The 70,075-nt window shown below is 44.6% G+C and overlaps 1 pseudogene; it reads right to left on the bottom strand.

Annotated features, from left to right (window-relative positions):
• Window positions 1-23,906: 23,906 nt before the first annotated feature.
• Window positions 23,907-24,511, bottom strand: LOC137324193 (transcription initiation factor TFIID subunit 13 pseudogene; annotated as a pseudogene).
• Window positions 24,512-70,075: the final 45,564 nt, after the last annotated feature.

Here is a 70,075-nt window from a genome sequence, read left to right as displayed (position 1 = left end):
GGTGCTGTTGTGTACTATTGCTTCAGTGTAATCTTAGGATTTAGAGGAAGTGTTGGGCAGCAGGTGGGGAAAGTCAGGCAGGAAGCAATGTCAGCTTAGGCGATTCAGGCAAGAGCAGAAGCAGGTCAGGAGAGCAGGTAAGACATCAGCAGCAATTTGTCTCTGCTGCGATATTCCAAATATTGCAGGTTTGACACAGATTTCAGCACTCACTGTTTCGGTTATTAATTTAATTTAAAATGACAAATTAAGTAGTTCAAATGATTCGGAAATCATTGGGAGCTATAAGACAAGGATTTGTGCAGGGAAGTTTTATTCTTTTAAGGAAGCTGTTTGTTTATCAGATATTTATTTAAATGGGCTTCACTCTATATGCTTGTCACAGTTTCCTCTGTTCACAGGTAGAAATCCCATCACAGGACAGACACGGTCATCTTATCATATCTCCAGTTCAGGTTCATTAAAGAGGACACAATGGAAAAGAGCTGAAATGCTAACATGGGAACAGCCATTTGAGCCTGAGTTTGACTGACCTTTGAGTTCAAACATATCCCCAGTATACAAGTTTAACTAGATGTAAAGCAGGCAGCTAGCTTATGTGTCTTGTGATGGTGGAAAGTAACTGACAGGAACCGGTCTTCACAGAGTTAATCTGCTTCACAGAGCATACTTCCTGTCAGGTTATGTTAGTAGCATTGATGGTAATTGTGGAGGAATATATAGCTCAGGAAGTCCCACTCTCACAGGTGAGGGGGTTGGTGGGAGGAATAGCATGATAATGAAAGAGAGCTGACAAACGTATATTAATGGAGGGGAAAAATTGTATAAATTCAGAATTGGTGCACAATACCTTCTTACTGATTTTCTTTGATGCTAAATTCTGCTTTGACCTATCCATAGCCTGGTGGAGCCGTGTACCTACAACAATTAAATTACTCTGAGCCATTTGAGGAAATTCATAGAAACTGAAACACAACAATGGCGGTTGATGTTTTTTTTTATTCGTTCACGGGATGTGGGCGTCGCTGGCAAGGCCGGCATTTATTGCCCATCCCTAATTGCCCTTGAGAAGGTGGTGGTGAGCCGCCTTCTTGAACCGCTGCAGTCCGTGTGGTGACAGTTCTCCCACAGTGCTGTTAGGAAGGGAGTTCCAGGATTTTGACCCAGCGACAATGAAGGAACGGCGATATATTTCCAAGTCGGGATGGTGTGTGACTTGGAGGGGAACGTGCAGGTGGTGTTGTTCCCATGCGCCTGCTGCCCTTGTCCTTCTAGGTGGTAGAGGTCGCGGGTTTGGGAGGTGCTGTCGAAGAAGCCTTGGCGAGTTGCTGCAGTGCATCCTGTGGATGGTGCACACTGCAGCCACAGTGCGCCGGTGGTGAAGGGAGTGAATGTTTAGGGTGGTGGATGGGGTGCCAATCAAGCGGGCTGCTTTATCTTGGATGGTGTCGAGCTTCTTGAGTGTTGTTGGAGCTGCACTCATCCAGGCAAGTGGAGAGTATTCCATCACATTCCTGACTTGTGTCTTGTAGATGGTGGAAAGGCTTTGTGGAGTCAGGAGGTGAGTCACTCGCCGCAGAATACCCAGCCTCTGACCTGCTCTCGTAGCCACAGTATTTATATGGCTGGTCCAGTTAAGTTTCTGGTCAATGGTGACCCCCAGGATGTTGATGGTGGGGGATTCGGCGATGGTAATGCCGTTGAATGTCAAGGGGAGGTGGTTAGACTCTCTCTTGTTGGAGATGGTCATTGCCTGGCATTTATCTGGCGCGAATGTTACTTGCCACTTATGAGCCCAAGCCTGGATGTTGTCCAGGTCTTGCTGCATGCAGGCTCGGACTGCTTCATTATCTGAGGGGTTGCGAATGGAACTGAACACTGTGCAGTCATCAGCGAACATCCCCATTTCTGACCTTATGATGGAGGGAAGGTCATTGATGAAGCAGCTGAAGATGGTTGGGCCTAGGACACTGCCCTGAGGAACTCCTGCAGCAATGCCCTGGGGCTGAGATGATTGGCCTCCAACAACCACTACCATCTTCCTTTGTGCTAGGTATGACTCCAGCCACTGGAGAGTTTTCCCCCTGATTCCCATTGACTTCAATTTTACTAGGGCTCCTTGGTGCCACACTCGGTCAAATGCTGCCTTGATGTCAAGGGCAGTCACTCTCACCTCACCTCTGGAATTCAGCTCTTTTGTCCATGTTTGGACCAAGGCTGTAATGAGGTCTGGAGCCAAGTGGTCCTGGCGGAACCCAAACTGAGCATCGGTGAGCAGGTTATTGGTGAGTAAGTGCCGCTTGATAGCACTGTCGACGACACCTTCCATCACTTTGCTGATGATTGAGAGTAGACTGATGGGGCGGTAATTGGCCGGATTGGATTTGTCCTGCTTTTTGTGGACAGGACATACCTGGGCAATTTTCCACATTGTCGGGTGGATGCCAGTGTTGTAGATGTACTGGAACAGCTTGGCTCGAGGCGCAGCTAGTTCTGGAGCACTGAAGTACTGTATTGGGGTTTAGGAACTTTGGCTAAGCTGGTAGAAGATTGATCCTTAAAAAAAAACCAACATTAGTCTGAAGGAACTTCACAATTTATGTGTGTAATCAGTTTGTCAGAGCTCGCTGCTCGCTGATGAGAGGGTTGAGGATTTATTGGTTTTAAATTGAAAATCTGCCTTGGAACCATGAAACACGAAAACTCAATCAATCATGTAAAGCAGGTTGTGAGTGTCCCCTACTGACTGACCCCAAAAATACAGCAACAGTGCAGTGCGGAACCTGCAGTAAAACCAGTCAGCAATTCCAGCTGGACAGGTGCCAGTGTGAGTGCTTTGGTATCCCAAATTAGTTTATTTCTTTGAAGATAGTTATAACAAGATACAGAGCTGTGTGTTATGGGTAGCATACTCTGTTAGCACATTTGCTTTGTATCTCTGGTATCTAGGTTTGAATTTAGCCCTGACAGTAGGGATATTGATTGCTATTAAAAGGTCTCCATCAAGAAATTGTGGTTTCCAAGACAGAAATTCTTTCAAGTCAATAGAGGCCAGTTTTGGAGTTGTATAAATAGGCAGTAGCCAAAATGAGTCCAAGGACATTTTCATGAGAACAATATTTTTGAACAGCTTCAGCTAAGCAAACTGGAACTGTACCTGTGAAACTATTCGAAAATTGTTATTTTCAACTTGAGTTCAACTGAGATTCCTGGTCTAAAGTGACCCAAATTGGATCATTTGCAAGTAGACTTGCAAAGACACATCAAACATATGATCCAATTTGATTCAGAGTTATTTTAGACAACAGAAATAGGAATGGGACAAAATATTTCTCCGTGAAGAATTGCTTCCAGTTTTCCTGTGCCGTCACCTCAATACTTGCACAGACAGATATTCTGCATCGCTATTTTGTATCCTGCCAATACTTTTATGATGATCAGACACAACTGGCTCAGAATGGAGTACGAGCAAGAAAGCTGGCATTATATTTTGAATGAATTTCCGGGGGGTGGGGGCAGGGCTCTACCGCTCGTTTTTCATAACTTCAGTGGAAGAGCCCCATTAACCCCGAGAAAACGGCGTTAACTGCAGAAACCCACCCGCTGGTCAAAGGATGTGTTCATTTTCATTTGAGGTGATAGCTGTAACCAGTCTGAAAAGATGCTTGACATCTGTCTCCTGCTCTTTAAGATTATTAACTCTATCTTGTTCATTCTTTCAAGTATCTTCAGTGCCACATAAAATGAAACGCAATCTTAGAATCATAGAATCTTACAGCATAGAAGGAGGCCATTCAGCCCATCATGCCTGTGCTAGCTCTTTGAAAGAGCATCCATTAGTCGCACTCCCCTGCTCTTTCCCTATAGCCCTGCAAATTTTTCCTTTATAAGTATATATCCAATTCCCTTTTGAAACTTACTATTGGTAACTTGGTAATCTTGGTGAATGATTTTGACCCTCCCAAACAACCCGGGGATTAAATCTGTTAACCCCAAAAATGGGCTTGGGGATCACAGTGCACGATTAACGCATGCCCGGTCATTGAGATGCAGGCAGTACGTAACATTCTTGCTGCCTGCTGTTTTACATAATTGCTGTGTGCAGCTGGCACTACCTGCGCTGTTAAGTGGCTGCTCACCAGTAGGGGACCCAGATATCGTGAGTGGCTCGCACCACTTAAAAACAGACTGCACCTCTTAAAGGGGAGGTGCACTGTGGCTGCAGGAAGTGGTGGAAGTCAATGGTGAAGTGAATCTGTACTGCAATATAGTGAAGCATGGTGATAATGATGCACTACAGGCCTTGGTGCAAGAGGTGAACAGAAGGAGGGGCATCCTATATCCGCAGGGGGGGGGGGGGGGCAAGAGGCCCTCCAGGCATACGCTCCCGAGGCAGTGGGAGGCAGTAGGGACAAGGTCAATGTCAACAGCATAACACCACGACCATGGATGCAGTGCAGGAAAAAATGCAATGATTTGACACGAGTGGTCAAGGTGAGTTAGTTCAACTGTCACGTGGCATCTCCTACCAACTGCACCACTAGCCTCATCCACTGATCCACGCACTACACCCCCCCATCACCCACATACCAACAAATTCTTTCAATCAGTACTCAACTCTTCCAATCAGATGCCTCATCTCACCCTCACACATTACCACTGTTACATGCTGTACACCCACAACTCACAGGTCACACACACATTGGCAGCTATTCAACCCTGACAGCCACATCACCCGAACATCTTGCAGGACACTCAATGACACACGTCACACTTTCTTTTAGGAGAAGGTGGCGCATAACAGGAGGCAGCAAGTGGAGTGGCTCCACGGAACATGAACCTGCTGTCCTCTCTCAAGGTGACAGCATTCCTGTCCCACCTCTGCCACTCCGCCAGTGTCCTTGCTGTTGCCTGTCAGCTAGCCAGCCCACTCCCCGTAGAGTATTGAAACTTTATTATAGGAACATAGGAACAGCAGTCGGCCATTTATCCCCTCGAGCCCATTCTGCCATTCAATGAGATCATGGCTGATCTCTGGCTTAACTCCATATACCCACCCTAGCCCCATATCCCTTAATACTTTTGGTTAACTAAAATCTATCAATCTCAGATTTAAAATTAACAATTGAGCTAGAAAGAGTGTTCCAAACTTCTACCACCCTTTGCGTGTAGAAGTGTTTCCTAACTTCACTACTGATAGTCCCAGCTCTAATTTTTAGGCTATGTCCCCTCGTTCTAGTATTCAAGTATAGGAGACCTCCAAAAACAGGTAAAAATGCATCAGCAGCCAGAAGCAATAATCCAGCAATGAACCTGTAACTCCTGCATGATCCCTTTAAATAACGTTAGTGGGGGGGTCCGCCATGCCATTTAAGACCTGTTCAGCTGTGCAAGGTTGGAGCGTGGAGTTCCAAAATCGCATCTGTCCCTTTAAATCAGCATTGTGCACTGATCTACGGCAGAATCTCCCTACTTTACATGCTGCCGGTGTTCGTTAATGCGCGTGCACAAACGCCTTTACCAATATGGCGTCCTGCGCACGTCACACTGGTGTCGGATGCCATTTTCAGTGCTTAGGAGTCTGCGTAGCACCTGCACAATGGGTGCTATGGGGCCCATTTTAACTCCCTAAATCTTTAACTGTCTAAGAAGTTGGCCATTTGATCTTCTATGTAAAGAGATTCATCATAACCATCATCATCTTGATGATGACATGGGTAATGCTCTGTTTGCCATGTAATTTTTGTGAAATTAAATTAAAACAAAAGAAGCTTTTTAACAAACTTCAATCAAATTATTATTTTTTAAATAAGCAATAACCTCACTGAGTTCTACTAAGTATATATGAAAAATAAATGTTTGGACAGAAGGGAGGTTCACGTGCTCCCAGATAGGTCTCACTAACGGACGTGTTAAAATGCACTGTTATTTTTACAAGCATTTAGACACAGGCATAGATGCTAATATTGAGATAAGAACGTAAGAACTAGGAGAGAGTAGGCCACATGGCCCCTCGAGCCTGTTCCCCCATTCAATCAGATCATGGCCGATCTTCGACCTCAACTCCACTTTCCTGCCCGATCCCCATATCCCTTGATTCCCCTAGAGTCAAGAAATCTGTCTATCACAGCGTTGAATATATTCAATGACTCTGCATCCACAGCCCTCTGGGATAGAGAATTCACAACCCTTTGAGTGAAGAAATTTCTCCTCAACTCAGTCTTAAATGGCCGACCCCTTATCATGCAACTATGCCCCCTTGTTCTAAACTCTCCAGCAATGGGAAACAACCTCTCAGCATCTACCCTGTCAAGCCCCCTCTGAATCTTATATGTTTCAATTAGATCACCTCTCATTCTTCTAAACTCCAGAGACTATAGGCCCATTCTACTCAACCTCGCCTCATAGGCAACCCTCTCATCCCAGGAATTAATCTAGTGAACCTTTGCTGCACCGTCTCTAAGGCAAGTATATCCTTCCTTAGATAAGGAGACCAAAACTTACTCCAGGTGAGGTCTCAACAAAGCCCTGTACAATTGTAGTAAGACCTCCTTACTTTTGTGCTCCAACCCCCTTGCAATAAAGGCCATCATTCCATTTGCTTTCCTAATTGCTTGCTGTACCTGCATGTTAACTTTTTATGTTTCTTGTATGAGGACACCCAAATCCCTCTGAACACCAACATTTAATAGTTTCTCACCATTTAAAAAATATTCTGTTTCTCTATTCTTCCTATCAAAGTGAATAAACTCACATTTCCCCACATTATTTTCCATCTGCCACCTTCTTGCCCATTCACTTAACCTGTCTATATCCCTTTGCAGATTCTTTGGGCTCAATTTTCAACGTAAAAAACAGGTGGGTTGGGGGTGGGGGAGCATTGAAAATTGCCATCATTTCAGACCCGCCCCCAATCCACCTCCAACCCGGGAAGAGGAGCGGGCAACCAACCCGCTCCCAGGAGGCGGGTCGGGCCTTAAAATTTTTCAAGGAGGCTTCATGCCTCCATTTTTCTCGAATTCACGATTTCAACCCTGGGGAGTCAGGATACCCGGGCCTTCTGTTTTACGCCTCGTGAAAGGAGGCGAGAAGGCCCGAGACTAACAGGTAGGTGCCTAGAAATGCACAGCTTGTGGGCCCGGAGGAACAGGAGTGCTTCCCCAGGCCCAACCATGCACCGACCCCCGACTGCGGACCCCCCCCACCCCCGGATCGTGGACACCCAACCCCCGATCTCGGATCACCCCTCGATCACGGACCCCCAATCGCGGACCCCTTGACCCCGATCCTCCCCCTCCGACCCCCGACCCCGATCCCCCGGCACCTGATCCTCCCATCCCCAACCCCGGTTCTCCCCCCCCCACTCCGATTCTCTGACCCCTAATCCTCCCCCTCGACGATCACGGAGCCCCGCAATGACCCTAGATCCCAACACCCCCACCGTGACTGACCCCCAATCCCATCCCCCATGACTCACGACTCCTGTGCCAACCTATGCCCACCCATGCCCCCATGTCTACCCATGCCCCCCTGTGCCTCTCTCCCTCATCCATACAAACACTTACCTGCAGACTTACCTAAACACATCTTCTCCCTGGCTAGTGTCCCGTCCGACTAAGACCAGCCTGTCACTCAGGCCGGTCAGTCCGACGAGAAACTGACAAAAAAAAAGTCCTTATGTCAGAATCGTAAGGACGTCCGGGAAACCCGTACTAATGGGTTTCCCGACCTCAATTTGACCCCCACAGGCCCTTTACGTTTTAGAATTGAGCCCTTTGTGTCCAAAGATACTTTGTGATGTAATGTATAGGAACAAAGCGTGTGCTGTTAGCCTTTGCAAACCAGTCTTCAGTCCCTTTGGTACTAATGTACTTTGTAATCTTAAAATACAGCTGACTGTTGATAGTTGAGTGACTAGTTTTCCAAGAAATGTTATGCTTGGATGAAAATTTCTAAAAATTCCAATTTGTTAAACTTGATAGATTAAAGTATTTAGAAAGGACAGACTAGACAGGAAAGGAGGTGGAATAGCTTTATAAGTCAAGAAATCAGGGAAGTAAAGGAAGTCGGCACAGCATAAGCTTTCTAATGAGATAATCTGTCTGGAAGTATGCAGGGAGCACAAAGGGAGGAAAGGTAATTCTACAGGGTTATTATGGACCACTGGATTAAAATAAAAAGTAGGACAGGTTACCGTGTGCAGAAATGACAAAGATAAATGCAAACAGAAAGATCATTCTAATGGGGGATTTTATCAAACCTAATGCAAAATAGGAATGTCCAAATGATCTAGAATTTGAGCTAATGAAAGTAGCGCATGACAGTTTTCTGATTCAGTGCATTAAGGATGCCACAGGAGTTAACTTGCATTTCGATCTGATAATGGCAAGTGATCCAGGTGGCATATTGAGAGTGGAATTAGTGTCACCCCAGGGCAACAGTGACCATAACATGATTAAATTTGACATGATCTGAGATAAACCAATACTGCAAGACAGTACTCAGGTATACAACATCAAAGCAATGAGGCAAGAGCTGACAATAAATTGGCTCAGAGTAGTATTCAAGAAAACCTGAAATGAGGAGAAATAGAATTCCTTTAAGGGCAAATTACAGAGCATGCATAATGGCCCAGAAATTGCTTACTAAACAACAGGGTACCTAAACGGCGTCTTCTGTCTCCGACAGCGAATCGAAGGAGCAAGTTCACGCATTTGCACATGTGCATTAAAACCCGAAATAATGAAATTGCTCCTATTGGTTCAATGCCGATCTGACAGCTGCGAATTAAAGGGGAATTGCACACTATAATCATTGAAATCACTGAAAAATCATAAACTTGCTCATGCTGGAATGTAACTACTTACGCCACCAAAAGGTACACTGAAAAATACCAGGTCTACACTACTTTTTAAAAGCACAATGACTCTTAATGACTACCAAACAACTAAAAATTAAATGTTAAAAATGTGGAATGTCATATTGCTCCTTATTGTAATATTTTTTGATCATTAAAAAAAAATTAAAAATTGAAAAGTTTTAAAAAATTTTTTACTTTTAACTTCTGTCTCTTTAATTTAATTCAATTATTTGTATGGCTTTTTATTTTAAAAATGTTAATTTTTTATTGACAATGACATACAGAATGGTAACTTTAAATGAATGAAGTCTGCTTGTCTGCTTGTGGGTATGACTTCTCTCCCTGACAGATTCTATGGGCATGTCATCCATTCCCACAGATTTTTCCATACAAATCAGCTTACGTTGCTGAGAGGATGTATTAACAGCACACAACCTCACAAAACTTAAAAATCGAGCAAGTGGACTCCGCGGAGCCCACAGTAAGTACTTTCGTTCTTTTAATTTGCTGGAGCTGCGGAGAGCCATGCCACACTGCCCTGCACGATTTCCAGCTCAATAAGTGCCTACCAAGGAGTAGTATGCCAGATTGAAGCAATGTGACCCTAAATGGACTAATAAGACAATACAAAGTGAAATAAGTAAGAAAAACAACTCTACAAAACCCACAGGGAAAAATACAAGAACTTTAAAAAAAAAGGAAGAACAGCAGTTAGAGGGACAAAGGGGGTAACATTAACCTAACCAGCAAATTGACGGACTTGGGTACAATGCTGGTTTTACATCCCTCCCGATGAAACCAGTGTTGCACCCGATCCCATCAGTTTCCTGACGGGCAGGTTAGGTTAAAATGACCCCAAAGAGTGAACTGCAAATAAACATAGCTGTAGAAGCCAAATGCAATGGTAAGAAATACTTCAAGTATTTTGACAGCTAGAGGATTAAGAAAAAAGAATTGAGATCCCTTAATAGTACAAATGACGTTGAAACTGAGGATGAATTAAAATTGTTAATATACTAAATGATTACTCTCTGCAAGTATTCATCAGAGAAGCCACTAGTAGCATGCCTGTCTATGTTAAGAGGTCTATTAGATTGCACCCAAATCGGAGCGCAATCCTGGTGTAGCACACGCTGCACACCCCTAATGAGGCTGATGGCAAGACCACAGCAAATTGGTGCGCCAGCCTCATTAACATAGTACTGGACAGCTGTAGATACCATCCACGGCCCCAGAAGTAGCTTGCCGGACATGGGGAGGAGCGAGATCAGTTGGCGCAGGTGAGGGCCTCGATAGAGTCCGGGTGGAAGTTGGGATGGGGGAAGCAATCAGGAGGCGACTGTTTACGGCCCACAGTTTTAATATGGAGCCAGGAGGATAACTCCTGGTCTCATGTGCTGGTCTCTTGAGCTCCAATCTATGCAAACTCCAATTCATCCAAGATTCCATCAAGTCCCACATCAAGTCCCACACCAAGTTCCATCATCGCTATTCTTGCCAACTCACTGTCTCCCTGTTCTCCAACTCATTGAGTTCTAAATCCTACCAGCCCCCCCATTTACAAATCCCTTCATAACTTTGCCCCACTCGATCTCTGCAACGTCCTTCAGCCCTACGCCAAGTCCATGCCCTTCAATCCTCTGACTCTGACCTCTTGTGCTTTCACCCTGTCACATTCCACTCCATCACTGGTGGCAGAGCCTTCAACTGTAACTGGTCTAGTCTTTGAACCTCTTTGCCTGAACCCCTTCACCTTTCTATTTTTCTCCCCACCCTACAAAGTCTCCTTTAAACCTTTTTGAACAGGCTTTTGTTCACATTTCCTAACTCTTCTGCTTTCTCGACATCCATTTCTTTTCTGTGAAGTGCTTTGGGCATTTATTGTGTTAAAGGTGCTATACAAATGCAATTTACCGTTGTAACTATGAAAAGCCAATCATTCAACTTGCCTTCAATGTGGAATAATTAGGAAACCCATATGATATGATATGATTGTAGTAAGCACTACCTGACAACACATGAATAATTATCTGGTGGTAGTCATAGACTATTTGGATTCATTTAAAAGCATCCTTTTCTGTTGATGAATGCCATGGGATAGCCTCATGGCTGCACTCGATGGCTGCCTGTACCCTGGGAATACCCAGCTTTTCAAAGACCCTTGTCAGCATTTCCTGCTGCTGCTGCATGCTGATTTCACAGCCTCCACCTAGTGGGAACAGGGCAGTAATGGGCCAAAAATGGCAGTGCATCACTTACAACCCCATTCCCACTCCCATTATGGCAGTCGCCATTTTTGTTGGGGCCTTCACATGTCTAAAATAATGTAAACAGTTAATGAGGTTTAAGAATGAGATCTAAAGCCACTTCTGAACCTAAATTGATCCAAGTTGAGTAATTGTTGTCTCTGCAGAATGGTTGAAGTGATACCATTCCCTGTCGCCACATGCTTTCAGCACAAATTCTAATTTAGCATCATTTTGCTCAAGTGAACGTCAACTGGGTAAGGCTGGTGTATTTCAGTGCACTTGTCATCAACAAATTAGCCTCATGATAATCTGAGATCACAACCAACTATGGCCCCGAATTTCTTGTATTGCACTTATGCAGGAATTAGGCAGAAATTTACAATGGTTTCTTGCCGACAGGAAGTTACGCCAAAATTTCCTGTGGAGCTTATTTGACTATGCCGGTATGTAAAAACCGGCAAAAACAAATGCGAATACTGCGTCACCAATAGCGAGTGGCGCCTCACTCTCAGAGCCTTTTGCCTCTGTTGCTTTCTTCCTCATTCATTACTATAGGCAGAACATGAGTAGGCACCTTGGGAAGGCCATTCCAACTGCATAGTCCTCCAAAATGTGTGGAGGTAGTGGGGGTCTGAAATATTTTGAGTGCACTGAGAATGACAGAGCTTCAGTTAAGTAAAGTGCAGGTCTCAAAAAGAAACGTTCAAAATAAAAATCATGAAGGAAATAGCTGATCAGTTTAAAACTAAGCTGCTGGCACCTTTACTATCACTCTGCCTGCAGAGCCCAGTTTGGGTGAAGCAAAAAAAGCAAAAAGAGGACTTTGCAGGGCTAATTTTAACTTTTGGCGGACTTTGCGTGGGCGGTGGTTGGCGCTATCACGCTGCTCATCCGATATCCAAGATATAGCAGCCCGCTTGATTGGCATCCCATCCACCACCCTAAACATTCACTCCCTTCACCACCGGCGCACAGTGGCTGCAGTGTGTACCATCCACAGGATGCACTGCAGCAACTCGCCAAGGCTTCTTCGACAGCACCTCCCAAACCCGCGCCCTCTACCACCTAGAAGGACAAGAGCAGCAGGCACATGGGAACAACACCACCTGCATGTTCCCCTCCAAGTCACACACCATCCCGACTTGGAAATATATCGCCGTTCCTTCATCGTCGCTGGGTCAAAATCCTGGAACTCCCTTCCTAACAGCACTGTGGGAGAACCTTCACCACACGGACTGCAGCGGTTCAAGAAGGCGGCTCACCAGCACCTTCTCAAGGGCAATTAGGGATGGGCAATAAATGCTGGCCTCGCCAGGGCCGCCCACATCCCATGAACGAATAAAAAAAATGTTCTTGACACGAGGCCTGAGCCATTGTAACAGTCAGGCCTCATTTGCATGGCACTGGTGAGCTGTGAGGGCTGAACCAGAGTTAACAGGCAGCTCGCCGATCAGGAAGGAGGTGGGGGGGGAGGGGGGGCAGAGACAGGATATCCGGCAGCTCCTCCACGGAGCCGAGTCGGAACTTACAGGCTAAAGTGGGGGAGGCAATTGTGGGAGGGGGGGCATGGAGGTGCTAGCAGCGGGTGGGAAGATTTTTGTGGGGCCGGGAGGAGAATTCAGTTTCCTTCAGGCTCCCTAAGAATCTTTAAAAAAAACTTACCTCTACCGTTTTAGTGAACGGTCTGCAGCAGTTCCTTTAAGAGCCACCAGCTCAAACACCAGGTAGCAATGGGTAGAGCATGCTCAGTGCACATTCCGCCTATTGGTACCTAAAAATTGCGTCGAGGTGCTATGCATGCTCCCAATTTGCATGCCTTAAGCGGGCACCCACCTGAAACAGATGAGCACTCTGCTCTCCAGGAGTGGCTGAAAATGATGGCGGAATTATCGAGAGCGGGAATGGGGCACTAAATTTGAAGTGTTACCACCTTGTTCCTGCCCGGTGGGGGTAGGCCCCTACATTTTTAAATTGTGAGCAAAGTGAGATGACAGGTGAAGCGAATGGGCATCAGTTGAGTCTGACCGAGCTCTCTTTTGGGAATGGTTGTGAGCAGGAAAAAGAGTTCAATGAATGATACATTGATCAGGTGTAAATGTGAGTCAAACCTCGATTCTCTAGAAAAAGAAACCTCAGCTACTTTAGCTGAGCTGCAATTTGAACGAATTTTGAGGACGAGTCAGGGCTGTTACTGGGTGACATTCTTTCTGATTTGTCGCTCCAATGAACATGAAGCTTTAATGATCAAATGAATATCAGCAGTAAGCTTGACCTCTCCAGTGCACTGTAGAAAGCCATCTTGTAAATTTATCTCATTGCTTGGTCGTCTGCTCAGACATATTGCAGCTATTTCCTCTGATTTTATGGTTCATTTTAATCCCTGTTCACAGCTGCACCAGAGAAGTAAAGGTCACTTCATTCCTGATTTTTAAAAGGCTCACTTTGGCCAAGTCTGCATAGAGTCTTGTTGAAATGTTCACTTTGCCAGAACATAAATTTCATGCTGTATAGGACTATTTTTCAGCTACTAATGGATTTTGATGCGTTGGGTATCATTATTAGAATTGGAGCCAGTTAGGGCACTTGTCACTGAGTAGAATTTATTATAATCCTCCAGAAATAAACAGTCTCCTTCAAAACAAAATGCGTTTCAGGTCAGTGGCATCCCCTCCTGCAGCACTTAAGTCAGTGAAGTGCAAAGTTTCTGAGAGGTTCACGGTTTTAAGTTCTATTTTTATCATAATTAGAATAATATGAAGTCTCCCCCTATCCTATAATATCACTCCAATAGCAAATCAGGTCATTTCTTTCACAATCTATAATACATTTTGTAGACATTATTTTTTGGCTTTTGCATAGTTCTGTTAATCTACAACCAGCCCTTTTTATATTTGTCCCATTAAGGTTGATGCTCACTGTTACACTGCTGGCAATGGTATCACATTGATACCATTTTGGGACCAGATTGCTACTTTTTCCACTTGCACCACTCCAAGGGGTTCAAATCACGAGGGCTCTGGAGTCTCAAGCATGATTATTGCTGCTTATTCTGTAATGCTGCTTCTCAACTGTTCTTGTAAAAATAATAATACTAGCACTAACACCTGAGTAAACTTACAGACTGATTCTTACACTATGAACTAAGGAATACATGTCCTTGGATATCACTGCCTCAGGATCAGCATGTGCATAAACATGCACACATGTAGCATCTGCATGCACTGCACATGCATTGTGAGGCACCTCAGTATTCAAGTTGGTAGGAAATGCTAAAATGTGACTCAAAGTCGGATCTTGGGCTTTCCTTCTCTTCTATTGGCTGGACGTCTTGCCTCTGCTCAGGGCTGCACCTGACTGGCTGGGGTCAGCTACTTGCCATCTGGGGTAAGTCTGTGTGACAGTGTCAGCCAAGGCTAGGATTTGAACCCAAATCATCCTGTGCTTTATGCAACACAATTTGGTTAGTAGCAGTGATTCAGGGTGGACAACAGTGATCAGTAGGGTTGTCCAACATCAACTAAGGGATCTGCTGTTGTTCATAATACTTATTAATCACTGTGACAAAACATTGTAAGTATAATAACTAACTTCTGGATATCCAGGCAAGCAGGGTGTTCAAGAAGGTTGCTATTGTTCACCATGATCTGTAAATACTTAACTAATTTGATGAATGACACTGGAAGCCTAATATAATTAGTGGGAGGACCGAGCCTCATAATTTTAAGCAAGGACAGCCCAATCCACTGCGAGCACAGGTGAGCTCGCGCTACAGGTGGGCACAACCCCGAAGTTGTCGGCGTCATAATTTTAAGGCTATTGTGTCATTGTGGTAAAAAGAATTTGAAAGTTTAGCTTGTCAAACACTTTTTACATGAAATCAAGTCAACGAGCAATTAAGTCAACGAGCAATTAGAAAAGACCAAGGAAGCTACATCTATTCTGGTATTGCAAGGTCTGCCAAGGAGTTTCAGCACTATGGTTGAAGGTATTTTTTTATTCGTTCATGGGATGCAGGCGTCGCTGGCAAGGCCGGCATTTATTACCCCTCCCTAATTGCCCTTGAGAAGGTGGTGGTGAGCAGCCTTCTTGAACCGCTGTAGTCCGTGTGGTGAAGGTTCTCCCACAGTGCTGTTGGGAAGGGAGTTCCAGGATCTTGACCCAGCAACGATGAAGGAACGGTGATATATTTCCAGGTCGGGATGGTGTGTGACTTGGAGGGGAACGTGCAGGTGGTGTTGTTCCCATGTGCCTGCTGCTCTTGTCCTTCTAGGTGGTAGAGGTCGTGGGTTTGGGAGGTGCTGTCGAAGAAGCATTGGCGAGTTGCTGAAGTGCATCCTGTGGATGGTACACACTGCAGCCACAGTGCGCCGGTGGTGAAGGGAGTGAATGTTTAGGGTGGTGGATGGGGTGCCAATCAAGCGGGTTGCTTTGTCCTAGATGGTGTCGAGCTTCTTGAGTGTTGTTGGAGCTGCACTCATCCAGGCAAGTGGAGAGTATTCCATCACACTCCTGACTTGTGCCTTGTAGATTGTGGAAAGGCTTTGGGGAGTCAGGAGGTGAGTCACTTTTTTTTTTATTCGTTCACGGGATGTGGGCGTCGCTGGCGAGGCCAGCATTTATTGCCCATCCCTAATTGCCCTCGAGAAGGTGGTGGTGAGCCGCCTTCTTGAACCGCTGCAGTCCGTGTGGTGACGGTTCTCCCACAGTGCTGTTAGGAAGGGAGTTCCAGGAATTTTAACCCAGCGACAGGAACGGCGATATATTTCCAAGTCGGGATGGTGTGTGACTTGGAGGGGAACGTGCAGGTGGTGTTGTTCCCATGCGCCTGCTGCTCTTGTCCTTCTAGGTGGTAGAGGTCGCGGGTTTGGGAGGTGCTGTCGAAGAAGCCTTGGCGAGTTGCTGCAGTGCATCCTGTGGATGGTGCACACTGCAGCCACAGTGCGCCGGTGGTGAAGGGAGTGAATGTTTAGGGTGGTGGATGGGGTGCCAATCAAGCGGGCTGCTTTATCTTGGATGGTGTCGAGCTTCTTGAGTGTTGTTGGAGCTGCACTCATCCAGGCAATTGTAGAGTATTCCATCACACTCCTGACTTGTGCCTTGTAGATGGTGGAAAGGCTTTGGGGAGTCAGGAGGTGAGTCACTCGCCGCAGAATACCCAGCCTCTGACCTGCTCTCATAGCCACAGTATTTATATGGCTGGTCCAGTTAAGTTTCTGGTCAATGGTGACCCCCAGCATGTTGATGGTGGGGGATTCGGCGATGGTAATGCCGTTGAATGTCAAGGGGAGGTGGTTAGACTCTCTCTTGTTGGAGATGGTCATTGCCTGGCACTTATCTGGCGCGAATATTACTTGCCACTTATGAGCCCAAGCCTGGATGTTGTCCAGGTCTTGCTGCATGCAGGCTCGGACTGCTTCATTATCTGAGGGGTTGCGAATGGAACTGAACACTGTGCAGTCATCAGCGAACATCCCCATTTCTGACCTTATGATGGAGGGAAGGTCATTGATGAAGCAGCTGAAGATGGTTGGGCCTAGGACACTGCCCTGAGGAACTCCTGCAGCAATGCCCTGGGGTTGAGATGATTGGCCTCCAACAACCACTAACATCTTCCTTTGTGCTAGGTATGACTCCAGCCACTGGAGAGTTTTCCCCCTGATTCCCATTGACTTCAATTTTACTAGGGCTCCTTGGTGCCACACTCGGTCAAATGCTGCCTTGATGTCACCTCACCTCTGGAATTCAGCTCTTTTGTCCATGTTTGGACCAAGGCTGTAATGAGGTCTGGAGCCGAGTGGTCCTGGCGGAACCCAAACTGAGCATCGGTGAGCAGGTTATTGGTGAGTAAGTGCCGCTTGATAGCACTGTCGACGACACCTTCCATCACTTTGCTGATGATTGAGAGTAGACTGATGGGGCGGTAATTGGCCGGATTGGATTTGTCCTGCTTTTTGTGGACAGGACATACCTGGGCAATTTTCCACATTGTCGGGTAGATGCCAGTGTTGTAGCTGTACTGGAACAGCTTGGCTAGAGGCGCAGCTAGTTCTGGAGCACAAGTCTTCAGCACTACAGCTGGGATGTTGTCGGGGCCCATAGCCTTTGCTGTATCCAGTGCACTCAGCCGTTTCTTGATATCACGTGGAGTGAATCGAATTGGCTGAAGACTGGCTTCCGTGATGGTGGGGATATCAGGAGGAGGCTGAGATGGATCATCCACTCGGCACTTCTGGCTGAAGATGGTTGCAAACGCTTCAGCCTTGTCTTTTGCACTCACGTGCTGGACTCCGCCATCATTGAGAATGGGGATGTTTGCAGAGCCTCCTCCTCCCGTTAGTTGTTTAATTGTCCACCACCATTCACGACTGGATGTGGCAGGACTGCAGAGCTTTGATCTGATTCGTTGGTTGTGGAATCGCTTAGCTCTGTCTATAGCATGTTGCTTCCGCTGTTTAGCATGCATGTATTCCTGAGTTGTAGCTTCACCAGGTTGGCACCTCATTTTTAGGTACGCCTGGTGCTGCTCCTGGCATGCTCTTCTACACTCCTCATTGAACCAGGGTTGATCCCCTGGCTTGTTGGTAATGGTAGAGTGAGGAATATGCCGGGCCATGAGGTTACAGATTGTGCTGGAATACAATTCTGCTGCTGCTGATGGCCCACAGCGCCTCATGGATGCGCAGTTTTGAGCTGCTAGATCTGTTCTGAATCTATCCCATTTAGCACGGTGGTAGTGCCACACAACACGTTGGATGGTGTCCTCAGTGCGAAGACGGGACTTCATCTCCACGAGGACTGTGCGGTGGTCACTCCTACCAATACTGTCATGGACAGATGCATTTGCGACAGGTAGATTGGTGAGGACGAGGTCAAGTAAGTTTTTCCCTCGTGTTGGTTCGCTCACCACCTGCCGCAGGCCCAGTCTAGCAGCTATGTCCTTCAGGACTCGGCCAGCTCGGTCAGTAGTGGTGCTACCGAGCCACTCTTGGTGATGGACATTGAAGTCCCCCACCCAGAGTACATTTTGTGCCCTTGCTACCCTCAGTGCTTCCTCCAAGTGGTGTTCAACATGGAGGAGGACTGATTCATCAGCTGAGGGAGGACGGTAGGTGGTAATCAGCAGGAGGTTTCCTTGCCCATGTTTGACCTGATGCCATGAGATTTCATGGGGTCCAGAGTCAATGTTGAGGACTCCCAGGGCCACTCCCTCCTGACTGTATATCACTGTACCGCCACCTCTGGTGGGTCTGTCCTGCCGGTGGGACAGGACATACCCAGGGATGGTGATGGAAGAGTCTGGGACGTTGGCTGAAAGATATGATTCTGTAAGTATGGCTATGTCAGGCTGTTGCTTGACTAGTCTGTGGGACAGCTCTCCCAATTTTGGCACAAGTCCCCAGATGTTAGTAAGGAGGACCTTGCAGGGTCGACTGGGCTTGGTGTTTTGCCGTTGCCGTGTCTGGTGCCTAGTGGTCCAATGCCGGGTGGTCCGTCCGGTTTTATTCTTATTATGACTTTTCGTAGCGAGATTTTACAACTGAGTGGCTTGCTAGGCCATTTCAGAGGGCAATTACGAATCAACCACATTGCCGCAGAATATCCAGCCTCTGACCTATGAAGCTTCTAGACTGCGTAGTGTCATCTTGAACGGCATCAGCATTCTTCAGTCTACCTTGGAGAGTGTGGCCACCTTTAGGGACACTGCAGCTCTGCCCTTACAAAAGGAGCCAATGTCACCAGCCTTTGTAGTTTTGGGGGAAGCTCAAATGGCTGCCACACAGGCTCAGGGCTCCATATTAGAGAGACATATTAGGTGTCCATCTTGGACAGATTAGTGGACCAGTCTACAGCCAGGCTCTCACAGGCTCGAGCACCCAGTAGTGAACGGCCACGAGCATCTCAACGGTCCCAACATGAGCAACAGCAGCCTTCTACCAGCTTTACTGAGGCCACTGGGGAGCACCTCGTAGGAGTAGTAAAGTTAGGAAACCTGTTTATAAGAAAGACACATGGGTTGACTGCTACTATTTCATGTTAAAATGGCATTGGGGTACTAATTGCTTTTTGGACCCCAATTTACATGTATTCATTAGGCCCCCACCTAGTGGGCACCCTAGCCAGCTGAAAACCGCACGGTTAGAATGGCAGCCGGCGGAAATGCATTTGGAATAGAGCAACAAGTACTCTATAGCGATTTAAACCACCCGCCCGCCCTGTTCCCACTGGGCGGGCAAAGTTAAAATCATCCCTAATGCCTCATCTTCACAATTAGGACTAAAAGACTTCTTCCAAGCTGAATTGGGCAACCACCGACAACCCAAGGTATTGATATGAGTCAACATCTGGGACAGATGACTCGTATCCTGCAGCAATACCTTAGAAATTCTACTTTTCAGCCAAGAAAAGCTATAAACTGCGATAGCTAGCTGGTTAGCCCATTATTCAAGATGGTGAGTCGAACACGTTGGGCCAGAATTTACTGTAGCCGGCGCTCACTCTTCGTTAGACTTGTCCTTGCCCGTTTAATTTCCATGAGCTTTTGCACTTCAAGTTGCTGTAACCAGGAGATTGAAACAGTGCGACGCCCTCTACAGGGCATCTGGGACCTGCGTGAACAGAGCAAGCAAATGTGTATGTTCTTACTCAATCAGATTGAAGGATTAAGGATTGGACAGAGTCTGAACAGGTCTGAACAGATTGGACAGATTGCAGAGTCTGAATCAGGAATAGTCAATTCGATGTCAAATCAGATACAGAAAGGGAAATAAAGAGAGGAAAAGAGTGAGGATAGAGCAGATGAATGCGTGGCTGGAGAGATGGTGCAGGAGGGAGGGCTTTAGATTCCTGGGGCATTGGGACCAGTTCTGGATGAGGTGGGACGTGTACTAGCTGGATGGGTTACACCTCAACAGGCTTGCTATGTAGCTATTACTGAAACAATATCCTTGTGGGGAGGTTTGCTAGTGCTATTGCAGAGGGTTTAATCTAGCTTGGCAGGGGGATGGGAACCTGAGCATAGATTTAGAAGGGGGAAAAGCAGAGCTGGAAATGGAAAACAAAAAATTAGTAAGCGAGTTTGGAAGACAAAGGAAACTAAGGTTAGAAAATATATACTTCAATGCAAGGAGTTTAGTGAATAAGGCAGATGAGCTGAGGGCACAGATAGATATGTGGTAGGACAGTATCTTAGCTATTACTGAAACATGGCTTAAAGAGGGGCAGGAATGGCAGCTCATCGTTCCTGGTTACAGGGTTTTCAGACGAGATAGAGAGGAGGATAAAAAAGGAGGGGTGTGGCAATATTGGTTAAAGAAACAATTACAGCTGTGAGGAGGGATGATATGTTAGAAGGATCATCAAATAAGGTCATATGGGTTGAGCTAAGGAACAAAAATGGGGATTCACATTGCTGAGAGTGTACGATAGACCCCCAAACAGTAGGGAGATAGAAGAGCAAATATGTAGGCAAATTTCTGAGAAGTGCAAAAACAATAGGGCGGTAATAGTAGGGGATTTCAACTACCCTAACTTTAACTGGGATACAATCAGTATAAAAGGTATACAGGGCGCAGAATTCTTAAATTGCATTCAGGAGAACATTTTTAGCCAGTACGTAGCAAACCCAACAAGAGAGGGGACAGTTCTGGACTTAGTTTTAAGGAATGAAGCTGGGCAGGTGGAAGGAGTATCAGTGGCAGAGTATTTTGCTGGTAGTGATCATAATTCAGTTAGATTTAGCATAGTTAATGGAAAAGGACAAAGATGGAACAGAAGTAAAAGTTCTCAATTGGGGCCAATTTTACTAAGCTGAGAAGTGATCTAGCAAAAGTGGACTGGAAACAGCTACTTGAAGGTAAATTAGTGTCAGAGCAGTGGGAGGCATTCAAGGGAGAGATAGTGAGGGTTCAGAACAAACATGTTCCCACAAAGAAAAAGGGTGGGACTGTCAAATCTCGAGCCTCCTGGATGACAAGGAGCATACAGAGTAAGATACGGCAAAAAAGGAAAGCTTATGTCAGACACCGAGAGCTCAATACTGCAGAAAGCCTAGAGGAGTATAGAAAGTGCAGGGGTGAAATTAAAAAGGAAATTAGGAATGCAAAGAGAGGGCATGAGAAAATACTGGCAAGTAAAATCAAGGAAAACCCAAAGATGTTTTATAAATACATAAAGAGCAAGAGAATAACTAAGGAAAGAGTAGGGCCTATTAGAAACCAAAAAGGTAACCTATGTGTGGAGGTGGAAGATGTGGGTATGGTTCTTAATGAATACTTTGCGCCTGTCTTCACAAAAGTGGGGGATGGTGTGGAGATTATAGTTAAGGAGGAGGAGTGTGAAATATTGGATGGAATAAAAATAGTGAGAGTGGAAGTATTAAGGGGTTTAGCATCTTTGAAAGTAGATAAATCACCAGGCCTGGATGAAATGTATCCCAGGCTGTTAAGAGAAGCAAGGGAGGAAATAGCGGAGGTTCTGACCATCATTTTCCAATCCTCCCTGGCTCCAGGCATGGTGTCAGAGGATTGGAGGACTGCTAACATTGTACCGTTGTTTAAAAAGGGAGAAAAGGATAGACCGAGTAATTATAGGTTAGTCAGTCTAACCTCAGTGGTGGGCAATTATTGGAATCAATTCTGAGGGACAGCATAAATCATCATTTAGAAAGGCACGGGTTAATCAAGGACAGTCAGCATGGATATGTTAAGGGAAGGTCGTGTTTGACTAACTTGATTGAATTTTTTGAAGAGGTAACAAGGAGGGTCGATGAGGGTAGCGCGTTTGATGTAGTTTACATGGATTTTAGCAAGGCTTTTGACAAGGTCCCACATGGCAGACTGGTCAAAAAAGTACAAGCCCATGAGATCCAAGGGAAAGTGATAAGTTGGATCCAAAATTGGCTCAGTGGCAGGAAGCAAAGGATAATGGTCGACTGGTGTTTTTGTGACTGGAAGGCTGTTTCCAACGTGGTTCCACAGGGTTCAGTACTAGGTCCATTGCTTTTTGTGGTATATATTAATGATTTGGACTTGAATGTAGGGGGCATGATCAAGGAGTTTGCAGATGATACAAAAATTGGCCGTGTGGTTGATAGTGAGGAGGAAAGCTGTAGATTGCAGGAAGATATCAATGGACTGGTCAGGTGTGCAGAAAAGTGGCAAATGGAATTCAATCCGGAGAATTGTGAGGTATTGTATTTGAGGAGGGTAAACAAGGCAAGGGATTACATAATAAATGGGAGGATACTGAGAGGTGTAGAGGAACAAAGGGACCTTGGAGTGCATGTCCACAGATCCCTGAAGGTAGCAGAATAGGTAGATAAAATGGTTAAGAAGGCATACAGGATACCTTTCTTTATTAGCCAAGGCATAGAATATAAGAGCAGGGAGGTTATGCTAGAACTGTATAAAACACTAGTTAGGCCACAGGTTGAGTACTGCGTACAGTTCTGGTCACCACATTACAGGAAAGATGTGATTGCACTAGAGGGGGTACAAAGGAGAATTACGAGGATGTTGCCAGGGCTGGAGAATTTTAGCTATGAGAAAAGATTGGATAGGCTGGAGTTGTTTTCTTTGGAACAAAGGCTGAGGGGAGACTAAATTGAGGTATTTAAAATTATGAGCGGCCTAGATAGAGTGGATAGGGAGGATCTATTTCCCTTAGCAGAGGGGTCAGTGACCAGAGGCCATAGAGTTAAAGTAATTGGTAGAAGGATTAGAGGGGAGCTGAGGAGAATTTTTTTCAGCCAGAAGGTGGTGGGGATCTGAAAGGGTGGTAGAGGCAGAAACCCTCAACACATTTACAAAGTACTTGAAGGTGCCGTAACCTACAGGGATAAGGACCAAGTGCTAGAAAGTGGGATTAAACTGGCTAGCTCTTCTTCAGCCAGCATGGACACGATGGGCTGAATGGCCTCCTTTTGTGCCATAACTTTCTGTGATTCTATGATTCTAAAGATTGGATTAAGAGAGAGAAAAAGATACAGGAAGAAAAAATTAAAAAAACATTTTTCTTTTAAAAATCTCCAACAAAAATAATTAAAAGCTGAAGGAATGAGACTCCACACTTATTAATTTTCAGGTTAATTTTCAGTGCCAGAGAAGTTGTTTGGCAGTAAATAAGTCTTATTATGCCATTAATAAGGGGCAAGTCCTAACTTTCTGTGGGAAGTTTAGTTTGTATCTAACATGCGAGTACAGGAACCTCACGCTGTTCAATGCATTTCAATGGTGAATCAGACAGCAAGGTACTGTTTTCGCAAAGCTAACAGAGGAGAGGCGCATCTCGGACAGCAACTTCCAGATTTTTGCGTTTAACCGCTCATCTGCCCTCCCCTGACGTTGCTGACGGATTTGCGCATAAATAACGATGAGCTCTGTTAGCCTCATTGTTATTTTGACAGTAAATTCTGGTCCATTAGATCCCCAGATTAGTCCAACAACAACATAATATTGTCTTTCCATAGTGCTTCATTGACAGGCTGACACTACTTTTGTCAGCTGGGCCAGTATCTCAAGGGCCAGTTTGTTAGAAGGGGCTGCCTCAGACCAGTGTTTATCAGTGGGGAGTTGAGCATCATGCAGCAGGTCATTTTACCTGCCTTACCATAAAAAGTAGGCATATCTTTGATGATTTGTGCACATTTTTTTTTAATAGTCACACTTTATTACAGAATTGGCCAAGTTACACGTACTGTTCACATACACTACTAGTTCTGATATGTACATCAAAAATCTTTTCAAAAACAAACCACAAATAATATTCCATTCCATAGCTAACAACATCGTTTACATCGATGAAAAAAAATAGACTAATCTTCAGATTGCTCAGACTGGGCTCTGCTGAGCTGTAGCCAGGCTCTACTGCAACAGTCCATGCTATGATATCTGTAGTAGGACCTGGAGTCAAACATTGCACCTCTAGTACATGATTCAAAGACAGGCAATACTGAGTTACCATTTGATCCACCATATGCTTCCTTCTGAGAACTAGGAGCCATAATTAGCTTCATCCAAAGCTTTCCTGGCAGCTTCAATTCCTCATTCATTGTCAGTAGGTCTTTCACTCTTGCAAACTTCTGAGGATCTTTACGAATGAGGAAGACAATGATTTCTACTTGAACTCGGCCCTGACGTCCTATTGACATGGCCTTATGAGTCATCTCAGTGATGAATTCAATGACAAGATCCTCCAGGATGTCCACCAATTCAGTGTAAGGATTCTGGTCACCCCCAAAGCCATACATCATACATCTCAATTCCTTAGAAAACAATCTGTTTTTTCTGCCTTGTCCACCTTCTGCACCAAGTCCACTCTCCTCCACATCTTCATCAAACGTTGGCTCATCGTCCTCACCAGCCATTTCCTTCGGATACGGGTCTCGGTCCATTGATCAAATACGTCACTAACCCGTGTTCTCTGTAACTCCCCATGATGAGTAGAGGAGGTCCATGGGGAAACAGGGACCCAATGCCTAGAACCGCATAACCAGAGGCACGCTGCTGAGTCAAGGTGAGCATTCAAGTTAAGGCCCAGATTAGGTTATTGGGGATATCCCTATAGCCCAGCTAAGTGCCATCTGGATGAAAGCAGCATGCTAGAAGCCCTTTCCATCGTACACAGACAAAACTGGTTGTAGCGGTGGGTGTTATGTTAATTCAATTGTACTAGCAAGCATAAGATCCACACTCTATTGCTTGGAATCAGGTACTCCTACAGTGGAGTTTGGTGTTGTCACTGACTACAGCTGCTTTTAGATTCGTCTTTTGCCATGCTAGTGCCACTGGCTCTTAACATGTGGGTTTCACACATCCAGCAGCAATCTCCAAGTAAACTTTCATTTTTTTTTTAAGAGAGTCTTTCTAGCGGCAGGCCTTGGCTTAGCAAATCTCACAATTTTTTTCTTGGGACTGGATACATGTGTGTTGGGAGCCAGCAGCACTGGTATAACACAAAACTAATATTAAAACAGCTTATAGAAGGCTGCAATCAAGCTAAAATCAAGTGCCCTTCCATTATATAAATTGGGACTCTCTTTGTAACCATATAAGCCTAGAAATGACAGCGCAATATTGATATACAAATGCTTATCACATTCATATGATATTACTTTGTCCATTATTTTAACAGTGAGGTCATTTTAAATCTCCATTAAAATAATGGACAAAGTAATGCTAATATTTTACACCATCATTTCTAGGCTGTAGCAAAGTCTTGGTTATTCATCTCAGCAATTCATAATGTAAATGTGAGAATCTAATTTTCAGCAAATCCATAATGATGAATTTGCAATGAATATTAAAGGTGATTGTCATCATGCCTTGAAAATCAGAAATTCCCTTTTGGAGGTATATAAGTGACTTGTGAAATAATGTGTAAAAGTTATAGCAGATTTAGAAGGCTACTTTAGTACACCTGACTTTGCCCTGCCTACTTGTATTCCTAACTGGAATATTTTTGCTTTTGTAATTTCTACTTGCATTTGTTGTGAACTATAATGAGCAATGTTGAATCCCTACATTTTGTTTCTTTAAAGACACACCCGGGCAATAGATCCTTAACAAATCAAATGTAGCTTTTTGTGTATAGTATCATTTCCTGCCACCATTGGACTTTGTAAAGTGCTTTTTGAATAGCTCAGTGCAAAAGTGTGTGTTCCATTGCCATAGTTATACTCTCAAAGAGGGAGGGGTGAATTTCACATTCATGATTGAGAATCTGATTACTACCTTAACTAGATACTAGCTGAACAATATTTAATTGCACAGCACCGTCACTGCGGTATCTGAAAGCAGCACACTAACCTTGTTGGGAGTTTGAAGGTGGACTGAATACCTGGAAACTTTTTTTACATGGCAACAATATTGACTGACAAGAGAGATTTGCAGGCATGAGTCATTGAAATAAGATTTATTCTGATTTATTGAAGGCTCTCATTTGCTTTTAGTGTTTTAGTAGGATCGATGATGTTATGATGTCATCACGGTTATTAATCCCGTAATTGTGCATCACTCTTTGCAAACAGCTGGTTAAATAACATGTTAATCATCTTACCAGATTGATGATGATGTTTTAAAGGAGAGGTGCATTCATTTGAATTAATACATCATCCTAAGAATAAAAAAAGATCTGCAGGCTCACTGATAATATATATGGCGCTTGCATATTGTTAACTGAACACTAGATGGCCCACTGATGGGAGTAAGCACATTGTAACAATTATACTTCTCTTGTATTCCTCTGCTATTGTTTGATGGGAATGGTCTGGAGAGGCTGGAAAATACAAGCAATTAATTATTACCATCAATTTAAGTATTTATTCAGACAGAACAACTGATACATCTGAGCTTTGTTCAGATATTTTATGCTATAAAATTGCTGATCAGAGATTGGGAGCAGATATTTTCAGTAGATTCCCTCATCAGGGACATTCCGACTGGAGTTGCTGCCTTCTCTTTAGAGCCCTGGTACCATTGGAGCCAACGCGAGTAACAATACAAAGATTTCTCATTATTCGAGTATTATGTAGCAATTCAAATGAACACATTTCCCCCTTAAATTTGCACTTTGCAAAATATGCATTCTCCCCTTTATGTTACAGCCATAAATTTAGTTTCAAATGTTTACTCATTTCAAATATGAAAGCAAATAATTCAAATTAACTTAATATAAATTATTCATAAATCTAAAACCCATACCAGTCCAATCCAAAGGAGAAATTGATTCATTTCAATGCAATCCAAATGATACCAGTGTAAACAAGTCCAAGTGGGGTAGCTTTTAAATTCAGAATGCTTGCATCAGGCATGTAATTTTATTGTCTGGTGCTTCTCCCTGCATCAAGAAAGATTAAACATACATGAGTGCTACAATACCTATCTGTATGATTAGAATTGAACTTGGAGTGTTTGTATTAGTGGAACTTAAGAAGTTTCCTCATTAGACAATGCGATTGCTGCCTACACAAATAATTACTCTGTAATTACAGGACGGGGTTAATTGGAAACTTGACTTCTTCTATTTTAGTGATTTCTACAAGCAAATTAGTGCCTCAGTTATATTGTTGGCACTAGTATAATAACAATACCCTCTTTGGAGCAGTGCCAGTAGGTGACACGATGTTATACCATCTACTAGCACCTTATTGGGTGATATTTCCGGACATGTGGGTGTTTGTGTGCTCATTTACACATCTTGATGTTGATATGCACCATGCAGTGCAATTTGGGGCAAGTTTCTACTAAGTCACATCAGTGGCAATGCAGCACTAACTTTACCAAGTAATCTCATTTTATTGTGAATTCCAGAACTGACAGTTTGGAAGGACGATAGTGAAAGTACAACATGAACAATCTTGTTGCACTAATGAAAGATGCTCATTAGAACTAGTGCATGCGACATTGGGGAGAATTTTCAATGGAAAGTAAAATCGGGCGGCATGTAAAACGGGTGGCCAAATCTGATTATGTCAATATCCCACCAGATGGTTAGGTTAAAATTACCCCATTATTTTTGTGGACTTTTTAACCTTTTTCAATAGACAAGAGATAGTCCAAATGTTAAGAGTACCATGACACTAACAGTATTTAAATGTGATAAATGTAATAAAATAAAGCTTAACCTTGAACAGTCATAAATTCCAGGTATCACTGTATAGCCTGCATGAACTATTTGTGTATTTCCTGTTAAATCCTTTGAAATGCCCTGTTATTTTAGGGGGAAAGTTGTTTTTTTGAGCTGGGCCTTGCATTATAATAATGTACTCAGTTTGAGTAGAGGCTAAATGCATCATTTCGGCATTGAATTCATTCCACCAAAGTGCACATGGAAAATGCTACTGTAATGAATAACATAGTGGCGATAATTTACATTGCCTTTGCCTGGGGTTAACAGGATGGTGACGGCCTCAAAATGGGGTCGGTAGTCTTACTGGGGCCTCAAAATCGTGGGGGCCTCTTCGCCGCCAGAACAACTGCCACCAGCGCTCTCCGCTGACAGATCGCCCAAAAGTCAAAATGAACCCCAGTGTGTGTGTTCTCAGTCATCTCACATCTTGTTACATAGGGGGTCATTTTAACCCTGGGCAGGAAACGGGAGTTAAAGTCAGCCACCCATTTCACACCCCGCCCAAGGAAAGTAGAATCCTTAGTTGCCCATTTCCCACCCAGTGGGTTAGGTTAAAATTACTCACATAATTTTAGAAGACCTAATTATATGCCTTGTTTTTCTAGTAAAACCAGAAAAAAATCTAATAAAAATGTTGTGCCCAAAAATAACAAACTATTTGTAGATCAGGCTCAGTTTCCAATGAACATCCTTCCAAGCGTCAGTGGCCAATGCCAAAGCTTTGTTTCTATGTTATAGTGCCATCATCTGGTAACATGTTGTACTACGTGTTCATAAATAACTATTATTTCCATTTTGAGTTCATAATTTTTTTAAGATAATTAGCTCAAACCCTACCATGGTAAGTTGTGAAATTGTAATTAAAAAAATAAATCTGGTAATTTGAGCGACAGCACCAGCAAAATGATCATGAAAATTGCTGAATTGTAAAAACTCAACTGTGTCACTAATCTCCTTCAGAGAGGGGTCTACACGTGACTCCAGCCCACACACTGTGTGATTGACTCTTCATGCCCTCTGGGATGAGTGATAAATACTACCTTGTCAGTGTTGCCGATAACCAAAAAAAAATCCTAGATCCTTTTTTTGGATTACTTTTTTAATTTAATTTTATTTACACGTATACCCTGCTGACATTACAAACATTGTAACATCAAACAAAGAGCATTTACTTATTTTTTGTTGTGTCTGCAACCTTACAAAAACTAGAAGGCAGAGAGGTGATCTAATTGAGGTGTTTAAAATGATAAAAGGATTCGATAGAATAGATACAGAGAAGCTATTTGCTCTGGTGAGGAAATTCAGAACGAGAGGGCATAATCTTAAAATTAGAGCTAGGCCATTCAAAAATGAAATCAGGAAGCACATTTTCATGCAAAAGGTTGTGGAAATCTGGAACTCTCTCTCCCCCCAAAATGCTGGGTCAATTGAAATTTTCAAGGCTGAAATCTATACATTTTTATTCGGTAAGGGTATCAAGGGATATGGAGCGAATGCAGATAGATGAAACTTTTCATCCCATTGAAAATTGCTTTGGATCTACAAGAGGGGGATGTGATCCACTCTGTCAGATTAAAGCCCAGGTGGTGAAGATGAAAATTACCCCCAGTGGGTCTAAAATTAACCATTTTTAATGTAAAAATACAATTTTTTTTAGATCCTCTAGAAATACACCACCAATAGCCAGGGTTGAGGGCAAGATTTGGTGAGAAAGTGTACGATTCTAAATGTGTGTGCAATTCTAAATTTGCGGCTTATACCTTGACTGTAATTGTCCTCTATTCAATAAGTCAGGATTTGAATCTATATTTGCTATTGGACAATTTTTTTTTAAAAAGGAAATTAATTAAAATATCAGCTGCTACTAAAAGAAAGAAGTTTTAAAATATAAAGAAAAGTAATTAATTGTCAAAAAGGCAAATAGAGAGTGGTTTTCAATAAAATTGCAGAAGTGTCCCTTCTTTTTTAGATTTAATAAAGTTCAATGTCCATGTTCTTTGTGGATTCCACAATGCTGGAAAATTTACCAAATGAAATAAGAAAAATCAAATTTCTGACATAAGTACCCCAGAGCCCCCTCAGAAAATAAATCTTGTGCCTTCAACACTTGTATCGCTCATGAAGCTTTCATATATTTCTGTTTTATTTCCCCCAGTACAAGGACAACAGCAACTATATAGCACCTCTATCATAGTGAAGCATTCTAAGGTGCTTCATGGAGGCACAAGCAAAAATGGATGCTGACCCAAAGAAGAGGACATGAGGCCAGGCTTGGTTAAAGAGTGGGTTTTTAAGGAGGGTCTTAAAGAAGATGAGGGAGGTGAAGAGGCAGACGGGTTTAGGGGGGAAATTCCAGAGCATAGGGCCTAAGCAGCTGATAGCACATCTACCAATTGTGAATGGAAGAGGATGCAAAAGAGGCATGGAGAAATGAAGAGTTCAGAAGGGGTTGTAGGGCTGCAGGAGGTTACAGAGATAGGAAAATGCAAGGCCATGGAAGGATTTAAACATGAGATAATAATTTTAAATTTGAAATGTAGGCAATCGGGAGCCAATGTAGGTCAGTAAGGACAGGGGTGATGGTTGAGCAGAACTTGGTGCAGTTAGATTACAGGCAGCAGCGTTTTGGATGAGCTAAAGTTTGTGGAGGGTGGAGGATGGGAGGCTGGCCAGGAGAGCATTGGAATCTGGAGATGACAAAGGCATGGAGGAGGGTTTCAGCAGCAGCTGAGGAAGGGGCAGAGGTGGGTAATGTTTCAGAGTTGAAAGTAGCGACCTTCATGATGGAAAGTATATGGGGTCGGAAGCTCAGCTCGGGGTCGAACAGAATGCCATGGTTGTGAACAATCTCATTCAGCCTGAGACATTGGCCAGGAAGGGGCTGCAGTCGGTGACAAGGGCATGGAGTTTGTGGTGGGGACCAATGAAGCTGGCTTCGGTCATCCCAATGTTTAGCTGTAGAACTTATAGCTCATCCAAGACTGGATTTCGGATAACATAGAAACAGTGGAAGAATCAAGAGAGGTGGTGGGGAGGTAGAGCTGGGTATCATCGGTGTACATGCAAAACTGATTACATGTTTGGATGATGTCACCAAGAGGTAGCATATAGATGAGGAAGAGAAGGTCGAGGATGAATGCTTGGGGGACTTTGGAGGTGATGGTGTGAAGAGGTCGTAGGAAGAGAAGCCACTGTTGGAGATGTATAATCAGATATATAAAATTGGAACTAAGCAAGGGCAGTTCCACAGAGCTAGACAATAGAGAAGGATAGTGTGGTTGACCATGCTGAAGGCTACAGAAAGGTCAAGGTAGATGAGGAGAAATAATGCACCATGGTCAGAGTTACAAAGAAAGTCATTCTACAGCTTAAGTTACAAGTCCATGTTCCACTGCACTTTCAGTGTAATTCGTTATTTCTGGCATTTTGAAGTAGCCAACATTTTAAAACAAAAATTGACCCCCTGCTGTTGTACTGAGGTAGGTCACGTTACAGCTTTGATGGGGACCAAGAAGAAACCCCCTACCCAGGCATCCTACCCATAGAGATCCTACAAAGACTGCTTCTCGGTATTGCTTACTCAGCACCAATGTTTATAATGGAGATGTTTCAGAGTTACTTTAGCAGTGCACTTCTAATCATGAAAAATGTAAAAAAGAAGCATCATTATTTGAAAATAAATATGTTAATTGGCAGGCTGCTAGAGGGTAGAATTGAAGTATTTAACAATCAAATTTGAATATATAAGTTTAATAATTTCAGGTTAAAGTAATAACTTGCATTTCTATAGCACCTTTCATGACCTCAGGACGTCATAAAGTGCTTCACCCCCAATGAAGTACTTTTGAAGTGTAATGACTGTTGTAATTTAGGTTCATTTTCCTAACGTTTTTTTCCAAATTAAAAAATGAAGCTTATAGTAATTTTTGCTACAGTATGATGTGATTTTCTTTAAGAAGTAAATAGCTACCATAAAAATGGCTGAAGCCCCTAAGAAAATTAAATACCTGTCCTCTTTTCATGGGATGACAGAACAAGATGACATGGTATTGAGTCAATTACACAGGGAATCTTTTAGTTTCCCTTATTAAAATATTAGTACATTCTGTCTTGTTTTTATTCGTTCATGGGATGTGGGCGTCGCTGGCGAGGCCAGCATTTATTGCCCATCCCTAATTGCCCTTGAGAAGGTGGTGGTGAGCCGCCTTCTTGAACCACTGCAGTCCATGTGGTGAAGGTTCTCCCACTGTGCTGTTAGGAAGGGAGTTCAAGGATTTTGACCCAGCGATGATGAAGGAATGACCATATATTTCCAAGTCGGGATAGTGCGTGACTTGGAGGGGAACGTGCAGATGGTGTTGTTTCCATGTGCCTGCTGCCCTTGTCCTTCTAGGTGGTAGAGGTCGCGGGTTTGGGAGGTGCAATCAAAGAAGCCTTGGTGAGTTGCTGCAGTGCATCCTGTGGATGGTACACACCGCAGCCACAATGCGGCGGTGGTGAAGGGGGTGAATGTTTAGGGTGGTGGATGGGGTGCCAATCAAGCGGGCTGCTTTGTCCTGGATGGTGTTGAGCTTCTTGAGAGTTGTTGGAGCTGCACTCATCCAGGCAAGCGGAGAGTATTCCATCACACTCCTGACTTGTGCCTTGTAGATGGTGGAAAGGCTTTGGGGAGTCAGGAGGTGAGTCACTTGCCACAGAATACCCAGCCTCTGACCTGCTCTCGTAGCCACAGTATTTATGTGGCTGGTCCAGTTAAGTTTCTGGTCAATGGTGATGCCCAGGATGTTGATGGTGGGGGATTCGGCGATAGTAATGCCGTTGAATGTCAAGGGGAGATGGTTAGACTCTCCCTTGTTGGAGATGGTCATTGCCTGGCACTTGTCTGGCGTGAATGTTACTTGCCACTTATCAGCCCAAGCCTGGAAGTTGTCCAGGTCTTGCTGCATGCGGACACGGACTGCTTTATTATCTGAGGGGTTGCAAATGGAACTGAACACTGTGCAGTCATCAGTGAACATCCCCATTTCTGACCTTATGATGGAGGGAAGGTCATTGATGAAGCAGCTGAAGATGGTTGGGCCTAGGACACTGCCCTGGGGAACTCCTACAGCAATGTCCTGGGGCTAAGATGATTGGCCTCCAACAACCACTACCATCTTCCTTTGTGCTAGGTATGACTCCAGCCACTGGAGAGTTTGCCCCCTGATTCCCATTGACTTCAATTTTACTAGGGCTCCTTGGTGCCACACTCAGTCAAACGCTGCCTTGATATCAAGGGCAGTCACTCTCACCTCACCTCTGGAATTCAGCTCATTTGTCCATGTTTGGACCAAGGCTGTAATGAGATCTGGAGCCGAGTGGTCCTGGCAGAACCCAAACTGAGCATCGGTGAGCAGGTTATTGGTAGGTAAGTGCCGCTTGATAGCACTGTCGACGACACCTTCCATCACTTTGCTGATGATTAAGAGTAGACTGATGGGGCGGTAATTGGCCGGATTGGATTTGTCCTGCTTTTTGTGGACAGGACATACCTGTGCAATTTTCCACATTGTCGGGTAGATGCCAGTGTTGTAGCTGTACTGAAACAGTTTAGCTAGAGGCGCGGCTAGTTCTGGAGCACAAGTCTTCAGCACTACAGCCGGGATGCTGTTGGGGCCCATAGCTTTTGCTGTATCCAATGCACTCAGCCGTTTCTTGATATCACGTGGAGTGAATCGAATTGGCTGAAGACTGGCTTCTGTGATGGTGGGGATATCGGGAGGAGGCCGAGATGGATCATCCACTCGGCACTTCAGCCTTGTCTTTTGCTGGATTCCGCCATCATTGAGGATGGGGATGTTTACAGAGCCTCCTCCTCCTGTTAGTTTTTTAATTGTCCACCACCATTCATCTAAGGGTGAATTTTGTGTGCGTCAAGGTGCTGGGGAACAGGTTTATTTTCACTTTTGACACCAGTGTCAGCATCAAGTACTCCCAGATCAGATATAGGAAAAGACCAGTTCAAAAGTAAATCTGTCTCTACTCTCTCCCAATAATGTGCCTTAAATTCAGCCGAAGTAAAGTTCCTCCCAGCACTGCACTAGTGTGACATTTCCACTTCCTAATTCTGCCATCCCTGCAACTTCTTTGCGTAAGACTAAGAACATAAGGTAGCACAGAATGAGAAAAATCCAGTTAGGCTTATAATTCCTGTCCTTTCAACAGACCACGTATAACCAGCTCTATTGTGGGTTGTATTCAATCCCTTTCATATGAGGAAAGTTTCTGCAAAAATATTCCTGCTCTCAAAAGGTCGATCAGGCAAACGCTGGAATATCTCGTATCTTACATTGGTCATCCTTTCAATTCACCGGTTATCAATTATTGTCCATTTGTGATGCGGACTTTACCCTTTAGAAACTAAGTTTGAGACTATCTCAAACTACAACCATCAAGAGAAAGTTGGATTCAAACCCAGATGCTCGAGATGACAGGATAGCATTGTAGATCACTGCAAACTTTCCCCAGTCATTTTATACCTGAGATTTTTGAACATTTGGTATAAAATAACTAGTCAGTGGAAAAAAAGAAAAGTGGATTCTGAAACATTTATATTTTCTACATTAACTAAGGGAGATTTATTTTTCAAAATCACATTAGAAGCTTAGTCCATTGCTAGAAATTATATGTATTGAATCAACAGCAACCATCTCCACACAATGAGTGATTATTCCTGCATTTAGTAGAGTTTTATTAAAACCACTATCCTGCTCAGTCTAGCTTTTTGTTTAACTAAACCTGAATGCCTTCAACAAGATTCAAGTGGATTATTATGAAGCACACAAAATAATCTTGTCCAATTTATTAATATCTTAATAGAAATACAAAATGAGTTTAGCAGAGTTAAATGCAAATCCTTTGACAGAACCTCTAACTCTTGTATTCCACAAAACGGAAATTAAATCAATGCAACTAAACCAGCTGCGGAGTTTTTAAAAATCAGTCGAACCACATTACCATTGTAAAGCTCTGTGCTTGAGGCCTTCTTGTTACTTCAGAGAATAGATACTATCAGACACCCAGACATAGCTTGGATAGAGTTTAGAATATAAAAACAAAAGAATTTTTAAGAGCAGGAAGAACCCATTTAGTCCTATAAGCCCACCCAATTTTGAATGATTTTGGCCCACCATTCCACACTCCCACCACATCCCTCAATCCATCTCCACACCCGAATGGATGGAACTGAGATGCATCTGATATAGGGGCTCGGGCCTCAGTATCATCGAGCCAGCGCGCTGCGGACACCTAATAGGCCTCCGAAGGCAGCTTGCCGACAAAGAGGAAAGGAAGATCGAGCTGCCCCGATGCCAGCATTGGCCCTCAAGTAAGTGGTTAAAGGGGACTATTAAAGGGAAGGTGGGTTACTGGGGCTTTTGGGAGAATGGGTAGCATAATCGGGAGGGAGGGTAGCGGTGATCGGGAGGGAGGGTAGCGGTGATCGGGAGGGAGGGTAGTGGTGATCAAGAGGGAGGGTAGCGGTGATCAAGAGGGAGGGTAGCGGTGATCAGGAGGGAGGGTAGCGGTGATCAAGAGGGAGGGTAGCGGTGATCGGGAGGGAGGGTAGCGGTGATCAAGAGGGAGGGAGGGTAGCGGTGATCAAGAGGGAGGGAGGGTAGCGGTGATCAAGAGGGAGGGTAGCGGTGATCAAGAGGGAGGGTAGCGGTGATCAAGAGGGAGGGTAGCGGTGATCAAGAGGGAGGGTAGCGGTGATCAAGAGGGAGGGTAGCGGTGATCAAGAGGGAGGGTAGCGGTGATCAAGAGGGAGGGTAGCGGTGATCAAGAGGGAGGGTAGCAGTGATCAAGAGGGAGGGTAGCAGTGATCGGGAGGGAGGGTAGCAGTGATCGGGAGGGAGGGTAGCAGTGATCAAGAGGGAGGGTAGCGGTGATCAAGAGGGAGGGTAGCGGTGATCAAGAGGGAGGGTAGCAGTGATCAAGAGGGAGGGTAGCAGTGATCGGGAGGGAGGGTAGCAGTGATCGGGAGGGAGGGTAGCAGTGATCGGGAGGGAGGGTAGCAGTGATCGGGAGGGAGGGTAGCGGTGATCAAGAGGGAGGGTAGCGGTGATCGGGAGGGAGGGTAGCGGTGATCAAGAGGGAGGGTAGCGGTGATCGGGAGGGAGGGTAGCGGTGATCGGGAGGGAGGGTAGCGGTGATCGGGAGGGAGGGTAGCGGTGATCGGGAGGGAGGGTAGCGGTGATCGGGAGGGAGGGTAGCGGTGATCGGGAGGGAGGGTAGCAGTGATCGGGAGGGAGGGTAGCAGTGATCAAGGGGGAGGGTAGCAGTGATCGGGAGGGAGGGTAGCAGTGATCGGGAGGGAGGGTAGCAGTGATCAAGGGGGAGGGTAGCAGTGATCGGGAGGGAGGGTAGCAGTGATCGGGAGGGAGGGTAGCAGTGATCGGGAGGGAGGGTAGCAGTGATCAAGGGGGAGGGTAGCAGTGATCGGGAGGGAGGGTAGCGGTGATCGGGAGGGAGGGTAGCAGTGATCGGGAGGGAGGGTAGCAGTGATCAAGGGGGAGGGTAGCAGTGATCGGGAGGGAGGGTAGCAGTGATCAAGAGGGAGGGTAGCGGTTATTGGGGAGGACAGAGGCTGGGATGATATTGTAAATTTAGTGGGGCGTACTTGAGCAGCTATGTAATGATATAATTACAAGTTGACACTATTGCTTCCACACATTTAAAAATTTAGTAAAGTGATTTGCTAGTTTACTTCAGCAAGACAATGCTGTGCCTTTTATTATTTATAAGCTATTATCTTAAAGCTGGGAGCACATTAACAGGAAGTAACAACTCAATGGTTTCAGATTATGTCATAAACAATCAGAGTAAAGCTCTGTGCCAGCAGCACAGTTTCATAACATTAAACCTCATATGCCTTGTGAGAAGCCCCTTTATGCTGTGCATGCAGGTTGCTGTAAGCACTTGGAAATTATATATCCTAGGTGTTCCCATTCACATAAAGCATTGCTTGAGCTGCTTCAATTATGGCAGAACATGAATCCAGTATGTTACAGCTGGAAAGGATGAAAGAGTTAGCTCAGAGAACTCTTTCGCATATCTACCTGTGGCAGATGCTTATTATGCATAAGAGTATCCTTAGAATCATAGAAAGGTTACAGCACAGAAGGAGGCCATTCAGCCCATCGAGCCTGTGCCGGCTGTATGCAAGAGCAATCCAGCTAGTCCCACTCCCCCGCCCTAACCCCGAATCTTGGCTTACCACAGCAAATTTTTTCAAGTCTGATATCTCCTTCCTTCTCTCCTTCCATATCCTGGTATTCCAGAGACACCATTGACCCTTTCAGCAATTTGCTCCCATGCCTGCGGCACCAGTTACTTTGGGGAGCGGTCCCCATCTGTTCCCTAATGTGTGTGCCTTTTCTCCCTCACTTCCACAACCTCATCCATGATCCTGACTTTTATCTACTTGGGTGAATGAATTCTTCAAAGAAACTGCTGTGGTAACAGTTTGCCTTTTATTTTATTTGTTGAGTACAGTAGGTATAGTTAGAAGATGGTTTTGGACTTTGAATCTGTATTCAATTAACCTATGTATTCGCTGGAGTGAAAGTGATTGTATCTAAAACCTCTTCTACAATTGAGCAGTTTTACTTTAGTTACAACAAATCCTCTAAAGATGAATTTGTCTTTCAGCGTGGGATTACTTAGCATCCACTGGAAATTATTTTGTTTCATCTTTAGTCAGCTATCTGCATATACTGCACATATAAGGATTTCCAAGATTACTTATTCTGTGGCAAGATGACAGCTTCATGTAGCAGGATTGAACAGAAGAACACAGAACATAAGAAAGAAGAGCAAGAGTAGGCCATAGGGCCCCTCAAGCCTGCTCCGCCATTCAATAAGATTATGGCTGATTTTCTACCTCAATTCCACTTTCCCGCCCTATTCTCACATCCCTTGATTCCCTTAGTGTCCAAAAATCTATCAATCTCCGTATTGAATATACTCAAAGATTATTTTCCAAAGATTTACAACCCTCTGAGTGAAGAAATTTTTCCTCATCTCGGTCCTAAATGGCCAACCCCCTATCTCGAAACTATGACCCCTAGTTCTAGACTCTCCAGCCAGGGGAAACAGCCTCTCAGCTTCCAGCCTGTTAAGCCCTCTAAGATTTTTATACGTTTCAATGAGATCACCTCTCATTCTTCTAAACTCCAGAGACTGTAGACCCATTCTACTCAATCTCTCCTCATAGGAGAACCCTCTCATCCCAGTAATCAATCTAGTGAATCTTTGTATAACCACCTCTAAGGCAAGTGTATCCTTCCTTAGGTAAGGAGACCAAAACTGTACACAGTACTCCAGGTGTGGTCTCACCAGAGCATTATATAATTGCAGCGAGACCTCCTTACTCTTATACGCCAACCCCCTTGGAATAAAGGCTAACATACCATTTGCCTTCCTAATTGCTTGCTGTGCCTGCATGTTAACTTTCTGTGATTTGTGTACAAGGACACCCCAATCCCTCTGAATACCAACATTTCTTAGTCTCTCACCTTTAAAAAATATTCTGCTTTTCTATTCCTACCAAAGTGGATAATTTCAGAGAGAGCCAAAGCATCAATGATCAATTGATGGGGAACTGAGGTCAGGGAATGCAGAAAAAATTAGGCTTCCATCTTTGTGTAATGCATTTTATTCTTACATCTGTTCCTAAAATGTACTAGATTAGAAACATAGGTAGATAGGTAGACAGGAATAGCACACACAATACTATAGCAAAAGTATCCAGGCTTTTGTTTTTTTCTCAGCTATTATTACAGCAGCGACTACACTTCAAAGTACTTCATTGGCCGTAAAACACTTTGGGACGTCCTGAGGGCATGAAAGGCACTATATAAATGCAAGACTTTCTTTTTTGATACATTTCTAGACAATAAGTTGTCTATAAGTTAAATGTAATTTAAGGGTATTGCATAAAGTATATTATAACTATAAGGCACACACGATGTACATATTTCTATTATGTACCCATTTTTTAAACTGTATGCCCCTATAAGATTAAAAGCAAACTACGGTGCAGGACTCAGTGGGCCTTTATTAAAGAGGTTCAGAGCAATGTTTCCATTTGACCTGTGACTCGGTATGAGTTCTAGATATGGCAAACATTGTTTGATATGATGTAGAATACAACACCCAGCATAGTAACTAGCCAACTCTGGGAGAAAAAAAAATGTTATGAAAAGGAGGATTTTGAGAATAATCAGACCCTACAGAAAATCAGCGTATGGTAATTGGAAAGAAAGACACCAATTCAGTCCACAACATAGACTCCCATATTGCCAATGATATCATGATGAACTCGTTTGACAGGAATTTGTGAACATGTTACATTTCCATCAAAGTTACCATTATTGAGGTAATATTGGATGAGTGTACCTCCATCACGGAATAGAAGCCAAGCATTTCCTCAGAGAGAAAAGGAAAATCAGAAAGCAAGTTGTCCTGGAACATTCTTGCATTTCACCTTGTAGCTGGTCAGAGTGCCACTGGCAAATGTCTGAGAGTTTTTTTTAATTCGTTCATGAGATGTGGGCGTCGCTGGCGAGGCCGGCATTTATTGTCCATCCCTAATTGCCCTTGAGAAGGTGGTGGTGAGCCGCCTTCTTGAACCGCTGCAGTCCGTGTGGTGACGGTCCTCCCACAGTGCTGTTAGGAAGGGAGTTCCAGGATTTTGACCCAGCGACGATGAAGGAACGGCGATATATTTCTAAGTCGGGATGGTGTGTGACTTGAAGGGGAACGTGCAGGTGGTGGTGTTCCCATGTGCCTGCTGCTCTTGTCCTTCTAGGTGGTAGAGGTCGCAGGTTTGGGAGGTGCTGTCGAAGAAGCCTTGGCGAGTTGCTGCAGTGCATCCTGTGGATGGTACACACTGCAGCCACTGTGCGCCGGTGGTGAAGGGAGTGAATGTTTAGGGTGGTGGATGGGGTGCCAATCAAGCGGGCTGCTTTATCTTGGATGGTGTCCAGCTTCTTGAGTGTTGTTGGAGCTGCACTCATCCAAGCCAGTGGAGAGTATTCCATCACACTCCTGACTTGTGCCTTGTAGATGGTGGAAAGGCTTTGGGGAGTCAGGAGGTGAGTCACTCGCCGCAGAATACCCAGCCTCTGACCTGCTCTTGTAGCCACAGTATTTATATGGCTGGTCCAGTTAAGTTCCTGGTCAATGGTGACCCCCAGGATGTTGATGGTGGGGGATTCGGCGATGGTAATGCCGTTGAATGTCAAGGGGAGTTGGTTAGACTCTCTCTTGTTGGTCTTCTCTTTTTCTCAGACAGTGAATAGAGCATAGGGAGAAAACAGTTTTTAAATCACAAAGGGGAATATCAAAGTACCACATAGTTGTCATAATAATAACACTCATTCCTTCAGATAAAATTCTGTTATATCTCTGTCGTATATACTGCACACAAACAGGTGAATTCAGCAGTGCCACACTCCCAGTGAGGAGCCGAATTCAAAGGGAATGCAGGTTGAAGACTCGGCTACAGTGTTGTAGCCCTATCTCCAGCCCTTGCTCCTTTCGAGCGCAGCTCCCTACTGGGAGCACAGGATCTGTGACTTCACCCTAAAATATCCTGGTAACCAATTGCAGATTAATTCTCACTGAACAAGCAGTAATAAAATCACAGTCGTTAATCCTCCTGTGTGAATCTCATCCGTGGAATACACTGATATTCAGAGCCCGTACTGGTAACCGCTGCCAGCAGCAAAACACAATAAAACCACTGTATAGAAAGTGAAACCATCTACATTATAAACAATGATGGAGAGCAAGGAACTCATCTCAGAGTTCAGATCACAAGCACAAACATGGGAAAGTATTAAATAAGATATGAATTATTGTTCTATTTATTTTCCAAAATCATTAAAATAAACATTGTTTTCAATACTGTCATATTTGGACATGTGCTGTGAAGTAGAGGTAAGCTAGATCTGAGCACAAACTGAACCTGAGTTAAAGTTTAAAATAAGCAATGTCAGAAGGATTCACGTACATAAACTGAGAGAGAATAAATTATGCAGATATCCTCGCAATGTGCATTTTAAACCTTATTTTACATAATTAGAAATTTTTTTTTTGCTCATGCTTAGGTTAACAGGAGTGTTAATACCTGTGTATTAATTCCATCATTGAAACATGTATTTTGTTAAACTGTAGTTGTATTTTACTGCCACTAGATGGCTATCACACTATAAATATAGTGGATTTCTCTTGCATGCAATAGACCAGGATGAACATTAAAATGTGAGTTATAACCAGAGGGCTGTGCCATTGCTTCCTATATAAGAGCATTGTTGTTCTTTACAAATTCATTAGTTGTATTAAAACTTTGATAAGAAGACTATTCACGTTTTAAGATATATTTAGGTCCTGATGGAACTTTGCTTGTAGCTTAAAGTTACAATACTTTGGCAGTGCAGTTAACCACTTGCTCAAGTTTACTCTGTAACATGATGAATGAACTAATCACCCAGCATTTCGCAACAAACTGCTATGGAATTTTCCTATTAGCGCATCTGATATTCCCAACTGCAAAGCCACTACCACAAATAAAGACTTGGCAAAGCAGGCAGTAATTCAATATTGAATACTGAATATGGTTTAATATTAGGACTTGAAACATTAGAAAGTCTGGAGGTGCTTTTGCAAGTAAATGGTTTTTAATTAGTCCTTAATAGAGATACTTCTGTGTTGAAGGTACATTAATGAAAGGGTAGATCCTCAGAGGCACTCTAATTAGACTTCACTGAATGTGATGTAATGTGTTATCGGTAAACTTGTGCCAGGACAAGCTTGGAATAAAAAGCTAAGTGAAGTAGCTAAATTTAATCCTGAAAGATATTTGTTATTAATTCACTCCACCCAGTTTACTGCTGCTAATTTGACAGTTTAAAAGCATCTGTTTGGCACCTAAAACATTATGGAAAGATTTAACAAACATTCAGCTTTTTTCTAAATGCCCAGTATAATAAAACCTAAGTGCACAAGCTTTTCTTATACTTTGTAAATGTATGTGACTTAAGCAGCATAGAGCATACTGCTGTCAACTAGTTTCACCATAGTTTTCTCATATAGTAAGCAGAATTCCCTTTGTGCAAGAAGCGTTTACTCCTTGACTCGACCATGTGGAATCATAGAGCAACTCCAACCAAAAAAACTGTAACTTCCACAAATATCTTTTCTTGTTCTGTGACATTTCTATTAATAGTCATTGCATAGAATTGCATAGAATGTACAGCACAGAAACAGGCCATTCAGCCCAACTGGTCCATGCCGGTGTTTATGCTCCACTTACATAGAAACATAGAAAATAGGAGCAAGAGTAGGCCATTCGGCCCTTCGGGCCTGCTCCGCCATTCAAAATTATCATGGCTGATCGTCTAACTCAGTACCCTGTTCCAGCTTTTTCCCCATATCCCTTGATCCCTTTAGCATTAAGAAATATATCTATCTCCTTCTTGAATACATCTAATGACTTGGCCTCCACTGCCATCTGTGGTAGAGAATTCCACAGGTTCACCACCCTCTGAGTGAAGAAATTTCTCCTCATCTCGGTTCTAAATGGCATACCCCATATCCTGAGACTGTGACCCCTGGTTCTGGATTCCCCAGCCATCGGGAACATCCTCCCTGCATCTAGTCCTTGATCCTCCTCCCACCCCTCTTCATCTAACCCTATCAGCTTAACATATCCGCAGGAGAGCAAGACCCAAATCAGAAGTCCAGTAACATTATTCGATAGAACAACCCCGCATGGATTAGTGTAATGCCCATCACGTGATTGAAAACTCAGGCAGAATTTATTTGGGTTTTGCTATTCTAATTTGATCTGTGTGACCTTTCTTCTCTTATCATACACAGCTAACATTATTTTTGTTTTTAGTGCTCTAAAACTCATTCCCTCGTTCCCATACAATGTTGAGTTGCTTAGTGATCCCAACCAGAGACCCCAACCAAGAAAAAAGAACTGCATGTCCCACAAATACATTGTTTCTCAGAACAAAAATTCAAGTAAACCAGAAAAGAGGCGGGAGTAGTAAAACTGAAGATAATTTAATTGAAGAACCAGATGACAAATTCCCACCGACTCTTTTGAGAGTCTAACGATCCAAAAAGTAATGAAGAAAGTGAAACACCTAATGATAGCACCATTAGAGAGTAGAAAACTACTCTGCATCTTCAATGCGAGGGAAGGTCTTACAGAGCGGGCAGGCTTGACGAGCCTCAGCACTAATGTAAAGATCATCTTTGACTGGTTGGAGCTTTTTTTCCCCATGTAACAAAGATCAGAAGTAAATGAATGAAGAAGCTAAACACTAATTTCACTCCAATCATTATTTAGAGTCTCCAGGATTCATGCTGACTTTATGTTCAACAGACTGGCTCTTCTGGTTCCTGAGCCACAACTGGTGTCATTAAACAATCTTATATACCAAATGTGGTCAGCCTTTCAAAGCTCAAGAGCCAAAAAAGGAAATTGTATACTGATAAAGAGCCACGAGGTTTAAATATAGTACTAAGTATACTGGAGTGCTTTCGGAAATAACTTAAAAAAACGCTTATTCATGAACATCATATGTGGCAAATTAGCCATTCAGGTTAACACAAAAAAATCAGTGATTTTAAAAAAAATTACTTATAATAAATAAAGCAATTTGCTGTCAATTGTATTGTTGTTATATATTACAATTATAGCACATTCCACAACATGAGATTTCTGAGAATGAGATTTCATTAGAGGGTAGTCAGTTATGGGCATGAACAGGGGTTCTTCTGTTTTCATTAATTAAAAGAAACATTTCACCACTAAATAAATTAGTTCCAAAGTTAACACCATATTTAATGAACGTCAATTTATTATGGTAAAAATGTATTCTCCGGGAGTGGGTTTACAAAATATGGGAATACAGCAGAACATCCTTTAATAGATTTGCAAAATAACAAGAAGCAAGAGAAACATGTATTATTTTAAATGGACTTTATTGTACTTTCTAAACAAATTTATTATACTTACTATAATTTATTAAGAAAGAAGAAAGAACTTAGATTTATAGAGCACCTTGTCACATCCTTAGGATATCCCAAAGTGTTTCACAGCCCATGGACTACTTTTTGAAGTGCAGCAGTCAATTTGCACACAGCAAGGTCACACTAACTGCAGATGAATGAATGGCTGGATAATCTGTCGGTGGTGGTGTTGGTTGAGGGAAGAATGTTGATAAGACGAGCAGAAGAACTCCCTACCCATCTTTGAATACTGCCTTGGGTTCTTTTATATCCATCTGAGTAGACAGGTGAGGCCTCAGTTTAACGTCTGATCCAAAAGATAGGACCTCTGACTCCATTGATTAAACCATTAATTAAAGCAAAAACAGTTAAAAGTTAATATAGCAGCTTTTTTTTGTTGTCCATTTACATCCGGTGCAGCTGAATAACAGCAACAACAACTTGCATTTATATAGTGCCTTATACGTACGTTCCAAGGCACTTCACAGGAACATTATCAAACAAAATTTGACACCAAGCCACATAAGAAGGTATTGGGACAGGTGACCAAAAGCTTGGCCAAAGAGGTAGGTTTTAAGGAACGTCTTAAAGGACGAGAGAGAGGTAGAGAGGCGGAGAGGCTTAGGGCCTAGGCAGCTGAAGACACGGCCGCCAATGAGGGAGCAATTAAAATCGGAGATGCGCAAGAGGGCAGAATCGGAGGAGCGCAGAGATCTTAGAGGTTTGTATGGCTGGTGGAGGTTACTAAGATAGGGAGGGGCGAGGAATTTGAAAACAAGGATGAGAATTTTAAAATTGAGGCTTTGCCGGACCGAAAGCCAATGTAGGTCAGCAAGCAAAGAGGTGATGGGTAAATGGGACTTGGTGCAAGTTAGGATATAGGCAGCGAACAGCTAAGTTTAGTGAAATTTTACAGGGAGTGTTCAACAAGCATTAACAACATATAAGGGTAGAATAGCATAGTGGTTATGTTACTGGACTAGTAATCCAGAAGCCTGGACTAATAATCCAGAGACATGAATTCAAATCACTGCCGTGGCAGCTGGGGAATTTAAATTCAGTTAATTAAAATAAAATCTGGAATAAAAAGCTAGTATCAGTAATGGTGACCATGAAACTACCGGATTGTCGTAAAAACCCATCTGGTTCACTTAACGTCCAGGAAGGAAACCTGCCATCCTTATCCGTTCTGGTCTATATGTGACTCCAGATCCACAACAATGTAGTTGATTCTTAACTGCCCTTTGAAATGGCCATTCAATTGTACAATCCCACTACAAAAACACATAATAAGAATAAAACCAGACAGACCACTAGGCACCGGACACGACAAAGGCAAAGCAAGCCCAGTCGACCCTGCAAAGTCCTCCTCTGGGGACTTGTGCCAAAATTGGGAGAGCTGTCCCACAGACTAGTCAAGCAACAGCCTGACAGAGCCATACTCACAGAATCATATCTTTCAGCCAACGTCCCAGACTCTTCCATCACCATCCCTGGGTATGTCCTGTCCCACCGGCAGGACAGACCCACCAAAGGTGGCGGTACAGTGATATACAGTCAGGAGGGAGTGGCCCTGGGAGTCCTCAACATTGATGTCAGACCACCTGAAGTCTCATGGCATCAGGTCAAACATGGGCAAGGAAACCTCCTGCTGATTACCACCTACTGCCCTCTCTCAGCTGATGAATCAGTCCTCCTCCAAGTTGCGCACCACTTGGAGGAAACACTAAGTGTAGCAAGGGCACTAAATGTACTCTGGGTGGGGGACTTCAATGTCCATCACCAAGAGTGGCTCGGTAGCACCTCAGCTGGCCGAGTCCTGAAGGACATAGCTGCCAGACCGGGCCCGCGGCAGGTAATGAGGGAACCAACACAAGGGATAAACCTATGTGACCTCGTCCTCACAAATCTGACAGTATTGGTAGGAGTGACCACTGCACAGTCCTAGTAGAGATGAAGTCCCGTCTTCACACTGAGGACACCCTCCAGTATGCTGTGTGGCAGTACTACCATGCTAAATGGGATAGATTCAGAAGAGGTTTAGCAGCTCAAAACTGGACATACATGAGGCGCTGTGGGACATCAGCAGCAGCAGAATTGTATTCCACCAAAATCTGTAACCTCATGGCCCAGCATATTCCTCACTCTACCATTACCAACAAGCCAGGGGATCAACCCGGTTAAATGAGGAGTGTAGAAGAGCATTCCAGGAGCAGCGCCAGGCATACCTAAAAATGAAGTGCCAACCTGGTGAAGCTATAATACAGGATTGCATGCATGCTAAACAACGGAAGCAACATGCTATAGACAGAGATAAGCGATCCCACAATCAACGGATCAGATCAAAGCTCTGCAGTCCTGCCACATCCAGCCATGAATGGTGGTGGACAATTAAACAAGTAACTGGAGGAGGAGGCTCCATGAACATCCCATCCCCAATGATGGCACGTGAGTGCAAAATTCAGGGCTGAAGCATTTGAAACCATCTTCAGCCAGAAGTGCCAAGTGGATGATCCATCTCGGCCTCCTCTCGAGATCCCCACCATCACAGAAGCCAGTCTTCAGCCAATTCAATTCACTTCACATGATATCAAGGAACGGCTGAGTGCATTGGATACAGCAAAGGCTATGGGCCCCGACAACATCCTGGCTGTAGTACTGAAGACTTGTGCTCCAGAACTAGCCGCGCCTCTAGCCAAACTGTTCCAGTACAGCTACAACACTAGCATTTACCCAACAAAGTGGAAAATTGCCCAGGTATGTCCTGTCCACATAAAGCAGGACAAATCCAATCCGGCCAATTACCGCCCCATCAGTCCAGTCTCATTTATCAGCAACTTGATGGAAGGTGTCGTCGACAGTGCTATCAAACGGCACTTACTCACCAATAACCTGCTCACCGATGCTCAGTTTGGGTTCTGCCAGGGACAATTGGCTCCAGATCTCATTACAGCCTTGGTCCAAACATGGACAAAAGAGCTGAATTCCAGAGGTGAGGTGAGAGTGACTGCCTTTGACATCAAGGCAGCATTTGACCGAGTGTGGCATCAAGGAGCCCTGGTAAAATTGAAGTCAGTGGGAATCAGGGAGAAAAGTCTCCAGTGGCTGGAGTCATACCTAGCACAAAGGAAGATGGTAGTGGTTATGGAGGCCAATCATCTCAGCCCCAGGACATTGCTGCAGGAGTTACTCAGGGCAGTGTCCCAGGCCCAACCATCTTCAGCTGCTTCATCAATGACCTTCCCTCCATCATAAGGTCAGAAGTGGGGATGTTTGCTGATGATTGCACAGTGTTCAGTTCCATTTGCAACCTCTCAGATAATGAAGCAGTCCGTGTCCGCATGCAGCAAGGCCTGGACAACATCCAGGCTTGGGCTGATAAGTGGCAAGTAACATTCCCGCCAGGCAATGACCATCTCCAACAAGAGAGAGTCTAACAACCTCTCCTTGACATTCAACGGCATTACTGTCACCGAATCCCCCGCCATCAACAGCCTGGAAGTCACTATTGACCAGAAACTTAACTGGACCAGCCACATAAATACTGTGGCTGCAAGAGCAGGTCAGAGGCTGGATATTCTGCGGCGAGTGACTCACCTCCTGACTCCACAAAGCCTTTCCACCATCTACAAGGCACAAGTCAGGAGTGTGATGGAATACTCTCCACTTGCCTGGAAGAGTGCAGCTCCAACAACACTCAAGAAGCTGGACACCATCCAGGACAAAGCAGCCCGCTTGATTGGCACCCCATCCACCACCTTCAATATTCACTCCCTCCACCACCGGCGCACTGTGGCTGCAGTGTGTACTATCTACAAGATGCACTACAGCAACTCATCAAGGCTTCTTCGACAACACCTCCCAAACCTGTGACCTCTACCACTTAAAAGGACAAGGGCAGCAGGCACATGGGAACAACACCACCTGCACGTTACCCTCCAAGTCACACACCATCCTGACTTGGAAATATATCGCCGTTCCTTCATCGTCGCTGGGTCAAAATCCTGGAACTCCCTCCCTAACAGCACTGTGGGAGAACCTTCACCACACGGACTGCAGCGGTTCAAGAGGGTGGCTCACCACCACCTTCTGAAGGGCAATTAAGGATGAGCAATAAATGCTGGCCTCGCCAGCGACACCCACATCCCATGAATTAATATTTAAAAAATTAACATCTTAGTGGTCAAACCACAAAATAACTGCATGTCAACTGTGAGGGTGTGGATTGTCAATGATGTACCTAAACTGCCAATTTGCAGCCAATCCCTCCTTTCCTCCCGTTTTACCATCCCCTCTCCTTGGCCTCCCATCCTCGTCTCCTCCTCCCTCTCCCTCCCAGCCCTGTTCTGTCACTATACCTTCAATCAGGCTTCTCACCTGCTCCAACCCTTCCCACCCAGCCGCTACCATCATGCCTTCTGCCATCATTGGGTATCTCGCCTGTTGAAGTCCCCTCTATATCAGCCATCATTAGGTCACCTGCCATCATCAGATGTCTTGCCCACTCTAACCCCCTCGCCGGCATTGGGCCTCCGCCCATCACTGGGCCTTGCGCCATAAGTCGAATATCTGAAAATTTATCCCGTGCAGCACATTGCCAGTAGGAGGGTATATTGGGAAATCTCATGTGTGCAAATCATAAGTTTCCTTCTATTCATTTAAGTGAACAGAAAATCATGGGTTGCGAACATGTAATTTCCTGATCTGCACTCTTTGCAGGCAATGTGCTACACATGATAAATTTAATGAATGAATATCAATAGAGAAACCAATTAATATAGTGTTGAATGCTTTGGAAGTGCAATTTAATCCACACACAGGCAATCTTGCTAACAGTAAATTTCGGATAATGTTCTAATCTAGCCTAACTGCTACAAATCGCTGTCTTTCACCACACAGGCATTAACAATAGTGGGGTGAATTGCACCTCATTGAAGGTGATCGGGGGCACAGACATCCAATATAAAGGGCCACCCTCCCACGCCTGATCAGCATCGGAAACATGTCAGACGCTATATTGTTTTGAGCGCTTCAAAGTTGTCCCCAGGGGCCGCCTAAATCAGGGTCTAGTACTGTGCCTCATTGGTGGATAAATCCTTAATCAGAAGTCAGCAACTTGATGTATATGCAAATTAAGGGAACAAGGATTTGTCACAATGTGGCCTGCAAGGATCCATGATATGCATCTATGTGGCCCATCCATAGAGAAAAGCTTGGACATTCCTAGCCTCCAGGACATTTAAAACTCAACATATGAGTATGTGTAACCTGGCTTGTTTTAACAGCCTTAAGTTGAATTTGGATCACTCCAATAGTCACTATCTTAACACAAGTTCTATACACGATAATGTCCCAATGATGCAAAATCTACTTACCTTTAAGGTGACAGTGCCCTCTTGACAATTCCTCCCACACTATTGAATTATAAGTTTTAGCCTGAGTAACTCTAGCATGTGGGAGGAAGCTGAGAGAAGGCACCCTGAGCGCAAAGAGAAGTACCTTATGTTCCATTATCAAATTTTAATAAATTGACAGTTGAAAGAACAATGTACTCGAGAAGCTTTGGGAAAGTGATCTTGAGCACTTAAATTAAAAGGCAAATGCTTGGGCCTGAAATTTGCTGTAGAAATGGGATACATTCTGCCTAAGGTCCATATTCAAAGCAACTCTCAGCGTGTTGAAGATTTTTCTAACAGTGTAAACAGTGCCGCAGATTGTTCAGCAATGCCTCGAAGATTGATAATATAATTCAAAGCATTGTGAATGGATTTTTTTTTAAATGACCTGAGAGTTAGACATTGGAGTGCAGTTACTAACTCTTCTTACAGTCAATGTGCTCTTATACCCACTTTGTTCTGAAGTTTTTGATGGATCATCAGTTTTCATCAAGTGACATCAACTTTTTACTCACTTTTTTAAAAGTCTGCAAGACTCATGTGCAATTAAATTTGTCCGATAGCAGTAGTTCACACAATGGGTCATCTAAAACTATTCCGAGTACTAGATGTTTTTAATTTGTCTGTTAATTCACAGTTTTACACAAGTCCATGTATTTTGTTTAAAATCCAGCTCCAAACACCAGCTGCTGTTGTCACTACAGTGGGAAATTATGGGTGGGATCCCAAAAATGACAATATGTGTGTTAATTCTGTCCGTGAAGTTGCTTGCCACGATTTTTTTTAACAAAAGGCAGCTGCGTTTAAACCTGTCAAACTCGGGTAATCGCAAATGGAGCCAATGTGGCCCAACTGGGGCTACTTTGAGATCCAAGTTCATTTTGATGCTCATGTCTGGGTTGCATGAATTTTAACTATTTTCTTATTCCAATTTGGTTAACTTATGCTCATATTATGTAACTCAATATACATCATCTCAACAATGATCAAGCATTCCTAGGTTTAGTATAGCATTCACCAGATGTAGAGCACAGCCCCAGGTACCCGACCGGAACAATATTCCTTAACCCCAACTTCAGAAAAGCCCCCAATGTCCCAGTTTCTATTCCCAACATCAGGCATCCTTCTAGCCTCTTCAAAAATATAACTTTTATCTTAGTTTTAATTAAGTTTAATATAAAAATGTGAAAACTGCATTGCAAATCTCCACGTTTCGTGCTATATAAGCATCTGCTGGATATTTAGAATGAAGGGTTTTAAGGTTCAGATCCCCCTCAAATAATCTGCTATTTCTTTTGCAATGTTACACCACTCTGATTAGAGACTTGTGACTGCAACAGATGGATCTGCTCCTTCAGCAGAGTGAAATGCTATTTGTTAACGGAGAGGAACCATCTGCTTCATTTTGAATTCACTAATCAACAGAATGTAAGAGGCTGTGGTAACATCAGTGTTTCAAAAGAACCTGAACATTTATTAGTCCAGAATTTAGTCAGGTCAGGTGGCAGAAATCCTACTGATTCAAAGTCTGAACACTCTGTTCTGCTGTGTAAACCAGCATTAAATATCCTGCAGGAGCCTGATGGGGCAGGTGGAAATAATGCACTGTGCTAGGAGATACTGCATAAAAGGTATTTTATCACTCTTGTATTTTCCAAACATTATAACCCTACATTCATGTCAGAATATGCAATTGATTTTCCTGTACTTTTGCATATCTGACATACATCAGTCATTATGCCGGAGCCATTTCTTCCCATCGTTCTCTGTTGTGAAATGCGGCTCAATCTAGTTCCTGTGGGCACATTCTCTGCAGCTAAAAAAAGGCCTAATCTGGTATTAATTGACAATTAAGTGACTAATAGAGTATCACAGGGCTCAGATCTGGGCCATTGTTGTTCATGTATATTCATGATTTGGAAAAAGTAACATTAACAAAACTCTCCAAGTTTACTGATCATACCAAATTGGGAGGGATTGCAAATAGTAGGGAACCAGTGGAAATAGTGTGGAATTACAAATATCAACTTGACTCATTTAGTAGTACTCTTGCATCTAAATCAGAAGGCTGTGGGTTTGAGTTCCACTATGGATTTAAGCACATAATCTAAGTTGACACTCCATTGCAGTGACCAAGGTGTTTTCTTTCAGATGAGATGTTAAAGCAGTTCCCCATTGAGGTTTACATAAAGAAGCCATGGCAGTATTTGAAGAAGCAAAGCGGGAGCCAATGTAGGTCAGCGAGCTCAGGGATGATGGGTTAATGGGACTTGGTGCAAATTAGGAAACGGGCAGCAGACTTTTGGATGAGCTCAAGTTTATGGAGGGAGGAAGATAGGAAGCTGGCCAGGACAATATTGGAGTCGTCAAATCTAGAGGTGACAAAGGTGTTTCAGCAGCAGATTAGCTAAGGCGGGGCAGAGGCGCGCAATGTTATGGAGGTGGAAGTAGGTGGTCTTGGTGATGGAGCGGCTACGTAGTTGGAAGCTCATCTCAAGGTCAAAGAGGATGCCAAGGTTACGAATGGTTTGCTTCAGCCTCAGACAGTGGCCATGGAGTCGGTGGCTAGGGAATGGAGTTTATGGTGGAGATCGAAGACAATGGCTACAGTCTTCCCAATATTTAGTTGGAGGAAATTTTTGCTCATCCAGTACTGGATGTCTGACAAGCAGTGTGACAAATCAGAGACAGTGGAGGGGTCGAGGGAGGTGGTGATGAGGTAGACCTGGATGTCGTCAGCGTACATGTGGGGATAAATTTTAACTGAGAGCCGGGAAGGAACCGGGGAGAAGATTTCTGGGATCGAAACCGGAAGGTAAGTGGGCGGGTTGCAATCTTAATAAGGCCCATCAATTTCACTTCCGCGTTTCACACCTAGCAGCCAGCCTGATTGACAGGCTCGTTAGCTGTTGGCCAGGAAGGCCTGCTGTAGCAGGCTGCAGCCGGGGATCAGAGGGAGGGAGGGAGGGATCATAGGTCGGGGAGAAAATCCGGGGCGGGGGGGGCGGGGAGAAGATTGGGGGAGGATAGGGCCTGAGGAAGAGCTCGAGGGCTGGTGAAAAGATCGGTGGGCTGATGAAGAGATCAGAGGTCATTGGAGGTTGGATGAAGAGTCGGAGGTAGGTGGAGTCCACCATGGGGAGGATTCACCATCTGGGGGTGGGGGAGGGCTCGGCTGATCACGGGGGTCTTGTCGGCCAGGTGAGCTTATTGGGCCTGGATGAAGCACTCCTGCTCCTCCAGGACAACAAGCAGTGCAATAAAGGCACTCACCTCATGGATTCATGCCTGCTTTTACCTGACGTGAATGGGAAACAATAGGAAACCTGAACAGGTAAGGTTAAATTCATTTTATTATTCCAATACACAAAATATTAATTACCTCAAGTAGCTCAATGAGGTACATTGCCCTTTTAAGGATCGGCCCGCCGGCTTTAAGTTGGGGCGGAACTTCCCATTATCTGCTCTCCACACACAGGCAAACCAGCCTGGGTTAAACCCAGAAGCAGGCATGTTGGAGCCAAAAAACTAAGTATTTTTACTCCCCACCCACCCCCAACCCACCTGTTCTTGGGAGTTAAACTTTACCTCGTGGAACCTGATGTTGTGTTTTCGGATGATGTTGCCGAGGGGCAGCATGTAGATGAGAAATAGTAGGGGGCCAGTAATGGTGCAGGAGTGGGAACTGATGCCATTGCAGGGGCTGTCTTGGTGTCAGTATTCCTCTCTTAACCAAAAACAGGCTACATGCATTTCTTTGCTCTTTATGAGACCCTGCTGTATGCCAAATTGACTTGTCATGTTTGCCTATATAACAGCTGTGGCTGCATTTCAAAAGTAGTCCATTACTTTCAAAGTGTTTTGGGGAATCCTGAAGATGTGATAAGGTGCTACATAGATGCAAAGGGATCTGGATGTTGGCCCAAAAAGTGGAAGATGTTGTTCGATGTAGAGAAATACAAAGTCACAAAGATGGAAGAAGAAATAAACAGCGAAAGTACAAAATACACGAGAATAGTCCTACAGATAATGTCACAGGAGAGGATTCTGGGAATTTTAATAGCAACCACCCTTACCAACATGCACAAGTAGTGAAAAAGGCAAACAGGATGTTAGGATGTAAAGCTCGAGATCTAGAGCGCAAGTCCTAGGAAGTGAGAATTATTTTTTCAAAGCGCTGGTCTGCCCCACATTGGGACAAATCTTCCTGGAAAAATAACAGTGAGATCATGATGCATGCTGTTATTAATGCACAATTGGGCCAGCAAGCTCAGGCGAAGAAGAGATACACCATGAGTTGTGAATCCCCATAACTTGCTGGCCGATTTACGCCGCTCCGCCATTTGCCTCGCAAAAACAGCAGTTCGCATTATTTTTAGGAATTTGATGGATTTGCACATTAATTGTCCATTAAACTCGCCACAGAAAGTTAGGGCTCCTACTTAACAATTCAAGTACCCTTTTAATGACATGATAATTGTTAATGCAATGTCAATCAAACTCTCCGGCCCAGAAAGGGAAAATTTTAAACTGTTAAGTCTCATCCCTGCATGTAGTAAATTCTTCTTAAAGATTTTAAGAACTTCAATTTTTAATTTTTAATTTTTTTTCTAACTTTTCCTTTCTGTCTCCTTTTTCTCTCTCTCTTAATCCAATCTTCCTTTTACTCTCTTGATTTCTCTTTCTGTACCTGATTTGACTCTAATTCACCCTATTTCCTTCTCCGTCGTTCCTCTGCTTCTTTCTCAATCCTTAAATCTCATGGGTTAAGGAATACACTGTTGGTCCCGTCATTCACTAAGGTCCCAGATGACCCGCTGCCCTCGTCGTGCCGCTACTGGCTCGTACCTCCAGCAAGTTACGGGGCACAAATTATATTTGAGCTGAAGGTTGCAGGAAAAAGTCTAACTAATGGCACACGCTGCAAGATATGCCGCTCCAGCAAGATTTGGTCCATAGTGTACAGTTCTGGTATCGTGCTATAGGGAAACATCCTGGCCTTGGGGGGATTACAAAGAAGAGCAGCTAAATTGATCAATTCCCCAGCTCTAGCAAACAATGCATTTGTGACTTGGTAAATGTACCTGTGGACTGTAGATTGGTTAATATTGCAGATGGCACCTATGATCCCCTGAACCCCCTCTGGCAAAGAAATTCAAGCTGGTGATCACCTTCACCTCAACACATAACACCATGCCGGCACTGCAATGCAGCTCCAATTCAAGCTATTGTAATGTAGCCTGCATGAATAAAACTCTAATAAACTGCTCCTGTGTAAGGCCCAGAAAACTTCTGCAATGACCATAAGAAAGAACTTGTATTTACGTTATGCCTTTCACATTCTCATGACGTCCCAAAGCATTTATAGCCAATGAATTACTATTTTTGAAACGCAGTCATTGTTGCTTATAGGCAAATGCAGCAGCCAATTTGCACACAATGAGGTCCCACAAATAGCAATGAGATAAATATCCAGTTAATATGTTTTTAGAAATAGCGATTGAGGGATAAATGTTGGCCAGGATACCAGGAAAAGTTCCTGCTCTGCTTCGAATAGTGCCAAAAACTTTTACATCCGCCTGAACTGGCAGACAGGGCCTCAGTTTAACTTGTTAGCCAAAAGAGAGGACCTCTGATAATGCAGCACTCCCTCAGTACTGCACTGAAGTATTGGCTAAGATTATGTGCTCCAGTCCCTGGAGTGGGTTTTTAGCCCACAACTTGATTCAGAGGCAACAGTGCTACCACCGAGCCAAGCAGAGTAGGGCCAGAAGGTGCCCTCCGCCACCAGTGGTGTCTGTGCTCCCTGACATCAAGATGAGCTTTCTGCATATCCTAACTGTCTTCCACCTTGTAAGCCAAGTATAATGGATGCTCAAAGCCACACCTACTCTGGTGTCAGAGACAGAGTTGGTCAGCTTTGCCAACACCTGAAGCAAAAAGTGTCAAAAAGTACAAATTCAGTAATAGAGCAGTTTTATTCAGTAATACTACTGTGAAAACTCACTGAAATATCAGAAACTCTCTTGTGAAATGTTTCCTGCCCACTCCTCAGAATTGCAGCCTTTTCTCTTCTTTGCCTCTGCTTTTATGCACTTGACTTACATATGACCTATGCCTGACATAAGCAGAGGAAAATTGGGGGCAGATGCTGATGACTTCATCAAAAGGCAATTTTAATCTGATTTAACTGGAAACACCTGGTTCAGGGCCAGTATTAAGGCTATTGGAAATAATGGTGCAGCGCAAAACCAGAGCAAAATGAGCGTAATGGCTCTGCACTAATTTTTCCTCACAATTGCACCCATAAAACAGGCGCAGGACAGGGGTAAATTAGAGGACTAGCAGGATCTACACGTCCTCTCTGTCACAAATGACTCAATATAAATATAATGTGGATTTTCCCAGGCCTGGGTGAAATGAAAGTAGTGCTGGGCCACATGGTGGTGCTTTCTTATTTCTATTATACCCTAAGGTTTTTCCAGAGAGCCTGTAACATTTTACTGACTACTGAGAAAAACTATCCAAAATATTTAGCTCAAAACCAGATTTAACTAAGATATGCCTCTCATCTACCACCATGTAAACTTGATAATAAGTGTACCGGACTGCGCTCCTGCTGTTGTCTTTCTGCAGTCTTCTGCTAGGCTCTAACTCACAATTCAGAGAAATAGGGTTGAGAAATGTGTCAGCAATATTTTTTCTTTGGTTGCAATTCAGGATTCTTGTTGTTAACAGAACTGCCAAATTCCAGAATTGATTTTCAGTGAGATTATTGGACAAGGTGGAACAATCTTCTCCTCCCCCTTTCTGGCTTCATCCCCACTGCATACCATTTTTGGAGATGTCGGTTGTCAAAATCCCTCCTTAAGTGCTTTATTTGAGCTCATTTTGTAGTGAAAGAGCTGCTTGTATGTGATTTGTTCACTTTAATGTGGAAAATAGAGATGGGAGTCGGACCTGATTCTGAGCTTGAAGTGAGCTGAATTGAGTCCAGTTTGGATGATTTGGGTCTTAGGTTTTCTAGCTCCCGTCATTGCCAACTACTACATCTTATACTAAGGCCACTGGTACATGTGAGGTACATTAAACAGTACTACCTCACTCCGGGCCACAGTATGATTGACAAATTTTGAGATTTCAGGTTATGTCGCCACTAGGTGTAATATATATTAAAAATGCTACTCTTTTGGTAAATTTTGCTCTTAAGGGGTTAAATTCACAGGACCACAGAGCTGGCTGATTAGGTTTCAGGTGAGGAGGTGGATTTTAACTCCCAGCAAGTTTCTGCCTGCTCAGAAGAACTAGGATCGGTGAGAAGCAAGCAGGAAATTGGCGGGTAAGTCACCCAAGGCATTTTTTCTGCCCACCCACCTAATTTCCGCCTGGCGGGTAGGGTTAAAATCCCACCCCGAGGTATTTAACAAGGGAGTCAAAGGTTATCAAAGGTTATAGTAGGTAGACAGGAAAGTAGGGTTGAGTTTGCAATCAGATCAGCTATGATCTTATCAAATGGCAGAGGGGCCGAATGGCCTACTCCTGCTCTTAATTCGTATGTTTGTATGTAACCAGCATATTGGAGACAATGAAAGATAGTTTGACATTCCAGTAATCATTCACACTCATTGCTCCTGTGACAACTCTATTAATTTGAACTCAGCAGGGATCGTTATCAAGTTAGACTGGTGGATTCTGCTTTGGGGTAGTTCAGTTTGACCAAAAGCTGACACTAGAGTCAGAGTTTTAAATAGGGTGATACTGGGGTTTGCCCAATGCACCAGTCAACACTACAGGTGCCCTTCCTAAGAAGAGGGCATATATAATATAGACAGGTCTATTCAAACTGGAATCAGACATTTAAAAAGACAGAGGCAGGCTGTTTTTTACTTGTCAGGTAGGTTGTGAGGGCAGTCTGTTTTTTTCGAGGCAAAGCAGTGAGAGTCTTTGGTGTGGCGCAGAAATGAGGAAGGCTGGAGGATAGACAGGAGACCTCCTGTCCAAGTCAAGTAAGACGGCCCAGTTAGGTGGGAAAACCTTTATTGTTCTTTATTTTATATCATTATGTGGAGAAAGGTTGTATCGATTGTACTAAGTGAATCTGATCATAATTATTCATCTGTACATTCTACTCATTGTGGAATAAAGCAGTTTAACAAATTGGACCAGTTCTTACCTGGTATTAATTTGGCCTGCCTTTAGAGAGATTGAAGAAATCCACATGTGAAAGAGTGTCAGGATCACAAGAGGTTACTATTACCACCTCCATGCCTTTGTACAAGTTGGTAGAGGGCAATCTGAGACATCTCCCATAAAAGTAAGATGCTCAGACCACTGAAGGGAGCGACGGACATCACTGAATCTGAGAAAGTATCGACAGCAACTATACTTTCTGTGGCTAGTACTGCTTCAGTTTTATTCATGCAAGCTATATTACAATATAGTAATTATATATAATTATTATTTATCATTGCAGCAGATGTCACACAAAAACTCCCACAAAAAGTGATAATGATTCTTTAATTGCAATGGCATATATTCCATAATGTCAGATTTTTATTATTTTGAATTTTGTTAGATTGTAGAAATATAAGTTTAGAATTTCTACACAGGTGAAAAACAGAGATAATGTTGGCGCACCATTCACACCTACCCAAACCCAAGTGGGCTGACCCTGGCACAGTTTCCAGCGTGAGCCTAATTTACCACCTCTGATTGCGAGTTCACCATTTGGGGGAGGGGCAGAAATGTACATGGTGCAGTAGAACATCGAAACAAGTTAAACAAGGTTGTGCTGTGCAAAACATGTCAAATATTTACAGTGCGGCAGAGCAGAACTGCCCATCAAAGCCGAAGTCCCCACCCCAGGTCCCGTGTATGGGGTCATTTGTATGGCTGGGCAGGCACTTTGCACCTGCAAGGATGCATCAATTGCTCTCACCCAGAACCACTACCTGAATGTCAGTGTAAGTCTCTTTGGGAAGGTAATCAATTCTGTCCGGGATTAATCGCCTTTCCCTAGTAAAGATTGGGACCTTTATTCAGGCTTCAATGGGACTTACATCAACTCCCAGTTGGCGTGAGTTCTGCTGAGGCCAATGGAGGACATAAAAGTCGGAATTTCTCAGAGAAGCCCAGGAAGTCTCCCAGACATACCTCCTTGATGTAAAGGGGGTGGCTGGAAGATATGCTCACAGCCCAATCACCGGAATTTAAATGACCAGTCTAAAAAGGGATGAATTCCACTGGAACTGGGTTCTGTCCCAAATTCCTGGCTACCCGGAGTGGAAATCAAGCTTTCCGCCCTCTCCAGCTGCAGGAATTTCGGGATCAGTGAATGGCTGACCATCAATGGCCAGGAGGCAGTACAGTGCCCTTTATACCCCCAGCCTTCACCTTGGAGTGTTCCTTCCCTCACAGCCTTACATGGAATCATTCCACTAAAAGGCTCATAAAGACTTTAACTGCACAGTGCATGCACCTGTCATCACACCCTTTGTGAGCTACTTCACACACTCCTGCCACTCAGTTGTCACGTAGGAGGGGGGGACGAGGTTCGATCTATGAAGTTCCATTTAAGAGATGAAATTATAAATAGAAATGCTGCTGTACTGTTACAGACTCGGACCCAGTCATATTGGGAGCGAAATTTTGGTCTGAGGGCAGTGGCCCTAAACAGCCGATAACAAATCGACAGACTGTTTTACACCAATCTTTCTTTTTCATTAACTTCAAAAGAAAATTCGGGTGGAGTGTGTTAAACAGGCTGTCAATTCACTATTGCTTGTTTTGCGTCACCGACGAAGACAAATTTCACCCCGATTATTGTTGTTTTTCTACCCCCAAAAAAACTTTACTCTGCAATGATGATGTTCTTAATTCTTTTTCTCTCTTTTCCCCTCTCTATTTTCTCTCCAAAGATCTGCTAGCCACCACCACATACTTACCTCTTCTTTAAATGCACACACATCACCCGATTGACAGGCTTGTCATGGTGATGGGGCTGCAACGCAAAGAGTGAACTCAAGAAAGACTTTGTCCAAAATTGAGACAATCAGCTCAAGCGTTTTACACGAGATTTAATGGACCAAATAGCCAAGACTCACAAGTCATATGTGGTCAATGGGCCACCATTTGAGTACATCTGGCATGGAAAATCTGAATGAAATTGAGCCACTTTCTCACCCTAGGTGGCAATTCTACAGACTGCTCCAAGACAGTAGGGGTCCTTTGCAAACCTCACTGCAGAATCCATGGTAGAAACCAAGTTTGCATGAGTGGACATTTATAATGACAAAGATGCACTGCTTATTGGTATTGTTTCTATTTCTGCGTAGTTTATTTTATACCCCACCAGGTCTCTGAATCTTTTGATGTTGGGCATTGATGTGAGGGGGAGCTGAATTGGAGAGGAGCAGATTACCTGTGTGCAAGCAGGCTAAACTTGGTTTCTACCATGGATTCGGCAGTGACGTTTGCAAAGCACCCCTACTGTCTTGTAGAATTGATACCATGTATATTCAAGTTGGTGCAATTTCTACAGGGGATAGTGAGCAGCCTTGCTGGGTGAAATTAAAGTTTGAGAATTTAAGCTGTTTGTGGTTATTGTGGATGGCTGCTCACTGATGCTGAATCAAGAGAATACGCTTTTCCACCTGTGTTATACATAGCACATCGCACACCCACTCCCTAGTCCTGAGGTACTACCAAAATGTTGGGAACATTCCTTATGTAGTTTTTGCATTTTGCAAGAAGGACTCATTTAACCCCAGCCAAATATAATAACACAGGCAGTGCAAACAAACACTACAAGATAATGAGCGAGCAGGCAACCACATTACTATCAGTCTCATGGGCCAGCCATTTTGTAAGGCTCGCTGGATATTACTCTGTATCATATGCACTATACTATGAATGTAATATTGAACACTATGGGCTCGATTTTAGGAGCGTGTTTCCGGCGGGTTCCCAGCGGGGTGGCCCCGAAAATCCCGATCTCCGGTCACGTGACCGGATCGCGACGAAATCCCGGCCACTTCCGCGTACCGCGCTGACGTGCGGGGCTGCGCGCGCAAGCCCCGCTGGTGGGAATCCCGCAGGCAATTAAAGCCAGCGGGGTTCCACTTGAGAGTACTTACCTTGCTCGTTGTGGTCAGTTAATGAGCTGAAGCAGCTGTCAAAAGAGGAAGTGTGGGATTTTCGGTTCAAGGCAGTGAGTTTCCCACACTGGGGGAAACAGTCTCCCTCCAACCAGGCGTGTTGCAGCCAGCAGCCTGTGGCAGGTGCCAAGGTGCGCTCCACGGGGGAGAGCCCTCACCCACGCAGGAGGCCACCGCGTCACATAGGGCAACCCCTGCCCTCCACCACCCCCCGCCAAGCCAGAGGACAGACCGACACGAAACCGCAGCCCCAGTCCGAGGAACCACACACCTACCCTGCACAACTCCTCAGACCAACACCTGCCAGTTGGGTGGTGTGTGGAGACCCTCGGAGGACGAAGAGCATGACCAGCACCAGCAGCCTCGCAGTCCACGCCGTCCGCCGCAGGGACGTGGATCCCCCCAACACGGTGTTGTTGCACACCCACCTGCACAGCAGGAGGGAGGGCTACCGCAGAGAGAGACGCGTCGCAGAGGGCACTACCCTCGCCACAGGGTCCACAGACCGAGGCGCAGCTCCCCGGACCTCTCCAAGCAGCAGTGCACAGGGAGGCGCAGATTCGCTCGACATGTAGTCGTGGAGATCTGCAGCCTCTTTCATGCCGAGCTGCTCCTGGCTGGCCCCAGCACCAACTGCTTACCTGTCGCTGGCAAAGTCACCACTGCCCTCCACACCTTCTCCTCCGCATCCTTCCAGGGTGCAGCCGGCTTCACCGCCGATGTCTCTCAGTCGTCTGCGCGGACGAGCCCTGCAAATACACCTGCACCTACTCTGCAGTAACACGATGGGTGGCATCAGTGGTGGGTCCTCATAGTGATACCCAGGAGCGGGCATTATTGGACACAACGGACAGGATTCGCGGAGACATGGCAGTGGTGGTGTCAATATAATGTGTGCTGTTTGTTGCTCTGAAATTCAATATGGGTAACACCCATGGCAAACCCTCAGACACCCTTGTGCACCCACTTCATGCTCACGACACGTTTGCCTTACGCTGCCTACTGCACATATGTGATGCATGCCCTGTGGCTGCAGCACAGGTGGTGGCAGGTTGAGTGAGGCTGGCCGTGAGGGAGATGCACGAGAGGGTGAGTATGGGATGGAGCAATGAGATTGTATGAGGAGTGGGTTGCGTGTTAGTGGCAGGGTGAATACTGGTGAGGTGAGTAGGTGGAGGTAAGATGAGGATGGGGTGTGAGTGGGTATGAAGGGTGAGGTGACACAATAGTGTTGGCGGTGCCGAAGGAGATGTGGGGTGGGGGCAGTGTTGTGGCAGACGGAGTGTAGGGGAAAGACTTCGTGTTCTCACTGCGGCTGACCTACTGCGGTCATTGCAGCGCCTCCTGCACTGTATGCAGGTGGGCGATATGTTGGTGGCGCAGGTGACCCCCTCTGCCACCTCGAGCCAGGCCTTCTTGGTGGCAGAGGCAGGCCGCTTCCTCCCGCCCGCCGGGGGGAAGATCTGTGTCCTCCCCCTCCTCCTCACCCCATCTGATGATACCTGGGGTGAGGCATCATTAAACTGGGAGCAGCCTTCCCCCTGGGCTGCTCCATGCTGCAATTTGTCCCATTGGTTGCAGCATCTGTCAGTGGAGGACTGCCCCTTTAACTAGAGAGCCTCCAGCTGACAGATCGTACTGCGCATGCGCAGCCCGACCGACGCGCAGGCCAGCGCCTTGGACCCCGGAGGAGCAGGTAATTGATTCCAATTAGTGGGTTGCCTGCTACGATCGCGTGGGCAACCCACTAATTTCGCCGAGCGTGTTGACCACGCTCCCGGAGGACCACCCGCTGGGAACCCGCAGGCCTGCTAAATTCGGGCCCTATGTGTTAACCAAGGAACAATTGCAACAAAGAGGTTCAATAAAATGAATAAAAATATTAAGCAGCACCAGATAAAAGTAACAATCAAAGATTAAGTCCATCACAGAGAGTACCATTCTTAGAGATTCCTTACGAGTGAAAGGGGCAGGATTAATTAGAATAACCTTTACAAAACAAACAAGAAAGCAGGCTTTATTAGATAGCCAGCAGATCCCCCGCTGGAGAAAATTATAAGCATAACACTATGGCGGAGATATTGTTGGTACACCAGTTTATTTTCACATTATTTTTAAATAGATTATTAACACATTGTAAGAATTTTGTTATGTAACTATGGGCCATTAATGGGAGACAAATGGGCAGACTATAAGTGAAGTGTGCAGAGATGCTTTAAACCACTGTGAGTGCACTGGAGTCAAACAATAAACTGTTTATAAGTGAAACAGCTTGTATGTAACAGAAATCTGGTGCCAAAAAATGAATGGGAAAAATCCATATGTGCATCGATCAAATTTGCTGCTGAGCTTGTTCTCTGAGTGGTAAGTTCCTCAAGGGAATTCTATTTTTAACTTTAATAACATGTACAATTATATTAATATTGTAGTCAACATTGTAAAATTTATTTAACCCTACCCATGCTGACTAAACAGCTATGATTAGCACAAGAGTGCTGGCCCTGAAACTTTTATTTCTTGTCACAAGCACAGAAATGGTTATGAATAAGCCTGACTCGTATCCCTGTGCAATTTTGTGATTGTTTTCCATTCTGCAGTACACAGATCTAGATTAAAGAGGTCCTTACTTCATTTAAAGATATTCACTAAATGTCTTTCTGTTTGTAGAGCAGTCTGTCACTTTTATTATAATATTACTCGCAATGATGCTTGTCAACATGATTTACGCCATCATATTGTGTGGTTATAAACAAGCAAAGCAATAGATTTGCCAAATACTATTTCATAAAGACAGTGTAATTTTAAGATGCTGATGATATATTAATTGGTGAACAACACAATATTGTCACATCTTTCCTTTGTGCCCAAAAGCAGCATTAACAAGAAGTAGCTTCGATGTTAGGTTGACGGTCCTATCGAAAAATATTTCAAAACATTTTTTCAATCTAAATAAATCATTTAATAAATGAATAATTTAATAAATGTATTTTTGTAATGGGATGTGGAGTCCTGATTTAAAAATGATTCTTATTTGTGTAATACAAAAAGGAATAAATGATGCTCCCCAAATGTTTACATCTAATATTTTTTTGTTGTTATTTTTCCTCTTTTGCTCAAGGAAGAACTTATCGGATTCCATGAAGTAATGGACAATCCCAATATCAACCATCATCTACATCTCCACAGCTGCTAGTTGGGGGGGGGGGGGGGGGGGAGAATTCTTGTTAAAATGGCCATTGCAGCCTTATAGCTGAGAAAAGTAACATCCATCAGCTTTGATGTTATAGCAGGGCAGTGTAAGAATGCTTCATATGCTTAATATAGATAAGTATGAAGTGGTGCATTTTGATAGGAAGAATAAGAAGGCCATATACTCCTTGGAAAATGAGAGTCTAAATGGGATAGAGAAGCAGAGGGATCTAGGGGTATTGATACACAAAACATTAAAAGTAGCAACGCAAGTTAATAAAGCCATGAAAAGAAACAAACAAAGCACTGGGGTTCATTTCTAGAGGGATAGAATTGAAATGCAGAGAAGTTATGTTAAATTTGTATAGAACCTTGGTTAGACCACACTTAGAGCACTATGCACAGTTCTCCATATTATAAAAAGTATATAGAGACACTGGAGAAGGTGCAAAAAAGATTTACAAGGATGATACCTATCAGGAAAGATTAAACAGGCTGGGGCTCATTTCTCTCGAAAAGAGAAGCCTGATGGGTGGCCTAATAGAGGCCTTTAAGATTATGAAAAGGTTTGATACGGTAGATGTAGAGAAGGTGTTTCCACTTGTGGGGGAGACCAAAACTAGAGGCCGTAAATGTAAGATAGTCACTAATAAATCTAACAGGAAATTCAGGAGAAATTTCTTTACCTGGAGAGTGGTAGAATGTGGAACTCGCTAACACAAGGAATAGTTGTAACAAATAGCTTAGATGCATTTAAGGAGAAACTAGATAAACACATGAGGGAGAAAGGAATAGAAGATTTTGCTGACAGGGTTAGATGAAGAGGGGTGTGAGGAGGTTCGTGTGGAGCATAAACAATGGCATGGACCAGTTGGGCTGAAAGGCCTGTTTCTGAGCTGTACATTCTATGTAATTCTATGTAATGCTTCTATGACATTCCTTCCTCTGTTATTTTAATAGAGGTGTTAACCAGTTAACTGGTTAAAGCATCCATTAAAATAGAGGAGGGTGAATTTAATTTCATTAGGGGTTCAATGGGCCAGAAGTCGTGGTCTATGTGAAATCCAATGGCATAGGAAGGAAAAGGCTTGAGGTCCTGCAGTCAGAGTTTCAGGAGCTAGGGAGGAAGTTAAAAAGCAGGATCTCAAAGGTAGTAATCTCTGGATTACTCCCAGTGCCATGCGCTGGTGAGTATAGAAATAGTAGGATAAGACAGGTTAATGCATGACTGGAGAAATGGTGCAGGAGGGAGGGCTTCAGATTCCTCGAGCAGGAGGGACGGGTTGCACCTCAACAGAGCTGGGACCAATGTCCTCACGGGGAGGTTAACTAGTGCTTTGGGGGAGGGTTTAAACTAATTTGGCAGGGGGATGGGCACCAGGATGAAACATTAGAGAGGAGAAACAAGGTGCACGGAGGACTGGGAGAGACAAATAGCACTAGAGTAAAGAGTAGTTCAGAATTAGGAGGAATCAGACAGGGGGCAAATGTGAGGCAGTCGAAGATGAGTTTGGAGTGCATGTGCATAAATGTACGTAATGTGGTAAATAAGGTTGGTGAGTGCAGGCACAGGTTGCCACATGGATCTATGATATTGTGGCAATAACAGAGACCTGGTTCAACAAAGGGGAGGATTGTGAACTTAATATTCCTGGCTACAAGGTATTCAGAAAAGATAGGGAAGGAAAGAAAGGAGGAGGGGTGGCAGTATTGATCAAAGAAACTATTATGGCACTGGAAAGGGATGATGTAGTTGAGGAGTCAAAGACAGAATCTATTTGGTTAGAATTAAGGAACAATAAAGGAGCTATTACACTACAGGGTGTATACTATAGGCCAATGAATAGTGGGAAGGTGATAGAGGAGCAAATTTGCAGGCAAATTACAGAAAAATGCAAGAATTATAGAGTAGTGAAAATGGGGGACTTCAATTATCCCAATATAGACTGGGATAATAACAGTGTAAAGGGCAAAGAGGGGGAGGAATTCCTGAAATATGTACAAGAGAACTTTCTTCATCAGTGTGTTTCCAGCCCAACGAGGAAGGAAGCAGTACTGGATCTAGTTCTGGGGAATGAAGTGTGGCAAGTGGAAGATGTTTCAGTAGGGGGGCATTTGGGGAACAGTGATCATAATAACATCAGGTTTAGAATGGTTATGGAAAAGGACAAGGAACAATCAAACATAAAATTACTTAACTGGAGGAAAGCTAATTTCAACGAGTTAAAAAGGGATCTTGCACAGGTGGATTGGAATCAAAAATTGTTTGGCAGAACAGTAATTGAACAATGGGAGGAGTTCAAGGAGGAAATGGTTCTGGTGGAGAGTAGACACATTCTCACAAGGTGGGAAACAAAGGGCATCCAAAGCTAAAGCTCCCTCAATGACTAAAGATATAGGGCTCTATTTTAGCACCCGCGATCGGGTGCGTTCCTGGCGGGGGGGCTACGAAAATTGGGGATTCCCGGGGCGGGTCGGGAGTCCGGCTCCAACCCGCCCCATTTCCGGGTTCCCCACTGACGCGCTGACATGCGCACGCAGCCCCCGCATGTGGGACTCCCGCCGGCAATTAAAGCCAGTGGGGTGCCACTTAAAGTATTTATTTTGGTATTTCAAGTTGTTTACAGACCTGATTAATGTGATATTTTAGGAGGGTTGGGATTTTACAAACCCTCACTCATTGCAGGAGGCCACTCTGTCACTTTGGACAAAGTTTGGCCTCCACCACCCTGCTCCTAACAACAAAATTCACCAACTTGCACACTTACCCCGGTGTCCAGACACATTTACCTACCCTGTGGACCCCCTCAGATGTACATCTTCCGGATGGGGGCCGCCGTAGCTGCAGTCATGACCTCCTCGGAGGGCGAACAGCATCACCAGCCTCGCCGGCCACGCCTTCTACCTCTGACACGTGGAGCTCCACAACACAGTGCTGTGACACATCCACCTGCACAACAGGAGGGAGGGCAACTGCAGAGAGAGATGCATCGCAGGGGGCACTACCCTCGCCACAGGATCCACAGACCGAGGCTCAGCTTCCTGGACTTCTCTGAGCAGCAGTGCACACAGAGGCTCAGAGTCACTCGACATGTAGTCGTGGACATCTGCAGCCTCTTTCATGCCGAGCGGCTCCTGGCTGGCCCGAGCACCATCTTCTTACCTGTCGCTGTCAAAGTCACCACTGCCCTCAACAGCTTCTCCTCTGCATCCTTCCAGGGTGCCACCGGGGACATCGCCGACGTCTCTCAGTCGTCTGCACAAAAGAGCCCTGCAAATACACCTACACCCACTCTGCAGTGACACAATGGGTGGCATCAGGTGTGGGTCTTCATTGTGATCCTCAGGAAAGGGCATTATTGCACAAACCAGACAAGATTCGCAAAGACATGGCAGTAGTGGTGCCAATATAATATGTAATGTGAGTTGGTCAGAAATTCAATATAAGTAAAAACCATGACAAACCCTCAAACACCCTTGTGCATCCCCGTCATGCTCACAACACGTTTGCCTTAAGCTGCCTATGTGATGCATGCCCTGTGGCTGCAGCACAGGTAGTGGCAGGTTGAGTGAGGCTGACTGTGAAAGAGATGCATGAGAGGGTGAGTATGAGATAGAGCCATGAGATTGTATGAGGATTGGGTTGAGTGGTAGTGGCGGGATGAGTACTGGCGAGGTGAGTAGGTGCAGGTAAGATGAGGATGAGGTTTGAGTGGGTGTGAGGGGTGATGTGACAGAGTAGTGTTGGCAGTGCAGAAGGAGATGTGGGTTGGGGGCGGTGATGTGGCAGATGGAGTGTAGGGGAATAAGTAAGTGTACTCACTTTGGCTGATCTACTTAGGTCATTGCAGCACCTCCTGCACTGTATGCAGGTGCGCGAAATGTTGGTGGTGCAGGTGACCTCCTCTGCCACCTCGAGCCAGGCCTTCTTTGTGGCAGAGGCAGGCCGCTTCCTCCCGCCCGCCGGGGGGGAAGATCTCTGTCCTCCCCCTCCTCCTCACCCCATCCAATGATACCTGGAGTGAGGCATCATTAAACCTGGGAGCAGCCTTCCCCTTGGGCTGCTCCATGCTATAATTTTTCCTATTTCTTGCAGCATCAGTCAGTGGAGGACTGCCCCTTTTAAATAGAGCTCCTCCAGCTGACAGACCTTACTGCGCATGCGCAGCCCGCCCGACGCGCAGCTCAGCAGCGGGGCACCCGGAAGACCAGGTAAGTGGATCCAATCAGCCTGCGATTGCTCGCGGGGATGACTAATATCACCGGGCGCGTTACCCACGCGCCCAATCGCCCCGCCGCCATGGTAATATCGGGCCCATAGAGATTAAAATGAAACAGTAAAAGGAGGCTTATGACAAATGTAAGATTCATAGTTTAGTAGAGAACCAAGCTGAATATAGAAAGTACACAGGAGAGCTAAAAAAGCAAATAAGAGTGACAAAGAGAGAATATGAGAATCGATTAGCAGCTAACATAAAAGGGAACCCAAAAGTCTTTTATAAACATATAAATAGTAAACGGGTAGTCAAAGGAAGGGTGGGGCCGATTAGGAACAAAAAAGGAGATCTTCTTGCGGAGGCAGAGGATATGGTTGAGGCAATAAATGAATACTTTGCATCGGTCTTCACTAGAGAAGAGAATGCTGCCAATGTAGCATTAAAAGAGGAGGTAGTAGCAATATTGGAGAGGATAAAAATAGATAAAGAGGAGGTACTTAAAAGATTGGCAGTCGTCAAAGTAGAAAAGTCACCCGGTCCAGAAGGGATGTATCCTAGGTTACTGAGGGAAGCAAGGGAGGAAATTATGAAGACTCTGGCCACAATCTTCCAATCCTCCTTAGATATGGGACTGGAGAACTGTAGGATTGCAAATGTTAGACCCCTGTTCAAAAAAGGGGAGAGGGATAAACATAGCAATTACAGGCCAGTCAGCCTAATGTCGGAGATGGGGAAACTTTTGGAGACAATGTGCCCAATGTTAGCAGTGCTGTGGGTTCTCGGCGGGGGGGCTATCGGGCGCGTGGGTAACGCGCCCGGTGAAATTAGTCAGCTTCCCGCGCGATCGTAGCATCCAATCCACTAATTGGATCCACTTACCTGCTCCTCCGGGTTCCCCACTGCTGATCTGCGCATCAGGCGGGCTGCGCATGCGCAGTAAGCTCTGTCAGCTGGAGGAGCTCTATTTAAAGGGGCAGTCCTCCACTGACAGATGCTGCAACAAATAGCAAGAATTACAGCATGGAGCAGCCCAGGGGGAAGGCTGCTCCCAGTTTAATGATGCCTCACCCCAGGTATCAATACATGGAGTGAGGAGGAGGGGGAGGACAGAGATCTTCCTCCCGATGTGCGGGAGGAAGCGGCCTGCCTCTGCCACCAGGAAGGCCTGGCTCGAGGTGGCAGAGGAGGTCACCAGCGCAACCAACATATCACCCACCTGCATACAGTGCAGGAGGCGCTCCAATGACCTCAGTAGGTCAGCCAAAGTGAGTACACGTAGTCTTTCCCGTACACCCCGTCTGCCACATCACTGCCCCCACCCCACATCTCCTTCAGCACTGCCAACACTACTCTGTCACATCACCCCTCATACCCACTCAAACCTCATCCTCATCTTACCTGCACCTACTCACCTCGCCAGTACTCATCCCGCCACTACCACTCAACCCAATCCTCATACAATCTCATAGCTCTATCTCATACTCACCCTCTCGTGCATCTCTCTCACGGCCAGCCTCACTCAACCTGCCACTACCTGTGCTGCAGCCACAGAGCATGCATCACATATGTGCAGTAGGCAGCGTAAGGCAAACGTGTCGTGAGCATGAAGGGGATGCACAAGGGTGTTTGAGGGTTTGTCATGGGTGTTACTTATATTGAATTTCTGACCAACTCACATTACATATTATATTGGCACCACTACTGCCATGCCTTTGTGAATCCTGTCTGGTTTGTGCAATAATGCCCTCTCCTGAGGATCACTATGAGGACCCACCACTGATGCCACCCATTGTGTCACTGCAGAGTGGGTGTAGGTGTATTTGCAGGGCTCTTTTGCGCAGACGACTGAGAGACGTCGGCGATGTCCCCGGTGGCAACCTGGACGTGTTGCAGCTGTCAGCCACAGGCTGACAGCTGCAACACGTCCATTTGACCTGGGAGTGTTTCCCCCAGTGTGGGAAACAGTCCCAGTTTGCTCTAAAATCCCACCCCTCCTCACATAATCCCTTAATCAGGTCAGTTAATGACCTGAAATACTTAAATAAATACTTTCAAGTGGCATCCCGCTGGCTTTAATTGCCTGCGGGATTCCCACCAGCGGGGGCTGCGCGCGCACGCCGGCGCGTCAGCGGGGAACCCGGAAGTGCGCGGGTTTGGGTCGGGCTCCGGTCCCACTCCGGGATTCTCCGATTTTTGGAGCCCCCCCGCCAGGAACGCACCCGATAGCGGGTGCTAAAATGACGCCCAATAATCTGGAACAAATTTAATTGGCACTTGGAAAAGTATGGGCTAATAAATGAAAGTCAGCACG

Source organism: Heptranchias perlo, chromosome 8 (genome assembly GCF_035084215.1).
Source record: "Heptranchias perlo isolate sHepPer1 chromosome 8, sHepPer1.hap1, whole genome shotgun sequence".
NCBI lineage: Eukaryota > Metazoa > Chordata > Chondrichthyes > Hexanchiformes > Hexanchidae > Heptranchias > Heptranchias perlo.
Note: the sequence above shows the minus strand (reverse complement) of the source record. Positions and strands in the feature narration are given on the sequence as shown.